The sequence below is a fragment of the Lactuca virosa genome, chromosome 8 (genome assembly GCF_052849685.1).
Source record: "Lactuca virosa cultivar CGN04683 chromosome 8, Lactuca_virosa_CGN04683_v6, whole genome shotgun sequence".
Lineage (NCBI taxonomy): Eukaryota > Viridiplantae > Streptophyta > Magnoliopsida > Asterales > Asteraceae > Lactuca > Lactuca virosa.
Window position 1 is genome coordinate 6,620,431 of NC_136433.1, and position 72,089 is coordinate 6,692,519.

At 38.3% G+C, this 72,089-nt stretch overlaps 8 protein-coding genes and 2 pseudogenes across 8 annotated transcripts in view; 1 reads left to right on the forward strand and 9 right to left on the reverse strand.

Annotated features, from left to right (window-relative positions):
- Positions 1-213, reverse strand: part of LOC145134791 (fantom protein) — a 1,673-nt gene extending 1,460 nt beyond the window's left edge. The window contains exon 1 of the mRNA XM_079069622.1: positions 1-213. This exon is cut by the window's left edge and continues 846 nt beyond it. Coding sequence (XP_078925748.1) covers positions 1-3 — 3 coding nt within the window. The 5' untranslated portion in view covers positions 4-213.
- Positions 214-21,877: 21,664 nt separating this feature from the next.
- Positions 21,878-24,141, forward strand: LOC145134477 (uncharacterized). The gene is made up of 6 exons (XM_079069316.1): positions 21,878-22,521; positions 22,643-22,808; positions 22,906-23,082; positions 23,171-23,254; positions 23,331-23,412; positions 23,499-24,141. The coding sequence occupies exons 1-6, from the start codon at positions 22,181-22,183 to the stop codon at positions 23,945-23,947; spliced, it is 1,299 nt and encodes a 432-aa protein (XP_078925442.1). The 5' UTR covers positions 21,878-22,180; the 3' UTR covers positions 23,948-24,141.
- A 7,650-nt stretch (positions 24,142-31,791) lies between these two features.
- On the reverse strand, positions 31,792-33,180 carry LOC145128916 (mucin-like protein). Its single transcript, XM_079063695.1, has 3 exons — positions 32,645-33,180; positions 32,305-32,470; positions 31,792-32,218 (listed from the first exon to the last, which is right to left on the reverse strand). Exons 1-3 carry the CDS (start codon positions 33,154-33,156, stop codon positions 32,015-32,017), a joined length of 882 nt encoding a protein of 293 aa, XP_078919821.1. The 5' UTR covers positions 33,157-33,180; the 3' UTR covers positions 31,792-32,014.
- A 10,328-nt stretch (positions 33,181-43,508) lies between these two features.
- On the reverse strand, positions 43,509-44,465 carry LOC145130053 (uncharacterized). Its single transcript, XM_079064902.1, has 2 exons — positions 44,012-44,465; positions 43,509-43,747 (listed from the first exon to the last, which is right to left on the reverse strand). The coding sequence occupies exons 1-2, from the start codon at positions 44,463-44,465 to the stop codon at positions 43,509-43,511; spliced, it is 693 nt and encodes a 230-aa protein (XP_078921028.1).
- Positions 44,466-47,837: 3,372 nt separating this feature from the next.
- LOC145133602 (putative methyltransferase At1g29790) lies at positions 47,838-48,530 on the reverse strand (annotated as a pseudogene).
- A 435-nt stretch (positions 48,531-48,965) lies between these two features.
- Positions 48,966-50,030, reverse strand: HSP21 (heat shock protein 21). Its single transcript, XM_079067391.1, has 2 exons — positions 49,616-50,030; positions 48,966-49,522 (listed from the first exon to the last, which is right to left on the reverse strand). The coding sequence occupies exons 1-2, from the start codon at positions 49,869-49,871 to the stop codon at positions 49,083-49,085; spliced, it is 696 nt and encodes a 231-aa protein (XP_078923517.1). The 5' UTR covers positions 49,872-50,030; the 3' UTR covers positions 48,966-49,082.
- Positions 50,031-51,769: 1,739 nt separating this feature from the next.
- LOC145132299 (protein CANDIDATE G-PROTEIN COUPLED RECEPTOR 7 pseudogene) lies at positions 51,770-53,407 on the reverse strand (annotated as a pseudogene).
- A 4,415-nt stretch (positions 53,408-57,822) lies between these two features.
- LOC145130054 (uncharacterized) lies at positions 57,823-58,320 on the reverse strand. Its single transcript, XM_079064903.1, has one exon. It carries the CDS (start codon positions 58,318-58,320, stop codon positions 57,823-57,825), a length of 498 nt encoding a protein of 165 aa, XP_078921029.1.
- A 9,575-nt stretch (positions 58,321-67,895) lies between these two features.
- Positions 67,896-68,495, reverse strand: LOC145130055 (uncharacterized). The gene has a single exon (XM_079064904.1). It carries the CDS (start codon positions 68,493-68,495, stop codon positions 67,896-67,898), a length of 600 nt encoding a protein of 199 aa, XP_078921030.1.
- An 86-nt stretch (positions 68,496-68,581) lies between these two features.
- On the reverse strand, positions 68,582-70,282 carry LOC145130056 (uncharacterized). The gene is made up of 3 exons (XM_079064905.1): positions 70,234-70,282; positions 69,177-70,129; positions 68,582-69,091 (listed from the first exon to the last, which is right to left on the reverse strand). The coding sequence occupies exons 1-3, from the start codon at positions 70,280-70,282 to the stop codon at positions 68,582-68,584; spliced, it is 1,512 nt and encodes a 503-aa protein (XP_078921031.1).
- Between the last annotated feature and the right edge of the window lie 1,807 nt (positions 70,283-72,089).

Below are 72,089 nucleotides of genomic sequence, written 5' to 3' on the forward strand. Positions count from 1 at the left end.
CATTGGTTGTGGACGAGGAGAAGATTGAAGAGTTGAAGAATTGTAGAATTGATAATTTGAAGAATTGGGATTTGAATTTAGGGTTTGAGAGTCGATGTTGGGAAGAAGTAGCTAAGCTGGATTCATCGGTGAGAAGACGAAAGAAAGAGAAAAGAGAGTACACGTGGAATCGAACGCCTCTTTAATTGACTTTCAGTTTTCTTCTTTCCTTTTCGTCATCGCCGAAAACTACATGCTTTATATTTTATATTAAATAAAGAACAAATTATTGAAACCGTCACTGTGGTTTGTTGAAAATTGCACGTTCAGTCCTATGTTTTTTTTTGAACTCGGACCGTCCCTATGTTTTGATTTTATTACGTTTTTCATCCCTCGTAAAGATAAAAAGACTATATTGCCCTTTGTTTTTTCATTTTCAGTTTTTTATTATTCGTTTATTATTAAATAATATAAATTATTAAATAAGCTTGAAAAAGGATCCACCTAAAACCCTACACCCCACACTCCCCATGTCCTCTCTCGTTTCAGTTCAGCTGAAGAACATCACCACCGCCATAGAGCCACTCCCACCGGAAACACCGCCTCCCCTAAACCACTTCTCCCCGGTCGCCTGAAAATCGATACTAAACACCGAAATCTTCCAGATATGCTTTCCACTGCCACCCTGAAGCCACCACCGCCACAGTACCATGAAACCATCACCACCAAATCCACCACAATGTCACAGTGACAAGAAGGGAGGAAAACAAAGTAGAGAGAATCATCGATACCCCTAAACCCTTTTACAAATCGATGGCGGCGGCGGTCACCTTCACCATCGTCGTAGGGACAATTTCATAAATATCTATTCAGTTAGATGTTGAAGAGGGAGGAACGAGGAGGGAGCAGATATAGTCGTTGACCGGACCTCTCGGTGGACTGATGAACCATATCTTCTTCCTACAGTGCTTCAGATCTCCTTCCGGCGGTGGAGAATGTGATGGAATTGGTCCTTAAAGGCTTCTAGCGATCTCCGGTGGTACATATTGGTGGTTAATGGTGCAAATCGATTTGAGTGATGTTATTTTCGGTGAATTTTCGTCGGAGCTTTGTGCTTTTTTGAGATGATAAAGGAGACGCTTTCATGTTGGTGGTTGCTTTGTGCCTTTCACTGTCTCCCCTCAATTGATGTTCCAAATCTGTAGTTGTAGAGCATCGATCATTTTTATAGGATTTGGTTTTGATTTTTGGTTTGGTGTACTTAATAGATTGCAAGTTTTGATTTCATAAATAGTGGTGGGGGTAGTTGCAGGTTTTGATTTTGTAAAAAGTGGTGGGGTAGTAATTGATGGTGGTTGTCGGAGGTGAATTGGAGATGAACCATGGTTGAACGAAGATGATGTCGGAGGTGAACTGTGGAGGTTGAACGGTGGTTGCCGGAGGTGGATGGTGGAGGTGGAAGGTTGAGGGGAAGGGAGAAGGGTAGTTGGACCCACTTATTTATAGATTATTTATATTTCCTTTAATTAATAAATAATTTATAAATATAAAAAAACTGAAAAAGAAAATACCAAGGGCAATATAGTCTTTTTATCTCTATAAGGGATTGTAAACGCAACAAAATGACATGTTAGGGACGGTCCGAGTGCAAAAGAAAAGTTAGGGACCCAACGCGTAATTTTACCCAAACCATAGGGACGATTTCAGTAATTTGTTCTTAAATAAATATCCATGAACATGGATAAAAGGTTAATGGAAAGCAAACGGACATTTTTTTTTTTTCAAATATTTATGGATTCAGTAGATACGGAGTATAACATTAATATATATATATATATATATATATATATATATATATATATATATATATATATATATATACTAGGCGAATGTCCGCGCGTTGCGCAGAAAGATCTATATAGTTGAAATCTTTACAAATATACGTTTTTCTAAATATAACAATAACGCTGTTGTTAAATTTGATATAATAATTTCTATACTAAATTGATATAATACATTGACTATTTTGAATTATATGATAATATATACATCTATTATATCTGCATAATCTCAATTATTTGAATGACTTCTACCTGCGAGTTACTCATGAATAAAATTAAATATAATATATGGGTTAGTGTTATTTCTATGTTGTTCTTTTTAATTAAATTTTTAAAATTTATTTGTTTAAAGTTTTAATTTCTATCATTATAATTATTTAAAACATCAAACATTGGTTTTTGATTTTAAAGGTAACAATATAATCATTTATATAGAGTTATTTTTAACTATTGTTATTATAAGTTATTTTAAGCTATTTATTTGAAAATTTTTAACGATTATAAAAATATTTTTAGGAAATGTTTTAGTTAAATTGATATTACAATTTAGTTTTTGCATTTAGCACTACAATTTATCACTTTTAACTATTCACAAAATATTCATTGGGTTTTTTAAGTGGAATTAAAGTTTATATTTAAGTTGACACTGTAATGTTATATTTAAATTAACAATTTAAGTATTTTGTCCAAACTGTTCAAAAGTTGTAGCTTTAAACTGATAATGGTTTATATGCAATAACATATTAAATTTAATAAATTAAGTATAATATGTTAAAAGTTAAAGTCATAACGTTATAAGTAGAAGTAAAGATATTATTTTAATATTAAAATTTAGTTTATTTATGGTTACACTTTAGGTTTGATATTTATTTAATCTTATTAACCAAGTTATAATCATTATTAGAAAGACATTACAGTTTATCACTTTTAATTATTTACAAAATATTTTTTTGGTTGTTTAAGTTAAACTAAAATTTATATTTAAGTTGACCATGTAATATAATATTTAAATTAATAATTTAAGTATTATATACAAATTGTTCAAAAGTTGTAGCTTTAAAATGATAATGGTTTACATCCAACAATATATTAAAACTAATAAATTAAGTATAATATGTTAAAAGTTAAAAAACATAACTTTATAAGTAGAAGTAAAGATATTTTTTAACATTGAAATTTAGTTTATATATGATTACACTTTATGTTTGATATTTATTTAACCTTATTAACCAAATTATAATCATTATTAGAAAGAAATTGAAAAGTCATGAGAGTTTCAAATGAATGTGGTGAAAGGAAAAATGCTTCCTTTATAGTATATTATGATATGATATGATATGATATGATATATATATATATATATATATATATATATATATATATATATATATATATATATATATATATGACATGTTGGACTCTATTGAGAAGCTTCGTCACATCTGGTGCAAGAAAACCAAAAGTATCAAATGCGAAAAATATAAACCTGCATAGAAACCAGTAAAGTTGGTCTCTAACTTTTTTTTTCTTTTCTTTTTTCATTCGGATGGTCTTTTTAATTTATTTTATTGTATATTTCATCCCTATTAGACATAAACCTTTTGTATAGAAACCAATAAGTTGAGTTGTTTTAGTAGTTGTGCTCTAATCTTCTCTGTAATTTCTATTCCGTAAATAAATGTCACAATTGTTCGTCTCTTCCCCCAGAAACCTGCATCTCCTTCTGTTTACCCCCCCCCCCCTCCCCCCTCCTTCTGATAGGGTGTTTGGCAATACAAAAGACAACATCGAATAGAGACATTACATTTGTATATCTGGATTCGGTGATGTTGGAGCAAAAGAATGATATATATATATATATATATATATATATATATATATATATATATATATATATATATATATATATATATATATATATCAGAAATCCATTAGGGGTAAGCGGGTTGTCGATATAATCACGTGGTGATGTTAGTTGGAGACTCATTTGGGCGAAACCACAAGGAGTCGTTCATTTATATCACATGGCTAGTGGTGCTTGATTACTTTGATTTGTAGTAGGCTCGATCCATTAACAATGTTCGTCAAATTTTTTAGTAGCAAATCGGGAATGGAGGGTGAAAAGAACTTATATGGGAGGTTGGGGTAAGGATGAGTAGTGGGGTCGATGGTGGTTCCCGACAAGAGAAGAAAGATGGGAAGTAGATGAGGGTGTCTCCACGAAGGGATAAAGACTAGTGGGAGTGATCTTTTGATTAATAAATGGGACATGATATTATTAAATATTAATATAATTGATTAATATATATATATATATATATATATATATATATATATATATATATACCCCTTCATGTTTTTTTAATAACAAAAAAAACAGGTTTTTTAAGTATATTATTAGTATCAACTCGAATTTAGATAATGTTGTGCCCCCTGGGTTCACCTTCCATTGGTTGTGAAAGTTATCAACTCCTTCACGATTAATCAACATGGAGACGACAAACAACTTCGTAAGTTGATTGGCTGGGAGGGGATCCCGGACCAATGCTTTGATGATAAAGTCAGAAATAACCTTAAGAGAGTAGGTCGAAAATCGAGTGGAATGTGTATATGTTTGCGTACCTTGTAAAGTGGTTCTTGTCTATTATTATAGTCAATTATAGGAGGTTGCGACCTCTTAATGTACCGAGCAGGTTTGTCATCTTGTCGCATTAATGGTCATATACACCTGGCCCGGTATATATCTGGTTCGACATAGTGACATTATCTTCCACCTTAGTCGTTACATTCTGTGGTTCGGTGCTTATGCCTAGTTCGATATGCATTTGGTTCGGTACATATCTGCTCTGGTATACACCTGGTCCGGTATATACCTGGTTCGACATAGTGTGGGTATGTATGTAGCTTTAGGATAGACTATACCCTATTAATTCCCCTCAGTTTGGATTGTTACTTTTCTTTTAGGAGTAACAATTCAAACTTAAAAGTCTTGTGAAGTAACCGTTTTAATCGGATAAGCATAGACAACTAAATTAAATTTTAACGGAACAGTTCAACGGCTCCTAGCGTTCATCGTTTCTTATAACCGTCTCTTTAGTTCTTTTCCATTTAAAGGGTCTACACCGTATAACTGCCACTTTGTCTGTTTCATAAATGTGGCTTTACTTGGTTCCCTATAAATACCCTTATTACTTGGTTACTTTCCTTCATCATTTGTGATTACTTTCAAATTGCTCTTCATTCTCGTTTCTTCATTTGACTCCCTCATGGCTAGCAAAGAAATTTCAAGCATTCACACCATGAAATCTATACTTATCCCAAGAGCCAGGATGATATCATGAAAAAGTACCATATTGATCCCCAATTCCATCTGCGCATGCTGGAGCCTGGGGATGCATGTATCGACCCAAAATTTCCTACTTTGCCATTGATGTTAGTTCTGTTCCATTTTCATGTTATGCTACCTTTTTAATTATTAAAGTTAACTTTCAGAGGGGGAAATGCAAGAAAAGGTTACTTGATCATGTATATGGGTCATATAGCTATTTTCACATACTTTAAAATTAGCATGTATTTATACTCCACTTAACCCTAATCCAGGATTTAACAACCATTTGCAGCCAACAACATCATATTCAAAGCCTCCATCTTGAAGAAAGAGCATTCTAGGGTTCTTGTCATTGGTTGTGAGTTGAAGTGAAAAAGAAAGATGAAGTGGTGGGTGTTTTGGGAAGACTTTTGGTGAAATTCTTGAAGCATCCCTCATAACAATTACATTCTTGGGATCATTTCTGGATTTTCCAGAAGGTAAGAACTTCTTATGTTAGTCAATTTTGATGTTCTATGAACCATAAAACCACACATAAGAGGAAACCTTGAATGATGCAAAATTCTTGGATTTAGGAATGTTGGTTGGTCTCATTCATGTCCCAATCATTCTAGTCATTTGAATATGGTCTTGAGGGGTTAAGATCATGCATGTTTTGATCAGATCCAAATTGAGTTGAAGGGAGAGATCAATCGGTTTCTTCAAATCAGTAACAATCAGTTCACACGACGTGATCATCCATGTGTCACGTTGTGGCGACGGGACTTTGATCGGTTGGGATCGCGTCTAATTCTTGGCCACGACGTGAACGTTAAGTTGCCATGTCGTGAAGATGGGGAATTGACTGGTCCATGTAGAATGTTCTAATAAAACAAAGCCTAATTAAATTTAGGCATTTTAATACTCATTAAACTTATATTATTTAAGATTCTAATATTATATGTAATATCATCATATTGTTATGTAATATTCTAAATATACAATGTATAGAGTTATAAGAATATCTAGAATTATTTACAAGAAATCAAAATAATTTATAGAAACAACTTTTTTGATGTTAATGTGTAATATCATGAAATTATGTTATAAAGTGTAATATACTAATATAAAGTGTTATATTCTAATCCAGACCACCCTTCCCTTCAACCATGTAGGAAACCAAAATAACAAATTTTCAAAATAGTAAGAACCACATAAGTTTAAAGAATGAAATGAGTGGTTATAGAATATATATCAAATTTTTCTCTAAAAGTTGAAATGTATTCTAAAATCTAGAAGTTTAAAACCACATTTCAAGCTTCTACCATAAAAAATCTATCACGTTGTTACAAGGTGTAATATTCTAGTTCGGGTCACTCTTTCTCAACTATGTAGGAAACCAAAATAACAAACTTTTCAAACCAACGAGAACCACATAAGTTAATAGAATGAAATGAATGTCTTTAGGATACATATCCAATTCATTGTTAAATGTTTAAAATGTATTCTAGAAACCTGATAGTTTGAAAACAACAGTTCATGTTTGTACCATAAAATCTCTCAAAAATTATTTTGTTAAATAAATGGAGGAATGATGAATTTCAATTATAGTTAGACAACATTATACCAAAAGCCTTAATAAATCTATCACATGCTTGTAACATATAAGATCTATTAAATATTACTTGTTAAAAACTTCTAATTTAAAATATTCAAGTAGGGATTCATTAGCTAAAATTACTTGCAACAAATAATGAAAGAATTATTAGAATGAAGTACAGTTAATACAAATATTTCAAATTGAAGCCAACATGCTATAATAATGTAATTAATGATACAACATAATAATATAATATGTAATGTAATTGATCATAAAACACATAATGCGAACATTTCTAAGAAAAATACTCATAAGCTAATGATTGTTTCTTGAGTACAAACAGTTACTACACATCAATAAGAGTGGTCAATATTTTTCAAAGAGACATCTCCAACCTTTTGTGTTCGAAGAAACTTTTTTTTACACAATTATAGTAAGGATCATATCCTAGAAACAGATATTGTAACAACCCAAAAATCCAAGGTAAAAATTTCATTTTTATTATAATCAAAACACTATTGTAACTTTATTCTAAACATTGATAAGCATTTTAATTAACACAATTATCAGAGTCCAATACCAAAGATCACATATTGCGGAAAACACGGGTGTATGTGCTGTGATTGTCCCGAGCTCTTTCATTTGAAAACTGGAGTACCTGAAACATAAACTGAAAACCGTAAGCACAAAGCTTAGTGAGTTCCCCAAAACTGAAAACCGTAAGCGCAAAGCTTCATGAGTTCCCCAAATACCACATACCATACATATCCAACGATCCATACATGTCATACATAACTGTGACCCGTACATATCATTCATATACCATAATCAATAAGAGTGTTATGTGCCAACCATAGTCTTGCCATTATGCCACGGGCCACCTCGTGGTCTTTCTTGCCAGGCCAGGGGCCATAACCCTGGGTCTTATAGATAAGTGCCAAGAGCCACCTCCTGGTCTTCCATGCAAGCATCACAAAGACAACTAGCATACACACTATACTACTTAACTAATTACTTGCCAGAGTTTAAACTCTGGTCTTGCATACAGTGTGCCAGGAGCCGCCTCCTGGTCTTTCATACATAATGCCAAGGGCTAACCCTTGGGTCTTCCTACAATGCATAAACCAAATGGGCCGGCATTGGTGCCTTCGACCCAAACAACAGTGATGAGACTCACCTCGAATGCTGAAGCTCACTGCAAAAAATCCTTAGATGCTTCCCTAACAACTTCCCGAGCTAACAATACCAAAATATCACCTAATTAGCAATTGGGTTCCAAACCATGATCCATAATCCATACTTGGGGTAAATTGACCATTTTACCCCTGACCCCAAAAGGAACCAAAACTAAGGCCCAAATTCAATAACCAAAAGGCCCAACACCAAAAGATCCACAAAGGCCCACTAATGGCCTAATTTTCCAAATTGGGCCCAATCCCATATGGGCCTTTTCCTAAGCCCATATTTTCCTTAAATACAAATCAAATTACCACAAACACCCCTTGAGACAAACTAGGTCAAAGACATAAGTCAAAAGTCAAAGTCAACGCCCTGAGTTTACCCAACTCGCTGAGTTTATCCTTCAACTCGCTGAGTTCCTCTGACAACCGCAAAGCCGGGAAGAAACCGGTCCAACTCGCCGAGTTGTCTAATCAACTCGGCGAGTTGACCCACACCAACTTAGAATCGGGGAAAACCAAAACAACTCGCCGAGTTGACCATCCAACTCGTCGAGTTCACCCGAGACCAAACAGCTTAATCCATTAAGTCGACATAATCGAAACTAACAACTTCTCCCACTCAGATCTTCACTGAAAAAGCGTCTAGAAGGGTAAATTTTCCAACTTTACCCCAAGGAACCAACCAAGTGGGCTCAAAATCCAAATCCTAGGCTTACAAGCTTAAGGGCTTAATCAATAATCACTTAGGTGGTGTTTGTTTTTTGTCTGCAGATCTGCGTGACCTCTTCTGTCAGCGCCGCGCAGACCACGCGCAGACATTAGCCTTCGCAGACTGTTTGTTTGTTTGCAGACTGCAGACCTAAAAATGTCTGCGCGCCCTCTTCTTGGCGCAGATGTGGACTAGAGTCTTCTAACATCTTCAGACATCTTCTAGCCTAAAAAAACATATATATCTATGTTTTTTTTAAGTTTTTTTTTTAATTTATATTTTTTCCAACTTTATTAATGATGAACAATTTTCAAAAAAAATTACAAAACTTAAAAAAAAACGTTCGACGATACAAACATGATATTTTTGACAAATTTATAAATAAAGATTTATTACAATAATAGTCGTTGAAGTTGTTTATATAAATACGAAAAAAAAATCATAATATATTCTTATATTTTTTTGCTAAATTTTGTAAAACATTATTTAATACACTATCGTCAATTTTTCGAGAAAATATTTATGCTACGTTTTTAATGGTTTTAATTGAAAAAATCAAAGTTTATTTTCATCCATTTATGTATCAAATTCTTTGATCCTTAATTATAATGTTTAGTTATAACTTTGCAACCAAAGTTGTTGGTTTTTATCAAATATATACGTTAATTCATATCATTTTTATTTTTATTTTTTATACAGTAATACATAAAAGTTGATATAGATTTGTTAATTATTTATAACAAAGTCATAAAAATATTAAAAAAACACTTTGAAGTTTAAAAAAATCAGTTTATTTAGATTTCAGTTTATTTTAATAGCCCGCAGATGTTAAAAAAACAAACAGTCTTCTTTTTTCAGACTGCAGACGTTTGGTCCACATCTTCTACTGCAGAGGTCTACAGATGTGGTCCGCAGACTGCAGACATTTTGCCTCAGAAAAAACAAACAGCACCTTAACCACCAAGACAAAGCTCCAAAATACAGATTTGGTCCTTAAAGGCTGCATGGCCACGTAAAATTTCCAACTTTACACTCATGCATGGCTAGGAGAGGCTCAAAAGCTCAAAAGAGACTAAAAGAGGACTTAATGAATGCATGAAGCACTTAGGACCATAAAGTTGGAACATTTATGCCAAAAGAGCTCATGAAGATCATAGATCTGGAAAGGATAAACACTTGGGACTTTTATTTCCTCAACAACCACCCATGTTAAAAGGATACAAATAAACCCAAGAAGAGATCTAAGCCAATACTAAGAAAGGTTAGAGCTTTATATTTATTTGGTATTATGAATATCCGCATAGCTTCACATGGTAGTCGATACTCCATATATATATATATATATATATATATATATATATATATATATATATATACACTAGGTTACAACCCGTGGTTCCCACGGGTAAAAAATTTATAAAAGATTTTTAAAATTTGCTATTATTATGTATAAAATCTAAAATGTAGTTGTGTAAAAATAATTGTTATAATCATCAAATGCTCCTGTAATGATTTTTTTAGAATTACTAACAATATGGCCAACGCATATATTTACGACCTAATAATGGACGATTAACTATCGAACCTAATATGTAAATTGGCTTTTCCTTGTTTTAGTTTGAATAAAATCAAATTAAATTGGTTTTTCCTTGTTTTAGTTTGAATTAAATCAAATGCAATCTGGGAGTTCTTAGTTTGAATATTATCAAGATATAATTACAGGTAAAATATGAGTATTTTGCACATTTTTTTAGAAAAATTACAATTTTTACAATATTATTTAGAACTCATAAAATTTAAACTTTTTACAAATAAGTGCATCTAAACTTGAGAATAAAAACATTAAATTTAGAAAACATAAGACTGCAAAAAATAAAAATTGAAAAACTGGGCGTATAATTTACTAATATGAATATAATTACACCCGTATTAAACTTTAGAAAAAAACAACAACAAAGAATTCAACACAGTAAATTAGAAAATGAACTACAATATATGTAGTTGAATATGTCATGATCAACTTCAAATACAAAAACTCCTGTTTACAACAAAATGTTCTTCAAAGTTTTATGCTTCCTCTTTGTAAACCCAACGCTCATACTTCCCATTCAAACAACCCTAACTTTAAATGCCACAACTGCCTAACTGTAAGAAATAAAAGTAGGATGCTATTAGAACCAAAGCAACATAAGTACACTGTTATATATTGTATTTTATCAAACAAAAAAATACACCATTTTCCTAACTTTTACATTTCAGCTTCAAACTTAAATATATAAAAACATTCTCCTTGAAAAATGAACAAATATAATGCATTTGACTTTTTATATTTTAATTACAGCCATGTTGTTTTCTTTTTTCTTAACTTCATGGTAATAAAATTGAGACTTATTATCTACATATCTTTAAACTTTAACGATTAGCTTTTCAGTAAAGTCAATACATTTAAAAAATTGGCTATCATGAGATTTGAAGTATAATAGTAAGCAATAAATTTAACCCGAAATTCCATCAAATCGTCATTAATTTAAATAAAGATTTTAGACTTTTAGAAACAACGTTCATTTGGGTCGATGGAGGACTTTCTAATTGATTAGAATTCTTGAATACATCTTTGACCATAACCTTGACTCGGTTTTTAGGTAATCCTATAACAAATTCATTTATCTTTTTTGCTTAAAGTTTTTTCTTACCAGTGACACCAACACCTGAATGTGGTACACCACAAATTATCTACCTGTATTCTTTGTTTTATTTAAATATGGCAACCTTTTTAAACCTAAAACCACAAAAACCCATAATCATCTTTCAAATATTATAAATTTCATTGCATATGAAATTGAAAGTATAACTTATAAAAACCAAAGAAACATAGTTTTCTTGATTCGTTATTTTAACCACAACCCTTTATTAGTAGACTTAGGGATGCAACGAATTCAACACATTTTGCATACTTCCTACAAAGATAAATCGACTAAAATCATCAAATTCAAACAAAGCTCGAAAACAAAAATAGAGATGAAACTGACTAATACCATAAGCTTCTCATGTGGTCACTTTGGATGCATCATGAGCTCGTAACGGCGACTGAAACAAAATTATATGGTTGAGAAATTGTGAGTTGAATAAGACACTCAATTTCTCATTTGGGTAAAAGACATAAATGCCCTCTTAAACCTATTTCACACACACAAACACATGCAGTTAACTTACTTCTTAATCCTGAGTCAGGGTGGCAACCTTTTTGATTCCAATCACCCAAACCGGCATAAGCCATGACAACATTATCTCAGTTTGATAACTTATCTGCAAAACACATAAATTTCAAAGAAATGCTAAATGTTTGTTACTTTCATGTAGTAAAAACCAAATTTACACAATCATTTCCCAACCACCTTTAATTGCATAAGTTTGTGCGGCAACAAACACATATACACGATTATAAAGGGGGGGGGGGGTCGACTACATGCTGTTTTTATTAGCTTATACTTTCATTTCATAAGGGTTGTAAAAAAAATTGTATAAAAACGGAAACTTTATGATCATAGAAAACACTTTTATGGTTGTTAAAACTATTCATATAGTCATACCATGTTTTACAAGCAAGAACAAAAAGAACCGATTTTAATCAATAATCCAACCTCTCAATTTCACCCTTCCAACTTTAATATATCGAATTACCGATCATCTAGTTTTAAGGCTTCTATACAATCAAATTTCAGACCTGTAACACAACTGATATTAGAGAGAAAAGAAGAGAAGGAGAGGTTGATGGAGTCAGTAGGTGACGATACCTGCAAATCGGCAACTAAAGACGAACATGGTAGGTTTTCGTTTTAAGGTTTGACCGCTCTCATAGGAGGATTAAACCTAGGGATTTGGGTATTTAAAACTCAAATCATTAAACACCTGAAGATAACTATGAAAGCTACCCTCGATTTCAAAAACAACGACATTTGTATTATTTTGGGCTTTGCAACTTATTAGGGTTCGAGTCTAGGGGTTCAATTCCGATGAAGGATCAATCTACCGGGTGAAACACCAGTACCTGAAAACACAAACGGATCTACAAACCTCAAACACAAAATCCAGATAAAAAAAAGACCCGGAAAGACAGAAATGTTATAACCCAAAATCTTTGAAGATGATGAAAGAGATGACAAAGAAGAAAATACCTTATGATGGGTGAGGTGTGGCTGACGGCTTAGGGTTAGAAAGAAGAAGAGACTGTGATTGCCAAAGATATTTCAAAGGCGTAAAGCATCAAGGGCATTTTCGAAAATCCACATTGAAATGAGTGGCAAAATTGGTATTTAACTCTGTATGAAATGAATGGTTTTGAGTGGACACGAGGCAAAATGGTTTTGTTTATTAGATAGGGATATATATATATATATATATATATATATATATATATATATATATATATATTATATACACAAACATTTTTTTTTCTTTAGGCAAGTTCGTGCTCTACACGCATAGGTTTTTTTAGCGCGTCTGAATGTCTCTTTCTTCTTCTTATGCGCGTAGGATTGAAGATTTACAAAAAAAGAATATAAGCTTCCTCCAGATGAGTCATCTGCTTTTTATCTTAAGAAAGACACGTTTCATTGAAGGAGGACACCTGGTTTCTTTTCATACAACTTTCCCAATATAGGCCTAGAGATCATCGCATCCTGCTCTGCCTCTGTGTTTTTCTCTTCCTATTCCTTTCTCTAGAAGGCGATTTATACCTTCAAATTGACTAGAAAATGATTCTTATTCTCTTCATATTGCTCTCTCTATTTCTTCTCTAGCATGTGGACGATCCACCACCCCTTATCTCTATTTCTCTTGAAACTGAGAAGCCGCAACTTCGAATTAGGTTGTTATGTTCTTGCCATCGTCTTCAAGAATTGTCCGTCATTTTGCTTGGTTCAAGGTAGAATATTCATACCTTTTTCTAAACTTAAAATTAAACTCAATCTATTTGAAACCCATCTTCAATTAAATATCAATTTGGGGTTGAATAAGAATTCAGTTTATGGTCTATGCAGGTGTGACAGTGGCATCATAAATTTCCCCATTTGATCTCTTTTCTTTTTACGTGGCTGATTCTAAGGACTCCTTGCTTTCTCTCCCTGCTTGTTTACTGTGTCAAGTTTAGGGTTGGTTCTACTATCGGTGAATCACATGTAATTTTCCTTTGTCTGATCATTCTCTACTTTTCTGATTTCTCCTCTATCTCCGATTGTATAAGGTTTTCTTAATGTAATCTTTGTTCTATATGACTGTATTAGTGTGGAAGTTTCCTTCAAACTTCAACATTGGATGATTTCTAGAATACCATTCTACACATGTGGTTTTAATTTGTCAAGAATGGGTGGTAGCATGTTTGTCAAGAATGGATGGTAGCATGTTTGTCAAGCTTGGATGGTAATAGACAATTGAATTCATACATTCATTTGCCTATAAAAGGAAATGAAACCAAGCTTATTAAAAATACCACACCTCAAATTACATCTTCATCTTTCTCTCATATTCATACAAATATATGTTTGATATATTTGTTTTTCTTTTCTCTATCTCTGTAAACACTGCATATTATAGTAAATTGGTTCTCGGCTTCCTCCGCCCGTGGTTTTTCCCGATTTGGGTTTCCACGTAAATATCGCGTGTTTTTCTTTTTATCGTTCGATTTATTCTTGGTTGATTATTCAAATAGTTTTATATTCCGTTGAATCGCTATCGTGATATTTGGGTTTTATACTTCGATCTTGAAGTTATCGATTATTTATTGTAGTCGATTTGTCTACAATTGGTATCAGAGCTATCCGGGTTTTCCGATAACGATTCGTAAAAATTATTTTCAACCATGTCATCGATGAAGTACGATATTCCTTTACTTGACAGAAACACAAGATTCCCTCTCTGGCAAGTAAAGATGAAAGATGTGTTGATCCAAATGGATCTCCACAAAGCACTATTAGGAATGGAGAAAATGCCGGCAACTTGGTCGACTGAGGAAAAGGAGATGAAAGATCTGAAGGCGTCGTCGCAGATCCGTCTGCATCTTTCTAACAACGTTCTCCAAGATGTGTTGAAAGAGACATCCGCAGCGGCTCTCTGGCTAAAACTCGAGCAGCTACTTATGACGAAAAGCTTGTCCAACAAGCTACACTTGAAGCAACGACTTTTTAACCTAAAGATGGGTGAAGGTAGTTCTTTGTCTGATCACCTCTCTACCTTTAAAGAGCTTGTAGGAAATCTGGAGAATATGGACGTCAAATATGAAGATGAAGACTTGGCGTTATTTTTATTATCTTCTCTCCCAGACTCCTACGATTACTTTCGTGACACCATTATCTATTCTCGGGACACTCTTGTCCTTGACGAGGTAATGACTGCTCTTGATTCAAAGGAAAAGATGAAGCAGATAGTTGGGAACAGTAGCAGCGATTCTAAAGCCGAAGGTCTCAACATCAGAGGGAGACCTAACGAGAGAGGTAGCTCTTCACAAAACCGATCTAGATCTAAGTCCAAAGCCAATCGCAAGTATTGCAATTATTGCCACAAGAAGGGACATCTGATCGATGAATGTTTCAAGTTAAAGAACAAGGAGAAAGCAAAGGCAATCGCAAAGGGAAAAACAACCAATAACACCGTTGAAGCCGATGTTGCCGAAACTGGTTCCGATGGCGAGCTTCTATCCGTTTCAGACTACGGTTTAATGACCACGAGTGAGTGGGTACTTGATTCAGCGTGTACTTTTCATATGAGCTCCAACCGAAGCGTTTTTCATTCATATGAAAAGGTTAACGAAGGCCACGTTCTAATGGGTAACGACACTTCGTGTCGTATTATTGGACGGGTTACACTCAGGTTCCGCATGTTCGATGGCGTTGTTCGAACGATTCAAGATGTGAAGCACGTATCCGGTCTTAGGCGAAATTTACTAAGTCTTGGTACTTTCGAGAAGAAAGGTTACGAGTTTGTTGGCAAAGACGGGAAACTCCATATTTTCAAGGAAGGTTCTGTGGTCATCCGAGGAGTTAGAAAATCCGCAAACCTTTACATTATGGATGGGCAAGTTATCTCCGGCGAAGTCTCGGTATGTTCTAAATCCCTCTCCAACGTTGATCGCACTCGTCTATGGCACCTCAGGCTCGCTCACATGTCATACCATGGTATGAATGAACTAAGTCGAAGGGGGTTGCTCGGGGAGCACAAATCAATCGAACTTGAATTCTGTGAAGATTGTGTATTTGGAAAGCAGAAGCGAGTGAGTTTTATCGGTGGCAAACATACGACGAAAGGGCCACTTGACTACATACACTCTGATTTATGGGGACCAACGAAGGTTACATCGAAAGGTGGAGCCTCTTATATGCTCACGATCATTGACGATTTCTCAAGAAAGGTATGGTCGTTCTTCTTGAAGTCAAAGGGAGAAGTATTCCAAACTTTTAGAGATTGGAAAGTATTGGTTGAAAAGCAATCAGGTTTTGAAGTGAAATACCTTCGTACTGATAATGGACTGGAATTTTGTTCTGAAGAATTCAACTCCTATTGCCGTAGGGAAGGAATTACGAGGCATCGCACCGTAGTTCATACACCACAGCAGAACGGCGTAGCGGAACGTATGAACCGCACCATCATGGAGAAGGTCCGATGCATGCTATCTTATTCGAAGTTGCCGAAGTCTTTTTGGGACGAGGCCGCTTCAACCGCATGCTACATTATCAACTGTTCCCCTTCTCGTGCTATTCAAAAGAAGACCCCATTTGAGTTTTGGTCCGGCCAACCTGCTGATTACACGAAATTGATTCCATTTGGATGTCCAGCATATGCCCGAGTTGATAACGGTAAATTGGAACCGAGGGCAATTAAATGCGTCTTTCTCGGATATCCGACAGGTGTTAAAGGGTTCAAATTATGGAGCCCGGAGCTAAGCAAGGTTTTGACATCTAAAGATGTGAGCTTCGATGAAAAAGCCATGCTTCATCCTGTCTCCAACATTCAGACCAGAGAAAATGAAAATTCGGAAAAAGATAAAGTTCGAGTGGAGGTGGAGTTTCCTTTAAATTCATCTTTCGAGGACCAGTCTCATGAAGGTGTCGAGGTTTCTCAACCCTCGAATAATCAACATTCCTCTTCTCATGAGCCAGCCGAAGCTCCAAGCCAACCTCACAGTCCCTCCATTGCAAGAGATAGACCTCGCAGACAGATTGTACCTCCAAAGAGATATGTTCAAGCCAATTCTGTCGCTTATGCACTTACAGTTGCCAATGAAGTTGAGTCTGTTCTGGAGCCCACAAGCTACAACGAGGCCATTCAATCCAAACATTCTAATAAGTGGATGGTTGCCATGCACGAGGAGATGGAATCTCTTCAGAAAAATGGCACATGGGATCTCGTTCCAGCTCCAAAGGGTAAGAAGACAGTTAAGTGCAAATGGGTCTACAAGTTGAAGGAGGCTATCCACCCTGGTGACAAACCAAGATATAAAGCTCGTTTGGTAGCCAAAGGCTACAGTCAAATCCCATGTATCGATTATACCGACATTTTCTCTCCGGTTGTGAAACACACGTCAATACGTGTCTTGTTGGGATTAGTTGCCTCTCATGACTATGAATTAGAGCAACTTGATGTTACTACAACATTCTTAAATGGTGTGCTTGAGGAAGAGATATATATGCAACAACCTGAAGGTTTTGTAGCTCCTGGCAAGGAAAGCTACGTGTGCAAATTGAAGAAGTCTCTTTATGGCCTCAAGCAATCTCCTCGACAATGGTATAAAAGGTTTGACTCATTTATGACCAGTCACAAGCTGAAAAGGTGCACCTACGACAGCTGCGTTTACTACAAAAAGTGTGACGATGGTTCAATGGTCTATCTACTTTTATACGTGGATGACATGTTAATTGCAGCGAAGAATATAAAGGAGATTCAAAAGATAAAAGACCAGTTGAATGTTGAGTTTGATATGAAGGACTTGGGTGCTGCCAAGAAAATTCTAGGAATGGAAATAGTGTGAGACCGTAGTGCAAGAACTCTATACCTTTCTCAACAAAGCTACATTGAGAAGGTTCTGCACCGTTTCAATATGCATGACGCAAAAGAAGTCAGCACTCCTTTCGCAGCCCACTTCAAGCTATCATCCGCCTTAAGTCCTACCACCGAAGAAGATATAGCATACATGGCAAAGGTACCATACTCCAGCACTGTAGGATCTCTTATGCATGCTATGATTTGTACACGTCCAGATTTGTCATATACGGTAAGCATGGTGAGCAGATACATGGCGAATCCAGGAAAGGAGCATTGGGTTGCTGTTAAATGGATTTTTCGCTACTTACGAGATACTTCCTCTTTATGTCTGCGGTTTGGAAAAACCGATAATGGAGTACTTGGTTATGTGGATTCCGATTATGCAAAGGACTTGGATAAAAGACGATCGATTACAGGGTACGTGTTTACGTTGGGTGATTGCGCAGTTAGCTGGAAAGCGCAGTTACAATCTACTGTAACGTTATCCACCACTGAAGCCGAATACATGGCTGCTACGGAAGCAGTGAAGGAAGCCCTCTGGTTGAAACGGTTGATAGGTGAGCTTTCAAACAAGTTATCTGTTAACACTGTTTTTTGTGACAATCAAAGTGCAATATTTCTGACGAAGGATCAAATGTTCCATGATCGAACGAAGCATATTGATGTTCGTTATCACTTCATCAGAGATGTTATTGCTAAAGGCGATATTACAGTAAACAAGATCAACACCAATGATAATCCTGCTGATATGTTCACTAAAAGTCTTCCAATAGCCAAATTCAAAGCATGTTTGGATTTGGTGGGTGTTTCAGATCGCATTTGAGCCTGATAGGCTCGTGGTGGAGGAAGTATATTTACTTTTCAAAATCAATTTTTTCTCATATGGTGTTTGCAGATTCTTATAGAGATTTGGAGTATGATGAGCTGTTGATAAACTGTTTTGCATGATCATTGTGCAAGTTAAAGTTTTTTCATCCTGTCTCATTTGAAGTCAAGGTGGAGATTGTGGAAGTTTCCTTCAAACTTCAACATTGGATGATTTCTAGAATACCATTCTACACATGTGGTTTTAATTTGTCAAGAATGGGTGGTAGCATGTTTGTCAAGAATGGATGGTAGCATGTTTGTCAAGCTTGGATGGTAATAGACAATTGAATTCATACATTCATTTGCCTATAAAAGGAAATGAAACCAAGCTTATTAAAAATACCACACCTCAAATTACATCTTCATCTTTCTCTCATATTCATACAAATATATGTTTGATATATTTGTTTTTCTTTCCTCTATCTCTGTAAACACTGCATATTATAGTAAATTGGTTCTCGGCTTCCTCCGCCCGTGGTTTTTCCCGATTTGGGTTTCCACGTAAATATCGCGTGTTTTTCTTTTTATCGTTCGATTTATTCTTGGTTGATTATTCAAATAGTTTTATATTCCGTTGAATCGCTATCGTGATATTTGGGTTTTATACTTCGATCTTGAAGTTATCGATTATTTATTGTAGTCGATTTGTCTACAATTAGGATTTCCAGAAAAACAAAACAACACACGATGCATCTTAAAACAAAGAACACATGATATGAGGTTTCCTTTTTGCTATCATATCTATATTCTTTCTTCCTGAACTCTTCTTAATATCTTCAAGTCAACAAACTACAAAAATCTGAATGAAAATCATCCTCCACTTGTTTGGTGGGTTTTTTTCTTTTATTCCTTTTGTGATTAATGTTATTAATGTTCCCCCCTTTACGTATTCTTAAACAGGTGATGATGTTAGATATACTTCCACTTCTATTCCTTCCAACCCCTGGAACCACTGGGCTCCTTATCAGCAATTGAACACGTTGACATCAACTATTAAGGTACTGCCCTTTCCCTACACTTGTTCATTTCTCCCCTATTTTCTCCATTTTACTGTTGGTTTGTAGTGCTTATGTTTTTAATTGATATGAATGTCCTTTTTCCTTTGAAACATGTAGTCGTTTATCATTTGATCGAATTTTCTTTATCTTGTTTCTTGTTATTGCATAATTATATTTATAGTTAATTTTATTATACTTGGAACTCCAGGGACCAATACCGGAACTAGAACTGGAATTTGGATTAAAATTTTGAAGAAAAAAAATTGAAATAAGATTATGTCAATTTTAGTGTTGGATGCAATAATTAAAACCTCTCTTGAGGTGGGGACTTTGAAATTTATCATCACTTCCCCCACCCATATTATAAACTAGGTTCTTTTTTTACTATGTTATGTTCTAAATGGCACCTTGTTTGTGTTTCTACTGAATCCAGTTCATAGTATTCGACCCTTCAACATAACTTCTCACCCCTCCCTCCCCATACACACACACACCAAAATATGCACAAACAAATCTTCTTATATACTGATTGCGCTAATTTGTATGTTTTTGTTCGTTTGGGTTAGGTAATCATTATATCTAATGACACATTGAAACATACATCATCATGTAATGATACATAGATAATTGATAACACACTTGCTAGTTTGGCATCTCTTTTGTGATGCAATAAGACAGATGATAACTCTGATGATGAGAAAACATTTATATGCCTCAATAGTGAAGTTATAACATCAACCAAACCGATTATGTTGCAACCCTTTTCTCAGTTATGCAGTGTGTTTGTTGAAGGAACAATGGAGGTGCTGGAAAGATTGGATAAAGATCAAACTCTTTTTTGTTCTGTGAAAATGTTGCAATGTGTTGGCATGAAGATTAGAACCCGTGAATCGCTAAATTGCAGATCAAGCTAATGATAACCTTGAAATCGTAAAAATACCCAATAACAAATATGGAAACAACTCATTTCCAAGGAAGACATGGATAACCACGTACATTAATGTCAGGTCATCAGGACTGAGAAAATGAGAGTCATGGAGGAGATTGGATCATCAGAGAAGTACCTTGCACATGTTAAATATCTTAATATGTTCCTTTCAAGACATTGTATTTTAAAAAACCTGCCTATTTACAACATTGCACTTTATGTTAAGCTAAACTTTTTAGTGTATTTTATTTTTTACCCTTTATAGCAATGCACTTTTACTTTCTTATCCATAATAGCAATATACTTTCAGTGGCTTCTTCTCCCGATATCTACTGTACCTAAAATATTACGCTAATCGTGGGCCGTGCTTAGCACGGCCTTTATACATTTCTAATATATATATATATATATATATATATATATATATATATATATATATATATATATATATATATATAGGGAAAATACCGTCAATAGTCAAAAAATGGGGGGTAAATTCCAAATTTAGACATGAAAATGGACATTTCCAGGTATAGACATGCATTCCGCGGAGGTAGCTCCGCGGAATGTACTGTAGCTCCGCGGAATGGATCTTTAGAAAAAAAAAAATTCACATCGTTTCTTCGGGGTTTATATTAATTCCACAACTAATTATTTTCAGGAAAAAGATTATGATAGTATGATATTTTTGATTGAAAATAATTAGTTGGGGAATGAATATAAACCTCGAAGAATCGATGTGGAAAAAAAAAAACTGAAGATCCATTCCTCGGAGCTACCTCTGCGGAATAAGTTCATTCCTCGGAGGTAGCTCCGCGGAATGGATCTTGAGGTTTTTTTTTTTTTTTTTTTTAATACACTCATTTATTTACGATATTGCCATTCCGCGGAGCTACCTCCACGGAATCCATGTTTATATCCGGAAATCCAATTTTTTGTGTCTATTTTTTGAAAATACCTCCCATTTTTTTACTATTGCCGGTATTTTCCCATATATATATATATATATATATATATATATATATATATATATATATATATATAAACAAAAATTAAAATGAAAAATGAGAAATGAATTTGTGATATGGAGTATCGACTACCATGTGAAGCTATGCGGATATTCATAATACCAAATAAATATAAAAAATGACAAAAATGATAATAAAAAAAAAAAATCAATGAACTAATAATATGCTCGACTACCATGTGAAACTATGCGGATATTCATAATACCAAATAAATATAAAAAATGACAAAAATGATAATAAAAAAAAAAATCAATGAACTAATAATATGCTCCTCGCATTGTGCTGTTGTTTGTTTGCTTGTTTTTCTTATCGCCGTTTAAAAAAAATAATAATAAACATATATTATAATTTTTATCGAAAATTAGCGTCGATATAATTCTTTACCAAAGTCATATGCCTCGCGCCCTACCTAGGTATCTCCCTCATTCATTCATATTCAATATTTCAATGGCTAGAATTTGCGGCAGCAAGCCAGCAACGACATTGGCGGTCCTATGTGGCTTGTCATCTCTTTCATCCTTATCCACTGTGCCCTAAATCTAAGCCTCCTATAAATCTTCCTCCCCATCTTTCTAAGACCTTTTCTCTAAAATCTCTAAAATCTCCGCTTCATTTTCTCATTTCCAAATACCCTTTTCGTAAACCCATCTCAATCTGATTAAACCTTTGTGGGTTTGTTTTATTTTTCGTTTGTTTTCTCTCCCCAATTATGCTTGTTGTTGAAGTTTTATGGGAGATACTAAAGAGACCCACATTGGGGGAAATTGTTAGAGAGATGTTGATGATTCTGGGTCCTGTTGGGATTGCCTTCTTTCTTGGGGTTATGATTGGTTGGGCGTGGAAACCCAGATGGACTAACTTAGGCAATTGCGAAATCGATTCTTTAGTATCTTCATCTCCTCCTCTGAGTTTAATGCCCTCAACTCTTAAGAATCAAGACTTTGGGTCAAAGTCAAACCAGAGCCTTCAACATCCATCGTCAGTTAACATGGATAGAAATGTTGTTGAAGGACCCACCACATTGCTTTTGAGTAGGAATCCCAATTGCAGGTAGTTGTTGAATTGTTTCAGGATTTGTTGTCGTTTCTTTGTCAATCTAAAACCATAGATTCACCATAGTTTGCTTTATGTACTATAGAAATGTAATACGCATCTTTCGACATTCCTGTAGTTCATCAATTGTCAAAAAAGACGAGAACCATCTTCTTCTTACAGACGAAGATTTAAAACATCTATGGCATCTCGTGGAAAAGAAAGACGGCGGTCCACAATGGAAGCATATGATGAATCGCTCAACCCCTAGCATGCACTATCAAGCCTGGCAAAGAGATCCCGAGGTACTTTCTTCTTTCTTCTTGATTCAACGATTCATCCACCTTCACATTTTCAATCCCCAAACAATTGAGTTGTCTTTCTAATTTGTGGGCATTGTAGACTGGCCCTCCTCAATATTGCAGTAAGACTGTGTATGAAAACGCGACACCAGAGTTGATGAGGGATTTCTTTTGGGACGATGAACTTCGGCTCAAGTGGGATGCTATGCTTTCACATGCTGCAATCCTGGAAGAATTCCCTAATTCTGGAACAAGCGTAGTACATTGGATACGCAAGGTAAATCAAGTTCTCTAATTTACATCATCTTCTGTCTCCTGTATATTTATTTCCTAATTCTTTCACATGCATATGGCTATATGCACAGTTCCCTTTTTTCTGTAGTGATAGAGAATACACAATTGGTCGCCGCATATGGGAACTTGAAAGATCATATTACTGTGTTACAAAGGTACGTATACCAAAATAAACATATACTATAATTCAACAGCTTCTTTGTTTGTTTTGACCTAACTTTCTTGTTCCAGGGAGTGCCCATCCCTTGGGTCCCAAGGAAGCAGAAACCAAGGCGTGTTGATCTATATTATTCAAGTTGGTTTATTCAATCAGGTAATCATATGCATATAGCAAAAGTGGTTGATTTGTTTTTGTACCGATTATTGACTCACATGGATATGTTTAAATTAATGACACAGTGGAATCAAAGTGTGAGGTGACATTCTTTCATCATGAAGATATGGGGATCCCTTGGGAAATTGCAAAATTTGGAGTGAGGCAAGGGATGTGGGGAGCAGCTAGGAAAGTTGAACGAGGGTTTCGATTATATCAAGAGGAAAGAGCTTTTTCAAAAACAATATCGCTTCATGTGGTTATGGCACAGATGAGTACCAAAATTGATGAAAAGTACTTGGCTTCTTTAGAATCTGAGGAGGAAGAGGAAGAAGAAGATGAAGTAGCAGATATGGCAGAAACCACCACCAAAGTAGCGGAGGTGGTGGGGATGAAGGTGCCAAAGCTCTTACTATTTGGTGGGGTGGTTATGGTGGCATGTAGTTTGGATCGTGGTCTGTTTAGTAAAGCTGTAATATTTGGTATTGCCAAGAGGTTTGGGTCCATAGGCAGGCAAGCGGGCCCTCAAAGATGACACTGTGGCATTCTCCCGAATTGGTCTCTTTTTGTACATTTGTTACTTAGAAATTAGAATATAATGCAGTTTCTTGCACCAGTTTCGTTCAATATTTCAGGGGATACCATGATCCAACTCTTCACCTATGTTGATTATCACAGTAGAAGATGTAAATGGATATACTTGGTCAAGAACAAGTCAAAATTTTATAATATGGTGCACATAGTTCGACAAAAGAATGAAAATGCTCTTTTCGGATAATGCCAAAGATCTTGTTTGCAAAACTGTCTTTAATGAACGAGGAATTGTCCATAGAAATCGTGTGCTTGTTGGAGATAGGTTAGATTTTTAGGGTGTATGTGATAATCAATAGGGTGCTTATTGTTAGAAATTTGAATTACTCTTGGACTACATATGTTGGGAAATGAGTTAGATTTTAGCTTGGACTGGATTGTGTATGTTCATTTTCCTTAAAATGTATTCGACACTATGCACGAGTTTCCCGGAATCTGTCACATAATAATATATGAGATGGCAACTTCGAGTTTTAGGCACAAATCACAATCAAAGAATAATATTGGATTCGTGTAAATGGTCCCTCGGATCTTAAATACAAAATGTATATTACATATTTACATATATCAGTAATTACCCACAATGGACAAGGATGATGAATTCATAGTACTACAATGGTTCTAGACGATTAATGTGAGTTCCAGTTAACCCCCATCAGCTAGCACCACATGGTCAACTCCAACCGTAAAATTGACCCAATGTTTTGAATAGGTCGGTTTAAAGTTGATTGCTAGTTTCGGATAGTCAGCCGCTGACTGACTTGCTCAGTTCCAACCAGTTAGCCTAAGTTGATGGTTGGTTCCAAGATGGAAGATGACCGGCCTAATTTGGCTTTGGCATTGTCTATTTCCTACTTTGGTCCGGGGTTTTCCACTACAATTGTGGTCTGAAAATTTGTTTAGATGCTTTACACCTTCACCTTTTCCTAATTTGGGACCACCGAAAGGTGCTCTGTCACTTGACCCCCTAAGGCTGGTGGGTGTCGGTGTGGTAGACCATGCGGTTCGCCACCTTAGTTACCTCACACACTTGCCAAGTGTATGGTTCGAATTGTGCTCGCAGAAACTAGCCATAGTCTCTCTCTCTCTCTCTCTCTCTCTCTCTCTCTCATTTATTACCCATTGTTACCGTTTTTTTTTCTTTTCAAATTTCAACTTTTTTACCTATAAATAAAACATTTCACATTCAAACTTGTCACACCTCAATACACTTCTTCTACCTCTTTAGTATATCGTTTTTCTTCTACCTCTTTATATTAAATGGTCCCTCATAACTATTTTTTGCATTTGAAGGGCACGAACTTGTGTTTTATCGTTTTAAAAGGTCATTATCAAAAATATGAGGGTCACCCGGTGAACCCCTTCCTAATCATCAATTTTTATATGCCACGTGGCATTTGGTCAACTAAAATGGTCCAAACAACCCCTGATGTTATTGCAGTTCATCTCGTGAGATTGAGTTTGAAGACATTCGTTCCTGCAATTGAAATCTATCAAATCAAAATCAAAACAAACAATCAAAACATATTACATATTAATGAAGAAAACAGACAGAAGTGGGAGTCATATAGGTTACCTCTAAGTCGAAAATTTTAGGAAGAATCATTTGGGAACAGAGAGAGTTTGGAGCTAAGAATCTCAACAACTACAGCACTTAGTTTCTTGTTTACATCAGGATTTAAATCTCTGATGGACACCAGCTCACCATATGACGCTGACTACTCGCTACCTCTAAAAGCCATCAGCACAAATCCCTTGTGTAACTCTGACTCTATAATCACTCATGAACACTAAAACATTAACCATTTGTAAAAGCAAGTCATGGATTGATTAGAAAGGGGGGTTTCTTTTCCTTGGATAATTTTTGAAGCTATCAAGTCATCAGGCCATCGATTGCATTATTATCGAATAGAAAAAGATGATTCATGGGAACGATTCAACATCAGAAACCCCAAACGAATCGCAAAGTTCATCACCTATACTTGATGACAAAAATCGAGAATATCCAAAATAAACAAAAAATCGAGAGGATCGGCGACGAGTCAATCAAAAGAATTCCGATGTCGTGAAAATCAATAAAATTGAGAAGAACGATGACAACCCAATCAATTTCGATTAAGAAGAATTTTGATTGATTCAGAGATAGATCGTTCCATTTAACTACCTTTGCCATCAAAATCCGCTGATGTTGAAACTCCTGTGTCTTCATCGCCGATCACCACCAATTCACAAACGTTGACTGAGAGAAAAGTAACCTCGATCGATAAGAAACCATCGCTTCCGTCAAATCCATAACCGCCGACGAAACCAATTCCGACGGAAGAAAGCAAACAGGTTGCTTCAAACAATCCACATTGTTTATGCTTGCGATCTTTCTGGTAGTGGTCGTGGTTCTATGGAAGATTTATGCGGCCATTGTCGGTGGGTCTTCGGATATTGCTATCGTCGGAGACTAGACGATGGTTTTCGGAGAGTGTGTCAGGATAGTAAGCGGTTATTGTCACAGTACTAGTCACCGGAATGTAGCAGGAGGGGGAATACGATGAAGAAGCACAACGAAGTGACGACTATGAAGATAAATATCACTTTATCGGTGGCCATTCTTCATTTAGGGAGTGAGAAGTCAACAAAAGTATAACAAAGGAAAATGTGGGGCCATAAGGTTTTAAAAAGGAAAATAAAAAGCCAAATAAGCTTATTATAACCGGTAAAACCTGCTTAAAATGTGGTCTATCCCTTTATTAGCAGGTAAAACACATGTTCGTGCCCTTCAAATACAAAAAATAGTTACGAGGGACCATTTAAACTAATATACTAAAGGTTGTTGGGCTATAGTGACAATAACCCTTATATTTTATCTCTCAAGAATTCAAAAAAGGTTTTCTTCCAACAACCCAAACAACCAAAAAACACCCGCACGAAACACCCCAACTCCTTTTTTTGATCAACCAATTTATTCGCCCCACATTTACCACTATGTCGATATGCTACCGTATTATCTGCAACCATATCAACAACAATACCCACAACCACAACCTCAAGTCCAATCCGACACCAAATTTAATCCCTTCGATTTTGTGTCTCAAACTCCATCCGAATTCGTTCGAGAAACTCAATTCCAATCCGATTCTGAACCCCGAATTCGTTCGAGAAACGCAACCCACCCAAGCACCTAATAAAAGAAAAGATAAGGCAGTGTGCAAACCATAGGAACCCATAGAAGTGATGGCATTGGCACATGCACGTGTTGATGTTTCCGAGGATCCGAAAGTTGGTAAAGACCAAAAACATGACCATTTTTTTGAGGCAAGTTACAAAAAGGTTCCACAAATGAATGAAGTTAGGAGAGTATCGTACAATAGACCAAGTGTATTCCAAATGGGGGAATACAAATAAGGAAGTCATGTTGTTTAACGATTTGTATAACAACATGCAACGTCAATGACAAAGTGGAGAAAGTGATGATACGCTTCTGAAGAAAGCTCTGAAAGTCTACCAAAATAACAAGAAGGCTTTCAAATTTGTTGAGTTTGGAAAATTTGTGAAAGATAACAAAAAATGGAAAATGACCAAGACATCCGACGAACATATCGATAGTGGTTCAAAACACTCAAGAACATCTGAATCTAAGTACACTACATCAAATGCTCGTGTTGGAATCGACCACCACGATGATGAAAACGTTCAAGTTACACACCTTCCCGGCCAATAGGAGTGGACAAAGCAAAACAAAAAGACAAATACAAATTGGTAGATTCAGATGACTTAAAAGTGATTGGGGACGAAATGAAGGGTCTAAATACAAGACTTGACAAACTTTTGCACATTGCTCTGTAAAGAGAACATATGAAACAAAGGGTTTTTGGCAAGAAATTACCAATGCAAGACACAAGTAAATGTTACCCGGGAGCATGTTATTGCGACCTCTTATAACTATTAGTTTTTTTTAAGTGCTTGTTGTGAGGTTTTTTTTAAATTTTTTTTAGGTTTTTAAATTTCAGGTGTTATTTTTGATTTCTAAGTTTTTAGGGGATTTTTTAATGTTATGTTTTCTTTTATTTTAAGTCATGAAATTTAAGTTTTTTTTATTAAATTAAATTGTTTAAAATTTTTTAAATAATAAATATGCATGCTATGGTACCGGTACCACTTCTTGTCTCCTTGTGTGTGGTAAGAAACCTTAATTTTATGGTAAAAATTAGATGGCATGACGCTCACATGGCAGAGGAAAAAATATGATAAAAATAAAATCACACCCTCCAACCTAAATGCCATGGCCCTTTTCAATGCCTCCATTGGTCGTATAGCAACAGGGTCGACCTTACCATTAAGTGAACTAAGCCCTTGCTTAGGGCCCCCAATTCTAAGGGCCCCCGATTAACCTAATTCAGCAAATCCTGATTCGTTAGTTCTTCCTTCATCGTCAGCGCACGCCACAAAGATTGAGCAACTGTTCTTCGTCTCATGATTCTCGATTCACTACAGAAACTAATCTCGATTGAATCTTGATCGATTCTTGATTAGTCGATTCTTGAAGCTGTTCTTCTTCCTCTGATTTTCCATTGTTGATTGATTGTTCAAAAATCAAAAGTAGGTTGTCAAGAAGACAAGAACTGAAAGTCTGAAACAATATGTTCTTCTTCTTATTCTCCATTGTTGATGCTTCTTTCTCGATTAGTCTATTAAGCTTATGTTGGATATTTGAAGTAGAGAAATTCTAATTTTAGGTGCAAAATTTCTGGAGAAACGTTCTGCCATTAATGAGTGTCTTCTCTCCTGAAGAATTGTATGACATCGATTTTGTGTAAAACGTAGGGCTGTGAATCCTATTTCTGGTCCAACTGCTTCTCTTGGAGGTGAGTTTGATTTTTACTCATTTTGTTCTTCTTCCTTCTTCCTTCTCATTCAAGCAGATAAATGTTGAAACGAAGTGTTTTCGGAGGGTTAAACTAGCTTTGCCTTTGATTAAGAATTAAATTTGTTAAAATAAGGTTCAGATTAAAGCCTCGTTCATTACTTACTAGGTGATGTGTTAGCCAAACCACTAAATGACACTAATAAGTTTCAAGTTCAGCATGAGAACTTTAATTTTTGAGTAAATAGCACAAACTTCATTATTAACAGCTATGTAGCAGAAAATCAAATTCGGTTGATCGACCTCCATGTTATATTGTTATTTTTTTTATTGATCCAATCACACCTTATATGAATATCTGAGGTTTCATTTCAGTTGGAGCTCACAACACCAGCACGACCAGTCAAGGATATGGTAATTGAATCACAAACATCATTCTTTTGTGAAAACATAATGTATTTTAAAATGTGAAATATTATGTTTCTATTGACATGTAATGAAGTGAAATTGAAAACATTCTTAAGAACAAAGTTTGAATATTTTATTACCTAGGTACATTAATTGTATCTAATATTTTGATTTAAGGTTAACTAACTCGAAATACATATTTAAAAAAATGAACATAAGGTGAGTACAAATGAAGAGTCAAGAAGATTACAAAGTTACTAGTACAACTTTTAATACAGTATAAGGTGAGTACAAAGAGCCCCAAAATTTAGGTTCGCTTAGAGCCCCCAAACCGGTTGAGCCGCCCTTGTATAGCAATAAATTAGTCATATACAAACATATATTTTACATTATCTTACGTGGATAAGATCCTTAAACCTTTTAACACATGTAAATATGATAAAATCTATAAGGTTGCACGGTGTCATGAAGTTTTTGCCGGTGCATGCTGATGTGGATTAGTTTGCCGGTGGCAAACACGACCCCTTTGACTAGTTTTTTTGTCATTGATAAATCTCAATGGTGAGCTTTGGCAAATTGTGAATTTTTGGAGGTTTGTTTTCCATTCTAACTATTGATTTGGTCATTGCAAATTCAAGTTTTTTTTTTATTAAAATTATTATCACACCAAATTGTAAACAAATCGTGATAAAAAATAATAAATTTTATATCATTGACAAAACAATCACCGGCGGAAGTGATTTTGGAGAATAAAAAAGAAAAAGATAAAAAAGCGATTTGTTTTGGATATGTCATATGTGGCGAAATGTGGCGATACCTTGGAACTTGGAAGGTGGAAGATTTCATATTCTTTAACCAGCTCAACACTACACTCTGGAATACTTTAGATGCTTCTCCCATTTACGGAAGCAACACACACAACACGTTGTTTCACCTGTTCCTTTCTTCTCGATTGTTCCACATCTTCCTCCTTCCCTAATCCCTACCCCTATTTCGTATTTATACCCATCGTCTCTTCTCCCTCAACTAAATCATCATCATTAACAAATAACAATCATCATGCTTATGTCAATTTTCAGTTCAATCGACGCCTTCTGCGCTGAATCCATGGAACAAAAGCTTCCGGTCACCAACACTCAAAAAGATTCCAAGGATGGCCATCATAATCATAATCCGTCGACGCCATCGCCGGACATCAAGAATTCACCAAAACTGCAGATCAGGCCCCGGTTCGCCCCGGAGTTGGATGGCGTCAACTGTTTCGAAACAATACTTCCGTATTAATTAATTAGTTGCATATGAATCTCGTATATATGTACTTGTATTCCATTCTAATATGTACATACGTATGCTGATGCTATTCTTTGCTTTAATTTTAACCTTGTTCGTGGTTTAATTTACCTCTGTTTTCCTTTGTTTATTTTTCAAGTGAATCTAGCAGCTGTTAAATCCAAATACGAACATGGTGGTATAAGTATGAAAGCACTCAATAGTCAATAGACCACCACCACATATATTTCATATGTTTTCATTCATGTACCCAAGCCACTCTACGAATCTGCTACTTTTAGCCGTTTAATATGCATGTATAACTGTATAAGTAAGAAAAACATAAAACCAGGCAAGAAGCGTTGGAACTATATGAATATCTTACTATATATAACCTATAACCTATGTCACCAAGTAATAAGATCTTCGAAGTACCCAATATATATGCGATGGGCAATTGTGTATTCTTTGATTAAGGGGACTGTGGATGCATGTGAAAAAAGAATTAGAACACCAAACTAAACTGGGACGGATTTGACTTTGTGTTTGTGTCATGTTAATGTCTTGTATGAAGAACACCATGTACTTGTAGGGTGTGCAAAAAAACCGCAAAACCGAAAAAAACCAAAACTGAAAAAAACCGATACCCAAAAACCGGATATCAACGGGTCAGTTTTGGTTTGAATACTTAGTTATCCCTGGATAACCGGAACCGAACGGGGCCTTAACACTTAAAGTACAATTGCATAATAGAAATAGATGAAAGTAACAAATAAATGGAAGCATGTTAAAATTTCCTGCATTTTACTCTTATAAAAGGAAACGAACAGAGATTAAATCCTTCCTGATTGGTTAATTAATCTTTCTTGAAAAACTCATGTTCTTGATCTTTCATTACACGTCTAGTTTGGATTCCGCCATTAGTGGACAATTATTCATTCATAAAATGCCACCAATAACCAGTAAGATTGAAAAGTATATCCAAGTATTACCAAGAAAAAGAATCTGAATAGAACTATAGTAGTCATCTTTTATGAAATGATTCATAATCCCTTTTTAGAAAACTTATTGATACAGAGTAAAAAACACCCTTCAAGAATCAAAAGAATAACTGTTGTACTTAAAAAAATGTATGTATTATACCACCTTACAAATAATAATTAACGAAACAAGAATCGACCCATTATACATCGATAGACAAATTCATTTTGTTTTCTTAGAGAAGAGTTCCATTACCATTTTGACAATAGAAAAAGCAATGAAAAAACTTTCTCCCCTTTTTCAACATAGCTTGCAAATTTACAAGTTTTTCAATCATTTCATTTTGGTGGCACATAGATATTCAACCAACGGTAATATAACCAAACATATACAAAGATAATAATATAAAATAAATAAATCCTACAAATAAGTTGATGAAAAGTTATATATACCATTGTGGATGCTCTAAATGACAAGGACTCTCAAGTGCCACCTGGCCTATCTTCCCCTAGTCGGAACACCAGTACTGATTGGGATCTTCTCCTCTTTAAATGGTTGAGTGGAGGCATCAGCAAGACTAGGTAATCTTGTAACACTTCCCTTCCCTCTTCTTGCATTCGGCCCTAATTCTTCAATCATGTACTTCCATCCATCAATCGGTCTCCTTCTACTGAATATGTGTTGTTTTATAAAGCTAGCGATCTGCATACTCCCCACAACAACACAATAAAAAAAAAAAAAAACTCGCCATTATTTAGCCAAATTAATAAATCAAACGAGGGGGAAACCTGGAATTTGCTGAAGGCAATTCGACGTTCATACTCTTGAAGAAGAATGTCTTCTTCTCTTTGGGTCATTTCCCAGATGTTCCCATCTTGTGCCTTTGATGTTGTTTCCCATCCATCTGGCTTGTTCTTCAAATCGGAAGAATCTGTAGGTTTTGAGTCGAAAATCCTGCAAAAAGATGATGTATGTTTTATATTCGATGGCTTCATACGGATTACGAGTCTTAATTTTGACATGGATTGTTGACAAATTCTGATTCTAAAACAAGCAATAATCACGAGAAACAAAACCCTAGCACCTGTAACTAAATTCAATCTAGAGAAAGAGAGAGGGAGAGAGTACTCAGAAGCGCTGTCAAGGAATCTATCGAGATCATCACCAGCGCCACCACCGGAATCACCCAATTTGGCCTCTTCCATTTTCTCAATCTCTTTAACCCATAAACCAGCATGAACCCTTTGTTTCATAACCCTATAATCCATTTTCACATTCTCCAAACTATACAATGATTTTCCTTCTTCTTTCATCTTCAGCAGCCTTTCTTCTTCTTCCTGTCGCTTGCTTTTACTCCCGGCCTTTTTCCTCCTCTGCTCCCAATTATCACTCATGTCTTCAACGAACGCCTTCGTATCTGGATCGAGAGCCTCTGGTGTATCGGCAATAGAGAAATTGACGTCTGCTTCCCATGCTCGGTTTTTCGCGGATAAATCTTCAGGGAGCCACGCTGTTTCCCAAGCATCGTTCCATTCGTCTCGACCATCTGATGCCTTGGTTGATAGCCGTCTGAAATAGGTTGTGGCGGTGGTGGAGCATCGCCGGTTGATTAGAAACGAAAAGCTGCCAAATTTCTTCATTTTGTTTGTGGAAGTGGAAAGGTTACGCCGTTAGAAAAGAAAGAACTAATTTTTAATGGAGTATTCTGGGCTTATTTTATTGGGCCCTAATTGGCTTTATCTTATTACTCTTAATTTGGGCTCATTAGAAGTTCCGTCGACATCACATGCGATGATTTACTTTATTAAATTATTAGGTTATAACCACGGTGACAACTAAAACAATTTTGAAATTAATAATATATTTTCAAAGTTTGAGGGCACTTCATACACATTAGACTAATTGTTAAACACTTACATAAATTAAAATTTATTTTTCTTTTATCAAACATAAATTATTCTTTATTATTAGGTATAACTAAAGCCCATATTTTTTAAACTTATAAGGCACCGTGCATAAAAAATAAAAATAAACCATGTTTGACTCTAAAATACTTACTTTTGAAATCTCATCCAAAATTCGGAAAGTCATTGATTTTATATTTGCATGAGATTTCATTCTTGGTTTATTACTGATTTTTGGAGATTTGTATTATCAAGAAAATATGCAACCAACTTATTTATAGGCTACAATTCGGAAAGTCCTTGATTTTAGGCAAATATAGTTACCAAAATAAAATTTGAAACAGATTTTTTGGTTTAAGTAGAATAATAAGAAAATAGGAATACAGAAAAATGACACATGGCAATATGGCTTTTGAAAAATTAACATATGTCAAAAATTGATTTTGTTTATTAGAAGAGGTAGATGGCGTGTTCCTTATATTTTTACAAATTTAAAATACTACTTTTATATTTTTATAAAATTTACATCTATATCCAAACTCATATTTTAATTTTGAAATACCTATCTAAAATTCAAAATATCATATGATATTACTAAACTACCCATCCCCGTTAAAGATTAATTTAATCAATAAACATAAAAATTGTCGGTAAGTAATAGGTTTTTGATAGAGCCTTTCTCTTCTTTCTAGAATAAACCACGTTAGCAAACATGTGCAGTTGAATTGGACCTATTTCAAAGTTTTTATTTTTTTATTTTTTAAAATTTTAAGACCTTATATCGTCAACATGTTCTTTTACATCCATTTCCTTTGATTTTAATCAAAACCAACAAATTTCTTTGTTGAATTATATTTTCTAGGAGTCTAAATGACAATTCCCAAGTGACTCTCCGTCTCCATATAATGGATTAGTGGAATATTAAGACGTTAGTTTGGTCTGTGAATAACTTATCCGATTCTCCATTTTTCAGTACACAAACCACAACATAGAAAACATAATTAATAACCTAATTTTAAAAAAAAAACAAAATACGTCACTCGGAATCATCATCCTCGTCATCGACCTCATCATCTTCATCTGTCATACCCCGAAACCGTGATGGCGGAAACGTTCCGGGGTGGAGAACGTCATGCGTAGTATCACAACATTTGTATAGCAAGCATAGTAAACACAACCAAACACTGAATACAAATATGAAAAGTGTTTACATCGGTTTGAAACTTGTTTTAAATACTTCAAAAGTATGTAAAATATAGAAAACATGAATCTTATTGCTCCGGCTCCTCTAATCCAAAAAGTACATGTCTACTGATTCCCTGAGAATACAAGCAGTTTTGAAAGAATATCAGCATAAAGCTGGTGAGTTCATAAGCATTTGGTTTTGGTGGAAAATGTTTCTTGAAATCCTTTTGAAAAGTGTTCCTCAAGAAAATCCTATATTTTCTTATGAAAAGCGTGTTTGAAAACTCATCCCTTCCATGACTTCCGGATTCATACAATGTATGAACAATTCAAGGTGTCGTGGAAGGAATATGAATATCCGTTGGTTACATGATGAACAATCCGTTTTGAATAGCCGGTTTATCCCGGGAAAATCCTATATTTTCCCTAAAGGTTGATGGTTGATTATCCGTTTTAAAACTGAGGTTTGCAAGTATCTACCATACGCGTGTCGATAAAAGCAGTGTTCTTTTAAAAACCCTGGTTACACCCAGAGAGGTATATTAGTCTTAAAAACTAAATAAAAGAAAACCGTGATGAACTAAGTCCTAAAGATATTATTATTAATACCCTCCAGTAATCTATCGGTTATTACTTTGAGGTTAGTTCACTTGATTCATTATTACAAAAGTAAATCTCTGCTATCTAGATTGTGAGTTTTATAACCATGCATTAACTTGATATGGCACGTATGGGGGCCAGTATCCTTTATGACTTTGTCACCCGTAGACCTGCCGGTCCCACTGTAGCTAGCAGCGAGGTGCGGGATAGTCAGTCCCGTATAGATCTATACACAACAGTCACGCTCTCCCTACAAGAGATTCTGGTCATAAGTGCTAGTCCTACACTCTGATTTCTTGGAAGTGTCACCAAGGACGTGTCTCCAACTTAGACTAACAAATTTACAAGTAATAATACTGAAAATCCTGTTTATGATTTGCATGAATCCTTTATAAAATAATACATTTTACTACATGATTCACAAGTTCATTGTTCTAGTTTTGAAAATTGTTTATACGAGTTGATTTCTTAATCGGTTGTTAAAACTGTTTTTCGTGTTAAAAACATGCTGAAAGTATAATTATCTTAAACAAAATAATATATTTTGAGTACAAGTTTCCTTGTACTTTTGCTTGTATTCCCCCCCTGAAAACATGAAAAACTCTGAAAAGCATAGGGGTATGAACTCACAGTTTGACGTAGGATCTGGGTGTATGATCGGTTACGAATGCTGGGTGTCAACCGGTGTTTCGTACGCAAGTGGATCCTATTAACATGTGATAACACATATGTGTGTTAGAATTTTGGGTGTTTCATGACTAAACATGACGGGAAACCACCCTAAAGACTTGGAAATGTTTGTCAGGACCCTATATGATCAAATGAGGGAGGTATACGGCCAAAAGAGTGTGTGTGCGACCAGGGTGTGCGGTCAGCATGTGTGTGCGGTTGCACACAGGAGTGTGCGGCCGTACAGAGGGCGTGTGCAGTCGTACATGGGAGTGTGCGGCCGTACATAGGGGTGTGCGGCCGTACACTCTTCATTCATGCTCAAAATGTCGATTTTCGGGTGTTTCAAGGCCAATCCCAAGTCCAACTAGCAAATGAAGGCCAAACTCTTCACCTTGGAGAGTCTTTGAGGTGTGTACGGCCACCTTATGAAGGTGTGCGGCCGTACACCTTCAAGTGATGAAGAACACGAAGAACATGATGAGTTTTAAGCTTAGATCAAGGTGTCTTACCACTATAACAAGCTGAATGATGGATAAATTCACGTTCTTGAGGCCTTTAGAGTGTTCTTGGATGAAGTTTTTAAAGAGAGAAAGTAGAGAGAGAAATTAGAGTGCAGCCAAATGAAAGGAATGAGTGAAGGGGTCACCCTATATAAATAGGGATGAGTGTGCGGCTGGAGGATGGGTGTGCGGCCGTACACTCATGTGTGCGACCGTACACTCATGTGTGCGGTCGTACACACCTTCCAAGAGGGTGTATGGCCCGGTTTTCTCACTATGGGACGTGCTGACTCATTCCTAAACTCAACCTTGGTCAAATGCAAGCTTAGAACACTTCAACGGACCCTTAACGGTGATAAAAGGTGACGGAGTCGAGTTTATCCTTGATAGAAGTTTCGGGTTGTCACATTATCCCCCCGTTAGAGGGAATTTCGTCCCGAAATTCAAGAATAAAGATGTACTCGTGGACTTGGAAATGATGGGGATACCTCTGTTTCCTTGAATCCTCGCGCTCCCAAGTGAAATCAGGACCCCGCTTGGCATTCCAGCGGACCTCCACTATCGGGATGCGGCTCTGTTTCGTACGTTTGACTTCTCGGTCCATGATTTCGACAGGTTCTTCCACGAAGTGTAGACCCTCGCCTAATTCGATCTCGTCGAGAGGAATCACAAGTGTCTCATCGGACGGACACTTCTTTAGGTTCGACACGCGGAAGACATGATGGATGTTGCTGAGCTCTCGTGGCAACTAGAGTTTGTACGCTACGGGACTGATCCTAGCAAGGATCTTGGACGGTCCAACGTATCCTGATTTTAGCTTTCAACGCCTTGCGGAGCGTATCGGGCTTTTCCAGGGTGTGACCTGCAAAAGGACACGTCCACCAATCTAGAACTTCAAGGGTTTTTGTCTCTCATCGGCGTAGCCCTTTCGCACGATCTTTTCTGTCGTCTCTCGGATGATTTCCTTACTTTGTCCTTCTCTTTGTGGATGATACTCTTCGTATGAATACTTTCGGGTTTCGAAGAGACATGAATTTTTCGATGTTCGCATCTAGTTTGTCGTCACGAGCGACGGGAGTTTCGCGATCGAATGATTTAAGACAAAAGGGTTTGATATGACATAGACTCGGTCGGACTAGGCGAGATGTCGTCGTAGAATCGTGTGTTAAGTTAGGTTGGAAGGGTCGTTTTGCTAGCACATTGGTATCCCTAGATGAACGTCTCTGGTGTTTTCTGCGTTTGATATTGGACTTGGTGGGTACTACTACTAATGCGAGGGTCCGGAAGTTTTGAAACTATGAACTCTTGATGGATTGGTTCTTACTAGATCCCTCTATGATCGTTTGGTGTACACAAACCATGTATAAACACAACTGACTCCAATGTATACACTAGGCTGCCGTAATTTACCCATTAGGGCGTCAACTTTTAAATGTAAGTTGTGATTTAATTTGGACGGGAAAGAAATCACGATTATGAATAATTATTGAGGTTTTTGAGAACGTACCCAAAACATTGTAGGGTTCTTTGATGTTTCCCATCTTCTGAGGTCAGACTCCTCCGGTCTCCTCATCGTTCTTCTCTGTTGGGCAGTCCCTTTTGAAATATCCCATTTCACCACATGCACAACACACTTGAATTGTGTTAGCATCGGTAATAGGAGAAATGTGTTGAGTCGGGGTCTTCGCGAAGTGAGCTTCCTTGCCATTCTTAGCCCTTGGACAATTTCTTTTGAAATGTCCTACACTACCACAGAGGTAACAGGTTGGGCTAGCCCCAACATTGGCATTCAGAGTGACGAACTCGACTAGGGTCCTACATCTGCTGGAGGTGTGCCCCTTCCTGTTGCATCTGGTGCAATGCAGCACTCGACAGACTCCATAATGATGGTAGTTGCATTTGCTGCAGTGCGGGAGGTTTCCGAAGTAAGATACGGTTGGGGTTGAAACAAAGGGGCTGACTGGGGTATTGACTGTCCCAATTCGTTGCCTTTCAGTATGTCCTTGGGTTGAACAACTTCCTTCGAACTTTCGCTTCGGGATGTTAGGTTGGGGATCAAGGGTGTCCTTTCCAGTAGGCACTTGTTGTTGAGGTTGGTTAACACCAAGGTTTGGACTGCCATTAACACATCCACCCACATTTGTGTTGTTAGCATTAAGAACAGCCAGGGCGGCTGCTACGGCTCTTGTGACAGTAACTTGGAACGTAGCTGAATCCATCTGAAGGATTGGGGTCTTACCGGTGGGTCGGTTACGTTTCTTTGGAGGCATGATCTGCTACATGTCAAGAAAAGAAGCTTGTGAGCAATAATGGTTGCCTCTGGATGTATACTAAATGCTTATCTATGCCTTGAGGTTTCCCGTTTTGCTTATCTGACTCTCATTGATTCGACCCACATCCCCATGATGTGGTCTTAGCAAGAATAGAAAAGATCTGAACACAACAGAGTTCATATAAAATAAGTTTACGAACTCCTGGTTGCTCAGCTCCTTGGGCTGGCTGAGTAACTCTCACATTTTCGTCGGCTCTTGACAATATGGAGATTTGGCTATAAGGGTAGTTCAGAGGATCAAGTCGATACAGGATTCAACTTGGCACTCGGAAGAAATCCCTGGAATGTCTTTGGGGAAGACATCGGGAAAGTTGCAGACTTCGAAGATGCTCTCGAGGTCTTTAACTTCTTGCGTCTCATTGACAACATGAGCCAGAAATGCATAACATTCCTTCCGTAGATGCTCCTAGGCTTCGACGCATGAAATGATACTAAGGTTCGAACAGACTTATCACTGAAACCAGTGGGGACTCCGTCAGAAGGAAGATTGAGGCGAATCGCTTTCTCGAAGCAAAGGACATCGGCACGATGGGAGACTCATCCGTCCTATGCCGATTAGGACATTGAAGCTTTTCATGGAGACTGATATGAAATTGATGGGGAAAAGGAATAATTGTCTAAGTACATCTTATGATTCATGTTTTGAGGACAAAACAGTGATGGGACCTTGATAAAGTTGTTCAATTTGAATGCTACCGCTCCAAGGTATACTTTTGACAATGATAATCTTTGACTAAAATATAATAGTTGCCACCATTGTCGATATTAAGATTACACAGAGTTTGGAAATTTTGACCTAGGAGTAGGTCTACAACATACCAATAGAGGAACAATTTGACAACATAAAGAACTAGTGAATACTGCAAGACAAGAATGTCTACAGAGAAAGGAGCTACTTAGAACATAAATAGGAAAGCTATTCTTTAAACCAAGAGGACGGACAAGTAAAATATTTCCTACTGGCGACGGGCACTCCTCGGGCGGAACCTTAAGTTAGCCAGCTGGCGCTCCATGTCAAGCAGGCGGCTCTCGTATACTGATTGGCGTGCTCGGAGCTCTACGACCTTGGCTCGGGTTGTAGCTAACTCTCGCTACAGTGCTTCGTTGTCCCTCATAGTTCTCCCGTGAGCAACTTCAAGATTACGAATGTGGTTTGTGTTGGCATCCGAGTTTGCCTCAAGTTCCATAGTTCGCTGAAGGGTTGCCACACCTAGCTCCATATTGCAAGTCACTCGGCGTCTCAGGATTGGAATGGCCCTGTCTGCAGGACCTCCTCCATCCAGATTGTAGAAGTTGCGGTTACCGTTGTATGGGAGGGGTTGGCCTTGCTCATGGCTCCACCTATTCAAGTCCCCGACCCACATGGGCGTTGGACCTTGGAATCCAACTTGAGGGTTAGGATTATTGGGGTCACTTGGGGTAGGTTCTCGACTTCGGGTTCCGAGTCAGTCTCTTCAGGAAATGGTTCGGCAATGCCATCGTCGAAGGGGATTTCAGGGTTTCCTTCTGGCTCTGTTTCGATTCATTCGCCATCTCCTTGGTTGGGAAATTACGGGTCGCCAGGGAGATGGAATCCAGCCATGCTATCTACGCGAGGTGATGGTAATGAATAGTTAATAGACATCGAATCTAATAATACTTCCAATGTATTATAGCTACATGATTGATTCTTGAAGGATAGATCCTTGGGTAAGTTTTCGGCTTAGTCGTTATAGCATCCTAAAATACTCCTATAGTATTTTAATCCTTATGTTTGGCTCTAGAACTCCTCTAGTATCTAGGTAAGTTTTAGACTTGCTGTAACACCATAGTCACTCCCAAGCACATGTTGGTCATGTCTCGAATGAATATAGTTGATCAGGCTATATTGATCCTAGACATGATTACATAACTGCCCAGGTTTAACCGCGATGCCCAACATCCAAATACTTTTATTTTGTTCTACTTATGACACGGATTCTGGTACTCGGGTATACTTGTATACTTTGCTATAAAAATACTTATATTTTTTAAAGTATACTTTTAGTTTAGAGCACTTAGGCCCCTTAATGTTTATAGTTGTATACCATGTAAGGTTCGGTATACTTAGTTCACTATAAACCTGGCTCTGATACCAATCTGTCACACCCCGAAACCGTGATGGCGGAAACGTTCCGGGGTGGAGGACGTCATGCGTAGTATCACAACATTTGTATAGCAAGCATAGTAAACACAACCAAACACTGAATACAAATATGAAAAGTGTTTACATCGGTTTGAAACTTGTTTTAAATACTTCAAAAGTATGTAAAATATAAAAAACATGAATCTTATTGCTCCGGCTCCTCTAATCCAAGAAGTACTTGTCTACTGATTCCCTGAGAATACAAGCAGTTTTGAAAGAATATCAGCATAAAGCTGGTGAGTTCATAAGCATTTGGTTTTGGTGGAAAATGTTTCTTGAAATCCTTTTGAAAAGTGTTCCTCAAGAAAATCCTATATTTTCTTATGAAAAGCGTGTTTGAAAACCCATCCCTTCCATGACTTCCGGATTCATACAATGTATGAACAATTCAAGGTGTCGTGGAAGGAATATGAATATCCGTTGGTTACATGATGAACAATCCGTTTTGAATAGCCGGTTTATCCCGGGAAAATCCTATATTTTCCCTAAAGGTTGATGGTTGATTATCCGTTTTAAAACTGAGGTTTGCAAGTATCTACCATACGCGTGTCGATAAAAGCAGTGTTCTTTTAAAAACCCTGGTTACACCCAGAGAGGTATATTAGTCTTAAAAACTAAATAAAAGAAAACCGTGATGAACTAAGTCCTGAAGATATTATTATTAATACCCTCCAGTAATCTATCGGTTATTACTTTGAGGTTAGTTCACTTGATTCATTATTACAAAAGTAAATCTCTGCTATCTAGATTGTGAGTTTTATAACCATGCATTAACTTGATATGGCACGTATGGGGGCCAATATCCTTTATGACTTTGTCACCCGTAGACCTGCCGGTCCCACTGTAGCTAGCAGCGAGGTGCGGGATAGTCAGTCCCGTATAGATCTATACACAACAGTCACGCTCTCCCTACAAGAGATTCTGGTCATAAGTGCTAGTCCTACACTCTGATTTCTTGGAAGTGTCACCAAGGACGTGTCTCCAACTTAGACTAACAAATTTACAAGTAATAATACTGAAAATCATGTTTATGATTTGCATGAATCCTTTATAAAATAATACATTTTACTACATGATTCACAAGTTCATTGTTCTAGTTTTGAAAATTGTTTATACGAGTTGATTTCTTAATCGGTTGTTAAAACTGTTTTTCGTGTTAAAAACATGCTGAAAGTATAATTATCTTAAACAAAATAATATATTTTGAGTACAAGTTTCCTTGTACTTTTGCTTGTATTCCCCCCTGAAAACATGAAAAACTCTGAAAAGCGTAGGGGTATGAACTCACAGTTTGACGTAGGATCTGGGTGTATGATCGGTTACGAATGCTGGGTGTCAACCGGTGTTTCGTACGCAAGTGGATCCTATTAACATGTGATAACACATATGTGTGTTAGAATTTTGGGTGTTTCATGACTAAACATGACGGGAAACCACCCTAAAGACTTGGAAATGTTTGTCAGGACCCTATATGATCAAACGAGGGAGGTGTACGGCCAAAAGAGTGTGTGTGCGACCAGGGTGTGCGGTCAGCATGTGTGTGCGGTTGCACACAGGAGTGTGCGGCCGTATAGAGGGCGTGTGTGGTCGTACATGGGAGTGTGCGGCCGTACATAGGGGTGTGCGGCCGTACACTCTTCATTCATGCTCAAAATGTCGATTTTCGGGTGTTTCAAGGCCAATGCCAAGTCCAACTAGCAAATGAAGGCCAAACTCTTCACCTTGGAGAGTCTTTGAGGTGTGTATGGCCACCTTATGAAGGTGTGCGGCCGTACACCTTCAAGTGACGAAGAACACGAAGAACATGATGAGTTTTAAGCTTAGATCAAGGTGTCTTACCACTATAACAAGCTGAATGATGGATAAATTCACGTTCTTGAGGCCTTTAGAGTGTTCTTGGATGAAGTTTTTAGAGAGAGAAAGTAGAGTGCAGCCAAATGAAAGGAATGAGTGAAGGGGTCACCCTATATAAATAGGGATGAGTGTGCGGCTAGAGGATGGGTGTGCGGCCGTACACTCATGTGTGCGACCGTACACTCATTTGTGCGGCCGTACACACCTTCCAAGAGGGTGTATGGCCCGGTTTTCTCACTATGGGACGTGCTGACTCATTCCTAAACTCAACCTTGGTCAAATGCAAGCTTAGAACACTTAAACGGACCCTTAACATTGATAAAATGTGACGAAGTCGAGTTTATCCTTGATAGAAGTTACGGGTTGTCAAATCATCATTCTCCTAAACGTCACTCTCGTTATCGTAATCTTCGCTCTCGACGAACATATCAGAATCCTCGTCTGATTCGTCAAACAAATCATCGTGATAATACTCTATCGGCGCCTGAATATGAGCCCTATAAACGTGGTCCACCAAATCAGCACGAAGGGGGTGATGAATGTCGTGATTGTGTACTTCTCTTCTATTTGCCTTATACTCTTGTGTACCAATGGTTACTCCTTCGACATTTGGCAAAACTTCATTTTCGTTGTACTGACATATCGTTCTTCCTTCGTCTTCAAGAATCATATTATGCAATATGATACATGCATACATTACGTGCTTTAACCTTCTCACTTCATATGACCTTGCCTCGACTGCTAGTACTTGCCAACGTCTCTTAAGTACACCAAATGTTTGCTACACAATCTTCCTAGCTGACTCTTGCGCCTCTTTAAACTTTTTCCTTTTCGGGTCGTTAGGAAATGTAAACGATTTCACAAAAACAGACAATGGAGGATATATACCGTCAGTAAGATAGTACCCACGCTTATATGCTAACCCATTTGCTTGAAAATGTACATCGTGCGACTTTCCAAGGTATATATCGTTGAATACCGGCGACTGGTCTAGCACAGTGATGTCATTGTTTGCATCAGCTGGACCAAAAAATGCATGTCATATCCAAAGATCATGTGATGCGATAGCCTCTAGAATTATCATTGGCTCTTTGTAGTTGCCTCTCATGTACTGACCACGCCATGCGTTGGGGCATAATGACCAACTCCAATGCATGCAATCGATACTACCTAGCATTCGAGGGAGTCCATGTTTGCCTTCATGCACCGTCTACAATTGGTGGATATCGTTCATAGTTGGTTTACGCAAATATCATTGCCCATAAACCAAACAGATCGCTTTACAGAACTTGTACACACACTCCTGCACGGTACGCTCTGACATCCTCAAATACTCGTCCCATTTGTCTGCGCTCATTCTGTATGCTAACCGACGAATTGCAGCCTTGTATTTTTGAATTGGAGAGAAACCTTTTATCCGTCTCGCATCCATTTTCCATTGGAAATATGGAAAATGGCCTTCCAAATCGCCAACAATACGTAAGAATAGTTCATTCCTCATCCGGAACCGACGTCGAAACTTTACAGCATAAATGGCGTCATCTGCAAAGTAGTCTTCTATAAGACGATCGTGTCCGGCTTCGCGATTTCTACGCAACGGCGGGTTTCTTGGTTTAGATCGTGCACGTGATGTTTCGCCTAGTCGGTTTTGAAAGTATGCAACCGTTTTTGCCATGACGGAACCGATAAGCTTGGCCTCCTCTTGAGCCGTCGAATCGGATGATGAAGATGATGACATTTTGATTAATATTTTTTGGAGAGAGTAAGAAGGTATGGGTTAAAAAAATGTTGGGTGTCATGGTATTTATATTGGGGGAATAGAAAAAAAAAAAATATATATATATATATATATATATATATATATATAACCGTTGGAAAAAAAAATTAAACACCGATCGGAGTAGGAGTGAGAACGCGGCAAACCCACCCCCTCCTCCTCCCCACGCATCGCTTCCCACACCCCCGATGCGGTGTTCATCGGAGCGGGAAAGGCCCCGCCCCTCCTTCCCGCACCGGCTCTGTCTAGTCTAATAACATGTGATAACACCATTTATTTTCTATTTTATTTTTTAATTTTTTTTGATGTTTTTCTTTTCTGTATTTTGAATTTTTCTTATTTATATAATAATAATTATATTTATCATATAAATTAAATCATAAATTAAAAACAACATTTCAAAAGTAAAAATAAAATTTTAATAAATCTTAAATTAAAAACAACATTAAAAAAAATTACAACAAAAGACAAAAACATTTGAAAACCTAAAAAACAAAAAAAAAATGATGATAAAACCTACATTTTTTGACCTAAACTATTCATCTTCGTGACCAACATAAATGTAATCCGCCAAGTCTTCACGGAGTTGCTTGTGTTTTCGTTGGTCTTGAATATCAATCACTCTATGTAAATATTTCGATGTCCCTGGTTAAAATTGCACGTGTCTAGGTTCCGAGGCGAATACGCTGCAATATTGCGTCCTTTATCTTCGACAACCATGCTATGCATTATGATACATGCATACATGATATCTCGTAGAGTATCTAACTCATAAGGTCTCGCCGCATGTTCAACTATGTGTCATTTTGATTTCGAAACCCCAAAAGCACGTTCAACGTCCTTACGTGCTCCTTCTTGTCGTCTCTTGAAATATTTGTCTCATGAGTCTATTGGGTGTCGAAACGCCTTCACAAACGTCGAATATGGTAGATATATTCCATCTGTAAAGTAATACACAAACTTATATTCATTTTCATTCACTGTTAAAGGAGCATCCGATGCTTTTCCTGACAAAAGATCGTCAAATATTGGTGATTGATCGAGAACGTTGACGTCATTGTTGGAACCCGCAAACTCGAAATAAGCATGCCAAATCTGAGAATCTTGTGAAACAATAGCCTCTAATACCAACGAAGGCGCTCCATGATGACCGCTCGAATACTGGCCTTTCCACACCACGAGTCAATTTCTCCAGTTCCAGTGTGTGCAATCAATGCTCCCAAGCATACCCGGAAAACCATGTCTTTCTTCATGCGCCGCATATAATTGTTGCATATCATGTAACGAAGGTTTGCGCAAGTATTGGTCATCGAAGGTTTCGACAACACCTCTAGCATATAAATACAAACTTTCTCGTGCGGTCCTCTCAGACATTCTCATATAATCGTCAACAGAATTGGGCGACTCCCCCATTACCATAAGTTTAATTGCAGTAACACATTTCTGCAACCCTGTGAATCATCGTTTACCTCTAGCATCATATCTCAATTGGAAAAATTCATACCTAAATATATATTTACATGTAAAAATTGTATTTATTTTATCTAAAAGTGATATTTATAAATTAGAAAAGCTGAAACAAACGATACATTGTTTCCATAGCGTTGGCTATCCGTTCAAACACATTTTTTCGCAAACGAAACCTTCTTTTGAAATCGCTTGGCTCATAGATACAATTATCCGCAAAGTAATCGTTAACTAGTCGTCTATGCCCTTCCTCACGATCTCTATTAACACCGCACGTTGCGTGAGTAGTGGATCTGGCTGTAGTAGCATGTATGTATAATACCGGTACATCATACTCACGAACATATCGTCTTCATTGTTATCATCGTAGTACGGATGGGCTGGATCAAAACAATCCATATTTTGGTTGTGAGTTATTGAAAGAAATATGTAATTGAGAGAAATTGATGTATTTTGTAGGTAAAATTGATATAAATTATGTGTATTTATAGTATATATAAAACTTAATTTTTTTTTATTCGTCGGTGACCGTTTTTAAATGGTCGAAATTGTGACCGTTTGAAGAAAAAATCGATGCAAATTCGGCGTTTCCTCCCATGTTCACGATAACATCCGCTAACATAACACCAAATAATGGCTAGGGGGTGTTCCTCCCGTTATGACGCCGTTATTTGGATGCCACATTGGCATAACGTCCCTCCCCGTTGCCCACTCCGATCACTCTAAGATTAGCCTCATGTGTGCACACGTTAACTTGTATCATCTTATTAAAATTAAAAATACTAAGATTATCCAAATTCCCACTCAACGACTTTAGGCTAAAGGGTGTCATGCTCTTTTTACCAATGGTAAAAAGATGCCACATCGGCGCCACGTAGACTTTTACAATTTTCACATTTTTTACCTACGAAGTGTGGTGTCGTACCTATGAGTTTTTTTTAATTTCATTTTAGAAAAAGATTAATTTTTTTTTAAAACCATACTAAAATTAAAATAACATAAACTTAAAAATTACAATTTAAAAATCCTAAAAATTAAAAAAAAAAACATGAAAATTAAAATTACATTGAAAACCTAAAAATTAAAAATAAAACATGACGTTAAAATTTAAAAACCTAGAAAAAAAAACAAAGCATCGAATTTTCAGTTGCGTTTCAGATTATATTTTTCCCAAATCGATGCATTCATAATTCTTGCCGCTTTTTGGTCTTCGGGGTCGAGATGCTTCACGTATTGCATTAACAACGTATACTCCATGAGTCGGACGGTTTCAGCCATATGCCTCTCCAAAGTTGAATTCAATTGGGTCATTTGTGTTATCATTTCTTTCAATCTGGCTGACCGCTCGCATCCGACTGAAGAATTTGAAGAAGTCGCTTTCCCTTTTCCTGTTGCTCGAGCTTTTGTTTTGTCCCTTCCCATTTTAGGAGGAGTCGGGCGTATTTCTTCAATGTCGTCGTCATCATCGTTAAGATTAATGCCTACGTGACCATCCGATGAGACTTGTTGCGAGCTCGAATATGAAGATGTCCGACTTCTTTTTGACGGATTTGTAATTTCTTCATGTGTTGCAAGTTCTCTCCACCTAACGCTTCTTCACATGAATAAGCTTAAAAGACTTTTGCATATCATCTTGGAACGTAGCGTGTGCTTTTTTCAACAAATTCGTTTCACTTTCTCCGCTAGCCCATTACTTCTCAAGGTTTGTGTAAATTTCATTCCATTGTGTGACGACTTTGTTCATAAGATTCCATTTGGAGTTACAGGATATGAATGAAATTTTATTTTGTTTTAAAAGATCACCCAACTTTTTTTTGTTAAAAAAGTCGCTTAACCCACTATAACAGTTTTAATCTCATCGTAGCATCATTTCGGTTTCTTATACCCAAATCTTTCAATCAATCGGATTAAATTCTTCTCTTTTCATCATTAGAACGAAAAAATTTACTCAACCAAACAACCCACCACCCCTAATGATTTGATCAATGTCAAACATCAAGAATTCAAGCTTTTGAGATCGTTCACCAATGTCTAAACCATTTCCGACATGAATCAAGTAAAAAACATTTTCATAAAATAGGAATATGTGATCTAAACTTATATACAAAAGAAAAACCCCTCTTGCAACTATGAATTCGTTGAAAGGGGCATCGATGTTGAGAGTTGCAGTGACAACTGTGATGTTTTTCTCTGCCATTCTAGTGGCAAAAGTACCAGATCCATCGCTGATATCAAATCTGATTCTAATTACACCGCTTCATAATGCTAAAACATCGTCAATCAAGAAATCGATTTTACCTCTTGATTTTACAAATCTTTGTTCTCGTTTCCATTGGCAAGATTAAAACATTCAACACAATTGTGATTTAGTATCTTCTTATTTAAACATATGAGATTCTTGCAACCTAAACCACTCCGACTGTAAATCTTTTCGCTAATATTTCTCCAAAGTGAAAGCGGAAAAGGGTGAAGACCAACCTTGGGGATTGTTTTCACGAAGCATCTTCTTCGTGACAAAGGCTCGCATCCTTTCAAAATAAGCTTCTGTGAAAGACTCTAATCATCAAGGCAAGCTCATAGATAGTTTCGCTTTCTCTTTTCCCCTTCGTCTTCTTCGATTTGTTCTTGTTTTTCAATGTACATAGTCATATACATACAAATCAGTAATCAATCATCAAGTTTTTTGGTTCGATTGATCTGAAAATGAAAATAACTAGTTGAGCTGATAAGAAGGGTAGATATGGTGAGGATATTTTAATGGAGACACAGTTGATGAGCAAACAATGGTCAAGACATATATTTTTTCCTTAATGCACAAAAAAAGGAAAAAAAAATTAGATGACCTTTTAAAACATACTCGATGGGCTAGTATGACATTTGACTTAAAATCAACTTATAAAATTTGATGAGATTTACAGCGGAATAAATTAAATTAAACGAGAGCAATTAGCTAGAAATTAAAGAAAGATTAAAGACAGGTAAAATAATGTAAAATGTCACCAACTATAGCCTATAGCCTCTTATTTATAGCCAAAAACTAGAAAAAGTAAGGTTCCATATATACATACACACACTGTGAATTGAACTGCATGATATACTGATATACTACATTCACTGGATTTCCACATCAATCACCTTTCGCTCAACTGTCTTCTTCGGAATGGAGATCAAGAGAACACCATTTTTCAAATCAGCTTTGATCTTCTCTTTCTCACAGTTATCCGGCAGATCAATGCGAGTTTGATAGGAGCTGTAATTCTGTCTAGTCCAGGAACTCTTGTCGCCTCCTTCATTCTGATCATCCTGCTTATGTTCTCCCTTGATAACAAGCATGTCATCCTCAACATACACCTTCAGATCTTCCTTGGAGAGTCCCGGAACGTCAAATCTCATCTTGATTTCATTCTCAGCATCCTGTATGTCCCATGGAGAACGAATGTTCCAAGCCGTACCAGTCCTCGTTGGGAACGCCATCGAGTCTTCAAATATCCTGTCCATCGTGTCCAGCATTTGCCGCATTGTTCTCATCGGAGATAATGGATCCAACAACCCTGCAACACCATAATAAGATCGTTTTTTAATTTACGTTTGGAAAAAACAGAAATGTTTAGATTTGGATGATTGCGTTTTGACTATTGACTTACCAAAAGGGGATATGGTGGTGGATGAGGGGCGGCGTTCTACGGAACCATTAGCAGAAGCTTTGCCTTGGTTGCTACTGACTTGAACATCGACGGAGGTATCTTTTTCTGCCTGAGCTCTGACGACGGGGAGTCTGCTGCGGGTTCGTGAAGGCGGAAAGAAGGCACAGCAAGGAGGTCTGACCGATTTGGTTGAAGGCTTGGAGATGTTGTTTGAGAGTAGAGGGGAAGAAGAGATCCCGCTTGTTGTGCAAGCCATTAGTTATTGGTAATATTGATGAATGATGATGATTCTTTATCCGTGGTTTGATAATCGAAGCATGAGGTTGAAGGTGTTTATATATACACACGCAGAAGGTTATGGCGAATTCGTGAATGACCTGGAGGATAGGAAATTCCCGGGCGTTCTAGAAATTGGTGTCTTGTGTCGCCTTTAAATTGATTTATGACAAAATTACAAGGTCTCTTTATTTTATTAGATTCTTACTTTTTGTCTATTTATGCATTGTTGGATTGTAGGATCGTTATTGCATTTGCAAGATCGGGATCGGGATTCTAAAATCCTACAAAATAAAATATAATTTTAATTTTTAATCATGAAAAGTATTTCAAACATTTAATTTTTTGTTTAAAAGTTATAAAAACTTAAAAATATCAGTCATAAGTCACTAACAAAAAATGATAAATGGTAAATTGGTAAAAGATAAAAGACATAAAATGGTAAAAAATAAAAATCATTTGCAAAAAAATAAAAAAATTAAGGGAAGGTAGGATCGGATCTCGATCCTAAGATCTTACGAGTCTACCTGCGATCCTATCTCAAATACGATCCGTTTACGATCCGGATCGTCTTTCATACCTAGTATCTTACGATCATGATCGCGATTTTGACAATCATGCATTTATGTAATTATGACTTAATCTAATTATTCTTTATATTTTTTCTATTACCTTTTTAACCCTCTGCAATTGGTAAATTTTTCAATAATTCATTATATTGCACACAATCTTTTTTTTATTACAATATTATAGAAAATAACGACCAGAAAATCTGATTTGAAATAATCCAAGAAAATGTAATATCGATTCAAGCCAAAATCCAAAGAGTAAAATCACATAATATCCTGCTTTTTGTTTGATGATCTTTGAGAAAAATCTTGCAGAAAATGTAATAGCTAAAAAGTGTTTGATTGTCAAACCGAATTCATGCATATATACAAAGATGGTAGTTAAATTCGGTTATTCGACGGGAAAGTATCATAGCTTGTCTATGTTTGATAACGGAAAGTCGCACCTATTGTTACCAACAAAAGCTTGACATTTTGGCGGGAAAATAACAAACAAATATATCCATTGCATATAGATATTATTTCGAGATAGGGTGCTGACCCACCTTGACCGCGCCCGTTGCCCATTGGAACCCATCATAGTCGTTGCCCTGAACCTGTGTTCCCGAGATCATGTTAACTTGTCTATGTGTGCACTCTGCACCTCCAAGCTCGTATCATAGCTAAAATGAAACTCAACTTTTCTTGAGTTAATCCCGGTTATACTAGGTGCCTTGATGAAACTAAAATAACCAATATCTCTCCGTTATCCAAAAATCACAAAATTTGAAAACTTCTTGAGAAGTTGTAAAATTCGACGGATGTTTTCCACTTTTAGCTAGTTTATCCATGGTACTCTCTTTTTCTCCCTACTCAAATTTGCTTATCACATTCCATCTTGAGTTTGACGAGGGTGTAAGTGTTTGTGTAAGGATTAGGATTTTCTTTCGTGCCATCTCCATCACTTCTTTGTGCTTTTCACATTCCATCTTGAGTTTCAGGAGGGTGTAAAGTGTTTATGTAGGATTAGGATTTTCTTTTGTGCTATCTCCATCACTTTTTGTGTGTTTATCTTTATCTCTTAGAGCCTATATATTAAACTTGTAATCTAAACCTTTAATGCAACTTGAGAATATACATTACGAATGCGACAACAGTTTTGAAACCACGATCTACGCTAGCTACTAGTACTTACTTCAAGACCAAGGTTTCTTTAATAATACACTGTGTAATTAAGCAATATATTCAAACCTCATTTCACCAATCAAGTAGCAAAACTGTCATCATTCACAAAAGCAAGAGATTTGCCCCACCATCGCTAGTTATAAGATAAACTCAAACCAAATTCTTTATGAAACTTTTGTTGCACATAATCACTATATATTGACGATTCTTACAAGTAATTGCTACAAGAACAGCATCTCAAATTTCCTACTTTTATAGTTTTAGACCTGTTGACTACCATCTTCAAGCCTTTACAAGTTACAACCAACCTCATAACTCAAACTCATCTTCAAGCTTCAAAGCCTCAACAGCAGCTTCTTCCTCTTCATCATCAATGGCAAAGTAAGGATTGTGCGTCTTGGGTCTAAAGTTGTATCCAGTAAACACATAGAAAGCAAGTGTAGCCAATTCAGCTAAGAAAACACTTGTCCAAGCATACTGATACGAAGTAATCATCTCCAAAAAATAAACCGCCACCCTTGTGAAGTAAACGTAGCATATGACAACAACATAGTACTGCCTAAACAATGTTAATTTCATCAAATTCACAGCCGCCTTTCCATCAGTCATAGCAGCCTCTCGCAGATTCTTGATCGACCAAATAATCGGGAATAAAACAGCACAACAACAGATTATGTCTACTAACAAGAAGATTTGTCTCCATGTAGATAAATCCTGTCCGAATGGACCCGTTTCATCAATCACCACTTGAGCCAAATTGGAGACGACTTGCAAGGGGATGACGATCATCAACACATTCTTTTCTTTGTCTTGTAGGTAAGGTTTCAAGAAAGACCAACCAGTGCCGATGAGAACAATCAGAGTGAAGAGTGTGATACCCTTTAAGAAACTAAAGATGTAGAACAGAACATCCCAACCATGAGGTGTGCCTGATCTTTTAATGTAGGATTTATCCTCGGTTTCGCATAAGAGATTTAGGGCTTTTAAAAGCAACACGGCTAACATAAAGTAATGGATTCGATAAGCTGATGACTTCCTGTGGTGCAGCGTGTAGATCCATATACCGGAAAGAGACGCATAAATCAAGAAAAACAAGAAATAGATTGAAGGGAGATTTGATTTACCGGCGGATAAGTAATCGCGGCGGTTGTTTTGGGGGCTTAGATTGTACATGACGGAGAGGACGTTGACGGAAACTTTGATGCCGCCGGCGCAATTGGCAAAAACGAGTGTGAATTGATTGGTATCGGTGACGTTGAAAACGGCATCGTAGGAAGGCGTTGTGGTGGTGGGTTTGAGGTGGTTGAAGGTAAAGACGGGTTTGACGGCGGGGGAATCGAGAGGGCAACGGATTTTCTCCGATTGGAGTTGTTCGACGACATGGATCCATGAGTCACGAGTACACAAGAAGAATCCAATTCTGGAAAGATCGGGTTCTGGAGGAGTGAATGAAATTTGAGACAAGTTGAGGTGGAGACGACCGAAGTGAGTGAATCCGAATTCGTCTATCGGAATGTTGATGTTTGAATCGGATCGAATCTCGGTGAACCGGATTTCGGCGGAGGTGAGAACGAAGAGAAGAAAGACGGCGGCGATGACGACGAGGGAAGACACAGACACCCGGAGAGAACCCATTTCTTGTTATCGAAGGCAACGTGAATGGGTGCTGACGACTTGACGTTGGAATATATGAGAGGCTCAGGCGGTCGACGGAATGAGCACGGCCATTGACTTCTGAAGTCAAAGATTGTAGAATGGACGGCATGGACACGGCGATGACAAGAAATAACATCACAACAAACATCGGAAACGACGACGTTGCAACCCCATGGATTTATGTCTTTAACTTCTTTGAACCTTTTGTTAATTTCCGGTTAACCCAATAAAGAAGTATCCAATCCAAACAAACCAGTATTAAAAATTAATCTTAGGCTAAATTATATTCTTCATTACTGTGGTTTTTATTTTGTTACAATCTATGTAATCACTTGGTATGGCTTGGCAGACCATGTGGTGAAGTCTCATACCAACCAAGTTCTTCAAATCTTATTTTTCTTGTTGGGCTACCACAACACATGTGTGCTTGATCTCAACATCAATTCTTTCTTAAGGTTTTGAGCCCATTAAACATTCCAGGAATTGACTACAAGTCAATATGGCTACATCGATTTGGGAAAAAAAATAGGGCATCATACCAACCAAGTTTCTCAAATCTTATCTTTCTTGTTGGGCTACCACACATGTGATGTGTGCTTGTTCTCAACACCAATTGTTTCTTAAGGTTTTGAGCCCATTAAACATTCCAGGATTTGACTACAAGTCAATATGGCTACATCGATTTGGGAAAAAAAAATAGGGCATTTGAGACATTGCTCTACAATACAATACATAGTTTTAGAGTTTTATAAATTTACCTTAAAATTTTGTTAGTTAGACTTTGGCCATAAATAATCTAAAATTTTAGCCATGAAGTTTTTTATTTTAAACTTCTACGAAACTTTCTTATTTTGGCATATTTGATCCCTAAACTTCCGTACGTTCGCACTTTCTACCACTTACTTTGTCGAATGCCATTTTCTATCACCTACTTTGTAAAATATCACTTTTACCCACTTAATTTTGAACACCGATATTTTCATCTCTTACCTTTCGTATCTTTGCAGTTTGTAGGTTTCACATGTTTGGTCTCCACGTACAAAACAAATTACAAAAACGGTCCTTGTAATTTACATAATAGGTCCTTGTGCATAATTTTATTTATAGGAATTGTGTATATGTTAAAAAATTATATAAATGCCCCTTCCAAATAACAAATTTTAAAAAGTGAGCGTTTATCCCTACATAGAAAATGAATTACGAAAATGGTCCCTGTGATTTATTAAGTGTATGTATGTATGTGTAAAATAAGTTGACGAAACAAACCAATGTATTGATTTATTAAGTTATGTGAAAGATGGAATGGAAAAAAAATGTTGAATGCCCAAAAAATGAAGAAAAAAAATGAAAAAAAGAAGAAGGTATTTGGTTCGAAATAATCCCAAAGGCAACGGCTGAAAAGTAATCCCAAAAGCATTACCCACAGGCTTTCCATGAATTTGTGAATCTTTGGAAAATCAATGAGTAATACAACTCAGGTTACCCACAAACCAAAATCATTTTTCATTTTTCGAACCTTTTTTGCTACCTATTTCATATCAATCAGTTTACTTTTTTATATCATCAACTTATTATCCATGAAAATGAAGTGTCATAGTTTATTGACTTTTCTAAATTAATAAAATTTTAGTTTTCAAAATTCATAATGGAAATATAAAGTTTCTAGATTATATAATTTTTATAAATGTTCAACTCTTATGGATTACCTTATTAATTTTTAGAATCCATAATAGTTTAATTCAAAGCTAAAATTTAATTTTTTATTCTAATAAAATTTCAAAATTTTAGCCCAACAAAATTATAATAAATTAGTTAAATTTAAATAGATTGACAATGTTTGCTAAAAGGGATTATTAAATAAATTTAAGTTAATGATAGATAATAAACATAATTTAATCAATTGATTTACCATTATCTAAACTACAAAAGAAATGTGAAACATCCGAAGGTATACAATTTTAATGTAATTTTGGAGTTTTTGGGTGGCCACGACGTGACGAGTTGGGTGTCACGACGTGGCATGGGCCGTTATTTAGTTGTCACGACGTACCCTTGAGCAAACCATAACCTCCTTGAAGCTTTTGAAGCTCATTTTGCATATTGTGATGTTCTTGTAGGAAAAAGAAAAGAGTTTGGTGCATAGATCCAATAAAGAACTCATCTCCAACCTTGTGTGCATCTTATGGACTCATTGTAAGTCCTCAAGCTTTCACCTTTTTGTGGTCCTCTTCTTAGATATATGTTTAGTGTCATGATTTGACTCATAAGTGGAGTTTGGATGGTTGGAAGAGATAAAGTTTGCAACTTTATGGCTCTCCATAGTCCCTTAGACATCATATCTTCTAGATCTAGGATTTGTTGTAGTTTTGGTAATCATGTTTGAACTTTAGGTCCATTTTCTCATAATTTGACCTAGATTGGGGAAGGACATGCATGGGGCATGCATGTCCATAAAGTTGGGATTATTATGAGCCCTTTAAGCCCCTAGAAACCTTCTGGAAGGTATGGGCTAAGGACTTAACTGATTAAGAGCTTAAGCAAATAAGTTGTTTCAGCTCGTTCCCACGACGTGGCGAGTTGGGTATCACGACGTGGCGAAATTGGAAACCGTGATTGTTTTGTCAAAAAGTTCCCACGACGTGCCCAAGGGATAGCCACGACGTGGAGGTCAACTGTCGTCGACTTTGACAGATGACTTTTGACCAGGGTTGACTTTTAGTAGATGCTAGTTTTAGAAGGTAGACTAAGGGTTTGCCTTGTGTAATTCGATAGGTGGTGTGTAGTACCCACTTATTGGTTGTGTGAGATGATTTATGTTGATTACGTTGAGATATGAATCTTCTCACTGTACTATGTAGGATGCTAGTTGCCTTTGTCACTCTTGCATTGTGTGTTGGGTGGGGCCCGTTTGTATGTTGGGTGGGGCCTGATGTTATTTATGGTATGTGGTATTTTGGGGAACTCACTAAGTTTTGTGCTTACGATTTTTGGTTTAAATGTTTCAGGTACTTTTGGTTCCAAAGGGAAGGGCACGACGTGATCGCACAACATCCCCTTGATTGTATTTTGCACTGTTATTTGACTTACTCTAATGTTGAGGATATTTTTACTATGTTTGGTTATAGAATAATTGGTTGTATCATTTTGGGTGTTTTGAAAATAATTTTTTTACCAGTATTTTTGGGATGTTACAAAATGATTAAAACAAATAATAGTGGAATTATTAAAATGCTATGTTTAAGGTTTGTTATGTAAAGGTTTGGAATTAGTTATTTTGTTAAATTAAATACTGATGTTTGATGAATAGTTATTAATTTACCATGTCATTGAATATAAACTGGATGTACGAAAAGAGATCATCGATGACCTTTTGTTTTATTTGAAATGCCACGGTCATCTCATGTTTTTCCCTATTTTAGATTATGTCATCAAAGTCAATGTTGGTGTTTAGAGAGAAGTCGAGTGTGAGCTAACATCTAAAGTTCATTACAACAAGGGCATACGTAAGTTATCTTTCTCCATTTTAGATCGTCAGTTTGGTTTATTTTTTCCTCAGCCTTCATTATAATACCAATCTTATTGTTTTGGTAAAATATAGGAGCGTATCAGAAGGCAATGCATGATAAGTATGGAGAGGAGCCCACTCAACATCCGTTTGGTGATGTTGGATTATAGGAGCAATGTTTGAGCGGGAGAAAGAAGGGCCAAGGTTTGGAGGTAGGAAACTCGTATCCTTGTTTTGCGGTCTGACATCTTCCACAGATTACGTGTTATCACAACAATATATATATATATATATATATATATATATATATATATATATATATATATATATATATATATATATCCGCGCTAAGCGTCGGGCGGCAAAGAGTTTCTTTCGGAAGATAGTTTTAATGTGATGATTAGTTTCCTTTAGACGTGATTCATTGAGGCCATTTGGTAGACTATTTTGTGTCGAATAGTTCATTTCAACGGATAGTTTCTTGCTAGGTGCATAGTCATACAATACGATAGAAGTTGAGTCTACATTTGGAATTTCATCTAATAGTTCATACTTGATTTTACAATATATAAATAACAACAATCTGCAATCATGTAGTTTTGTACATTTATAACATGTCCAATATATAAACTACACCAATCTGCAATCATGTTGCTTCATCTGCTAGCTCTGCGTTAAACATCAAATGAGCATCTAAGATATATATTTGAAGAAATTGTAAAATAATAAGTTGTTGATTGTACCTTGTTAATCACATAAAACTTCTTTGTACACAACGTTTGATGTGTAGATTCCATCATTATCAAACGTTTTTTTCCGGCTTTACTAATACCTTGGTATTGAAACTAAGCTGAATTGGAAACTGCTTTCTCTTTAGTTTGAATGGGAACATCTCATCGTCTGATAGACATAGAAGAATTCTTGGTAAAAACACTCGTTTTCCAGCATGTTGGCCAACAACTATCTCTGCATCAATGACATTTTGTTGGAAAGCTCGACATATCAATCTAGTGCCATTACATAACCCATTTGAAGGATCAATATTTCGCAAAAGAATTATTGGGCACCCAGTTTTCATCAACACTTTCATTTTTAGTTGACAATATCGCCCTCGAAATGATAAATTTTGAATCGGCGCCGTTGGATTGCAAAGAAGGAAATATTGCATCAATCAGAGCGTCCACTGAATTAGGTTTATCAGTGTATGTAATTGACATGTTATCAGGTATACGAATAAAGGACTCGTCCAATGTTTCCTCCTTTCCATCACCGACTTGTAATAAAGAATCAGAAAACCATGGGTCATTTACCGCTCTCATGTTGATATTTAATCGAAGCCTTTTAACTGAAGCCCATAGAGGCGACATTTGTAAGCTAGAGTCCACAATTTGTGCTCGAGTGCCACGTATCACGACCGACAACACTTGTCTAAAGTCACCTCCCATAACCATTATCTTTCCACCGAAAGGGATCTTCTCATCTGTGATGTCTTGCATTGTCCGATCAACTGCTTCTACCACCTGCCTCTTAGCCATTGCTGCTTCATCCCATATGATTACCCTCGCGAAGTAGCTGAGCCTTCCCGCTTTGTTTAGTGATCTTGCACATCGAGTTATTATCAAGTGTAACATCCCAAATTTCGAGTCCAAAAATTTCATTTGTAATTAAGTAATTTATAAAATTGTTTACTGAAAACATTGTCATTATCGTATCAATCCATAAACCATCATGAACATGTCTCAAAATCAAAACATCGAACAGTAATATAAATCAAAGTACAATCCCATAAAACTCATTGCGGAAACCATGTGTATGTGTGATGCGCTGCTACACCGCCGACTCCTTCCCCTTGGATGAAGAGGTACCTGAAACCAAAACTGAAACTGTAAGCACAAAGCTTAGTGAGTTCCCCATCATACCACATACTATACAATCATACATGCTGTCGGGCAATTCTGGGGTGCCCGACCTACCCATGTCATGCCCATCTGGGGTGCTGACTACCCGTGTCAAGCCATTCTAGGGTGCTGACTATCCGTGTCAGGCCATTTTGGGGTGCCTGCCTGCCCTCCGGTCTATCTCACCCGGTCACGGGGACTATTTCACCCCCTACTTACTATCACATAATAAACTATCATAAACATGTTGTCAGACATATCTGGGGTGTCCGACCTACCCTTCGGTCCTAACGACCGATCGGGGGACTATTCCCCTCGTACTACCACTATCACATAGAACATAGCATACTGGCACATAGAACATATCAAGTAATAGCAAACCAGACAATTATCACAAAGACAATCATCTCAACTGTAACCAACTACTAGTGGGTCGGCCTTGGTGCCTTAGACCCACTTCTACTGGAAGGTAACTCACCTTAATGTCGCGTAGTGTCTGAACTGTCCCCGGCGTGAAAATCGACTTTCCTCGATTCCTCAATCCCTACACGACAACTCTACTAAGTTACCAATTCGCACTCACAACCCTCATAAGGGTCAACCCAAATCCTGGTCAAAGTCAACCTCCAGTTAACTTGACTCGCCGAGTTGGTCTACCAACTCATCGAGTCCCTATTCCTCCAAAATGATCCAACTCACGACTCTACTCGTCGAGTCTAGCAATAACTCGACGGGTCCTTCTTCAACCATAATATCAGGACCATCTTCAACCGACTCGCCGAGTTCCCCTTGAACTCGTCGAGTTGTATGAACAACTTATCGAGTCCATCTTCATGGGTTGGGAGATTGCCTTAGACTCGCCGAGTTTGTTCATACACTTGTCGACTCCCATGATTTCCAGGTCTATAATCACGTCCATCTTTGTTGAGTCCTCTTCTAGACTCAACCAGACTCCTCAAGACATCAAAGGTCGGGGAACCATTTTCCGACTCGCCGAGTCCCAATAACAACTCGCCGAGCCCACTAAGTCCATGTCCATAAACTCGATTTCTATTGAGCTCATCTCATCCAAAGGGTAGATCTGATCTCTTAGGGTCGATATAACACGTAAAGTCATGAACTTTACGTCCATGCATGGGTCTTTAAGCTCAAAATGACCAAAAATGAGACCTACAAGATGCATGGGGCTCTCATGGTCATAGAGTTGGCACCTTTATGCCATGAGACCCTTCCAAAGTCCAAGATATGAAGCCATAACTTCACATTACACCCCACAACCCGAAAATGGTTTAGAAATGCCCTAAATATACCAAAACCCAAGCCCTAAAGATGATTAAACACATGGAAGGTCAAGATTGAAGCTTTTTACCTTAAATGAGTTGGAGATGAAACACAATCTCTGGATCTTCTAGCTTCAACTGGAACTCCCAAGCTCCTTTCTTTTTCTCAAGCTTCACAATCACCAAAGAATGCACAAAAATGGCTTAAGAGCACTCAATCAAGGCAAGGGTTTCAGTTTAAGGTCTTCTGGAAGTGTGAGGGACGATGGAGGATGATATGGGAGGAGATAAGTTGTTTAAATAGGGTGCAAACCCTCAAATTTAGGGTTTCACTCAGACAGCTCCTACTCGCCGAGTCGGTCTCCCGACTCGTCGAGTAGGTCACTTAAAATCTGCGCGCAAATCCGAATCTACTCGACAAGTTAGGCCTTCAACTCGTCGATTCCCAGGGTAAAATACAATAATACTTGGAATTAAATACGTACCAGGAAACGGGTGTTACAAATCTCCCCCACTTATTCTAGACTTCGTCCTCGAAGTCTGCTGCTGAATCCGAAAACAGCTCGGGGTAGTGCTCCCTCATCTTGTTCTCCGGCTCCCAGGTCCATTCCGAGCCCTTGCGGTGCTGCCATTGCACCTTTACCAGTTCAACCCTCTTGTTCCTCAGATCCTTCGACTTCCTGTCGAGGATAGCTACTGGTCGTTCGATGTAATTCAGGATGTCATCCACCTGAATATCCTCCAAAGTCATTACTGTTGAATCGTCCACCAGACACTTCCGTAACTGAGAGACGTGAAAAGGTGCTATGAATCTGACTGAGTTCGGCTGACAGGTCTAGCCTATACGCCACATTTCCCACTCGGGCGACAACCCTGAAAGGTCCAATGTACCTGGGGCCCAACTTTCCCCGCTTCATAAATTGGATGACGCCTTTCCAAGGCGACACCTTCAGGAGTACCATATCCCCGACCTGGAACTCTAGGTCCGATCGACGCTTGTCAGCATAACTTTTCTGCCGACTCTGAGCAGTCTGAAGCCTGCTCCGAACCTGCTGGATTCTCTCTGTAGTCTTGAGTACCACTTCGATACTCCCCATGACCCTATGACCAACCTCACCCCAACATATCGGGGTCCTGCACTTCCTCCCATACAACATCTCGAAAGGAGGACAGTCAATACTCACATGATAGCTGTTATTATAGGAGATATCAGCCAAAGGAAGGTAAGCATCCCAACTACCTCCGAAGTCTAAAACACATGCCCGCAGCATGTCCTCCAGAGTCTAAATGGTGCGCTCACTCTGACCATCCGTCTGCAGGTGAAAAGCAGTGTTGAAGTGCAGACGAGTACCCAACTCGTCGTGAAACTTCTTCCAGAATATGGAAGTAAACCGCACGTCTCGATCCGAAATCACTGAGATTGGCACTCCGTGTCGAGCTACTACCTCTCGAATGTACTATTGGTTAACCGATCCATGATGACCCAAATCGAATCCACTCCCCGTGAAGTCCTGAGAAGCTTTGTGATGAAATCCATAGTAATATCTTCCCATTTCCACAGGGGAATGTCCAACGGTTACGTCTTGTCGTGCGGCCTCTGGTGCTCGGCATTGACCTTCTTGCAGGTCAGGCATCTCTCAACAAAACCAGGCTACGTCCCTCTTCATGCAGGGCCACCAATAATCAAGACGAAGATCCCTGTACATCTTCATCGCCCCGGGATGAATAGAAAACCTGGATTTGTGCGCCTCCTCCATCAATACCTGGCGCACACCCCCATGATATGGGACCCATACTCTACGGTGTAGCGTCAACAATCAACGGTTGTCATAATCAAAGGAGGAAACCTGGCCCACAATACGATCACTCTTATGGTGTTCCTCCTTCATGGCCTCCTGTTGGACCTCTCGAATCCGCTCCAACAGCGGAGTCACAACCGTCATCCTCATACAGATATCCCTGATCGGCGCTGCCTTGCGGCTAAGCGCGTCGGCCACGACATTGGCCTTCCCCGGGTGGTAGAGGATCTCGCAATCATAATCCTTTACCATATCAAGCCACTGACGTTGTCTCATATTCAGATTTGGTTGATCCATGAGATACATCAGGCTCTTGTGGTCCGTGTAAATGGTACAACGAACCCCATAGAGGTAATGGCGCCAAATCTTGAGGGCGAAAACAACAGCCCCCAGCTCCAAATCATGTGTCGGATAGTTCGCCTCGTGAGGCTTCAACTGCCTCGAAGCGTAAGCGATAACATGCCCTTTCTACATCAATACCGCGCCCAAACCCGAGATGGACGCATCGCAATACACTACAAAATCATCCATGCCCTCTGGCAGGGCTAAGATTGGCGCCTCGCACAATCTCTGTCTCAACGTCTCAAATGTGGCCTGCTGCTCAGGCCCCCATCAAAAGACCACGACTTTCCTCGTCAGCCGGGTCAGGGGCACGACTATATTGGAGAAGTCCTGAATGAATCTCCAATAATAGCCTGCCAGTCCCAGAAAGCTCCGAAATCTCAGATGGAGACCTCGGAACCTCCCACCTCATCACCGCCTCTACCTTGGCCGGGTCAACCGAAATCCCGTTCTGGTTGACAAGGTGCCCAAGAAACTGCACCTCGCGCAACCAGAACTCGCACTTGGAGAACTTAGCATACAAGCTCATCTCCTCAAAGTATCCAAAACCTCCCGCAAATGCTCCTCATGCTGCTCCTGCGTCATGGAATAAACCAAGATGTCATCAATAAAAACTATCACAGACCAATCCAACATCAGCCTACACACGCAGTTCATGAGATCCATGAACGCGGCAGGAGCATTGGTGAGCCCAAAAGGCATCACCACAAACTCATAATGACCATATCGCGTCTGAAAAGCAGTCTTCTGCACATCCTCCTCTATGACCCTCATCTGATGATAACCGGAACGCAAATCAATCTTGGAGAACCAAGATGCACCCTGAAGCTGGTCAAAGAGATCATCAATCCTCGGTAGTGGGTAACGGTTCCTCACCGTTACCTTATTCAGCTCCCGATAATCTATACACATCCGATGCGACCCCTCCTTCTTCTTTACAAATAAAATCGGGGCTCCCCAAGGTGAACTGCTCGGTCTGATGAATCCCTTGTCTAACAGCTCCTGCAGCTGTGTAGACAAATCTTGCATCTCAGGAGGAGCCAACTGATACGGTGCCTTGGCAATCAGAGCCGCACCAGGGACTAGGTCGATCCTGAATTCTACCTGCCTCTCCGACGGTATTCCAGGCAACTCCTCTGGAAATACATCCGCGAACTCTCGCACCACTGGCACATCACTCACTGTCGCCTTACCCGCCTCTCGGGTATCCAAGACATAGGCGACATACCCTGCACACCCCTGCTTGAGATAGTGCATAGCTCTCGCTACTGAACATAAAGCTAGTCCATGTTGTGGCCTCTCGCCCTGAATCACCAGCTCTCCCCCACCTGGGGTCCTGACCCTGACCAACTATTGCGCACAGTCAATCACCGCCCTATTGGGGCTAAACCAATCCATGCCTATAATAACCTTGTTCCCCCGCAATGGTATGGGAACCAAGTCTACCAGGTAGCGCTCCTCGAACAACCTCAAAACACAATCCTTGAAAACCTCTGATGCTCGCAATGACCGGTCGTCCGCAATCTCGACCTCTAGAGGGCAATCCAACATGCCCGAAGACTCAGGGAACCTCTTGCTAAGCGCAAGAGAGACAAATGATCGGGTAGCACCCGAATCAAACAGCACCTGAACCGGGATACCGTTCACATGGAACGATCCTAAACAAGACATATCACATGGAACATCAATATCATAAGCAACATGAAATAAAAGCTAGGGGAAGAAATCATACCCGTCACCACATTGGGTGCGGCACGTGCCTCCTCGGTTGTCAACTGAAATGCTCGGCTCCGCACTACTGGAGTCTCTGTCTTGACCTTCCGGCCATCCGTAACTCGTTCAGTCGCTGGAGTCGGCGCCACCACCGGCGCTGCTGCTGATGCTGCTGACAACCTAGGGCAGTTGGCCTTTTATGGCCCCTTTGATTGCAATGGAAGCAAATTAGGTCTGATGTCTGAACTGTGGGGGCGGGGGCAGTACAATCCCTGCCAAAGTGCCCCGTCTTGCCACACTTGTAGCAGCCTGACGATCCCGCTCTACAAGCTCCCTCATGTGGCCTGCCGCATTTCCTGCAGCGGCTCTGGCCCGGCTGGCCCTTCGACCTAATGTCGGATCCCTTGGGTTTCTTCCCTGAAACCCCCGTAAACTGCTCAATGTCTGCCTTCCTCTTCTTGAGGTGCTCCAAATCAATCTCCCTCTCTCGCGCCCTGGCAATCATGGACTCCAGGGTCGGGCAAGCTGAATAGCTGACATGCTCCCGAATATCAGCCCTCAACATATCATGGTAGCGGTTCTTCCGCATCTCCTCATGCCCCGCATACTGAGGCACCAACAAGGCCCTCTCCCTGAACTTGGCAGTGATCTCTGCCACTGTCTCGGTCGTCTGTCTCACGTCAAGAAACTCCCTGGTCAGCTGTTGAAGCTCCACAGCTGGCGCAAACTCAGCCTTGAACCTGGTCACGAAATCTGACCAAGTCATAGCCTCGATGGCTGGGGCTCCCAGCGAGTCACCGACTGACTCCCACCAATCCCTAGCTCTGTCCCTCAAACACCCTGCCGCAAAGCGGACCTTCGACCCCTCCGGGCAGAAGCTCGTCAACTGTGCAGACTCAATGTATGTGATCCATCTCCTGGCAGCAATGGGGTCCTTCACCCCGTGAAAGTCCGGCGCACCACTCCCCCGGAAGTCCTTGAAGGATAGAGTGCGCGTACCCGACTGGCTGGATGCCAAGTCACTCCTGAATGCTCGGAGGCGACCCTCCATCAGCTCAACAATCCCCTCCTTGATCGACCCGAAAATGATAGGGGTCGACTCAAGGATACCTCTAGTGATCTCAGACGCGATGAACTCACGTAAACCGTTATCAACCTGCTCGTATCCCGCACCCGAGCCTGACTCTGATCCTGCTCCATGTCGCGTAATCGCCATACTGAAAACAAACACAATAATGTCAGGGTCATACATACTCTCGAGAGATCTCACACACTCTCCAAGTTTCTCGGTTCTATCTCATCCTTCCTTGATTCGAGTACGGATCCTCTGCTTCCAGTAGTACGGGCCCATACTACCTTCCACATCTATCCATACTTTCCTCAAGAACTGCCTTGACTTCACCAAGTCCCTTTCTACTAATACGACTTCCCAACTAATCTCATCCTAGGCTTTCCTAGGACACCCTCCGACCTACTCTCCGCCATCAGCTGCACTAGGAGTCCCTACCACCTTTCCCTAACTAGCTTGCGAATACTGTTACATATTCGCCTACTAGTTAGTTAAAGCTAGCCAGAACCCTTATAGCACAAAGCAAGTAGCATTCGTTCATTGAGTAACCAAATCAAGCATAAACTAATTAGGCTTTCATACTGTTGACTAACAGCCCTAGCATACAGCTCAATAAGCTCATACAACAAGCATATAAGGCATCCTTCCTAGATCCTTAGTTCTATTCTAGCATGCAGTTCTTAGAATCATATAACAGGCATACAAGGCATCTTCCTAGATCCTTAGCCCTAATCTAGCATGCAGTTATCATAATCAAATCATATAACATAACATAACATAACAAGTAGGGGTATCTTGGGAAAAACTTACTTGAGCTCGGACGGTCGCACGCATCACACACCTCGTTCTTTCTCAAAATTCTTTAACTCAGATTTTAGAAAACTATTTTCTTGTAAAAATCATTCAAACCCTCGATTTGAGTCCAGACACCCCCGAAGGTGTGTCCGAATCCCTCAAACCAAGGCTCTGATACCAACTTGTAACATCCCAAATTTCGAGTCCAAAAATTTCGTTTCTAATTAAGTAATTTATAAAATTATTTACTGAAAACATTGTCATTATCGTATCAATCCATAAACCATCATGAACATGTCTCAAAATCAAAACATCGAACAGTAATATAAATCAGAGTACAATCCCAGAAAACTCATTGCGGAAACCATGTGTGTGTGTGTGATGTGCTGCTACACCGCCGGCTCCTTCCCCTTGGATGAAGAGTTACCTGAAACCAAAACTGAAACTGTAAGCACAAAGCTTAGTGAGTTCCCCCATCATACCACATACTATACAATCATACATGCTGCCGGACAATTCTGGGGTGCCCGACCTACCCATGTCATGCCATTCTGGGGTGCTGACTACCCGTGTCAAGCCATTATGGGGTGCTGACTACCCGTGTCAGGCCACTCTGGGGTGCCTGCCTGCCCTCCGGTCTATCTCACCCGGTCACGGGGACTATTTCACCCATACTTACTATCACATAATAAACTATCATAAACATGTTGTCAGACATATCTGGGGTGTCCGACCTACCATTCGGTCCTAACGACCGATGGGGGACTATTCCCCTCGTACTACCATTATCACATAGAACATAGCATATTGGCACATATAACATATCAAGTAATAGCAAACCAGACAATTATCACAAAGACAACCATCTCAACTGTAACCAACTACTAGTGGGTTGGCCTTGGTGCCTTAGACCCACTTCTACTGGAAGGTAAATCACCTCAATGTCGCGTAGTGTCTGAACTGTCTCCGGCGTGAAAATCGACTTTCCTCGATTCCTCAATCCCTACACGACAAACGCTACTAAGTTATCAATTCGCACTCATAACCCTCATAAGGGTTAACCCAAATCCTGGTCAAAGTCAACCTCCAGTTGACTTGACTCGCCGAGTTGGTCTACCAACTCGTCGAGTCCCTATTCCTCCAAAATGATCCAACTCCCGACTCTACTCGTCGAGTCTAGCAACAACTCGACGGGTCCTTCTTCAACAATAATATCGGGACCATCTTCAACCGACTCGCCGAGTTCCCCTTGAACTCGTCGAGTTTGTCTCCCTCACAAGAATGTGTTTAGTCTATGACTCGCCGAGTTGTATGAACAACTCGTCGAGTCCATGTTCATGGGTTGGGAGATTGCCTTTGACTCGCCGAGTTTGTTCATACACTCGTCGACTCCCATGATTTCCAGGTCTATAATCACGTCCATCTTTGTTGAGTCATTTTCTAGACTCAACCAGACTCCTCAAGACAGCAAAGGTCGGGGAACCATTTCCCGACTCGCCGAGTCCCAAGAACGACTCGCCGAGTCCACTAAGTCCATGTCCATAAACTCGATTTCTATTGAGCTCATCTCATCCAAAGGGTAAATCTGACCTCTTAGGGTCGATATAACACGTAAAGTCATGAACTTTACGTCCATGCATGGGTCTTTAAGCTCAAAAGGACCAAAAATGAGACCTACAAGATGCATGGGGCTCTCATGGTCATAGAGTTGGCACCTTTATGCCATGAGACCCTTCCAAAGTCCAAGATCTGAAGCCATAACTTCACATTACACCCCACAACCCGAAAATGGCTTAGAAATGCCCTAAATATACCAAAACCCAAGCCCTAAAGATGATTAAACACATGGAAGGTCAAGATTGAAGCTTTTTACCTTAAATGAGTTGGAGATGAAACACAATCTCTGGATCTTATAGCTTCAACTGGAACTCCCAAGCTCCTTTCTTCTTCTCAAGCTTCACAATCACCAAATAATGCACAAAAATGGCTTAAGAGCACTCAATCAAGGCTAGGGTTTCAGTTTAAGGTCTTCTGGAAGTGTGAGGGACGATGAAGGCTGATATGGGAGGAGATAAGTTGTTTAAATAGGGTGCAAACCCTCAAATTTAGGGTTTCACTCAGACAGCTCCTACTCGCCGAGTCGATCCCCCGACTCGTCGAGTAGGTCACTTAAAATCTGCGCGCAAAGCCAAATCTACTCAACGAGTTAGGCCTTCAACTCGCCGAGTCCCAGGGTAAAACACAATAATACATGGAATTAAATATGTACCAGGAACCGGGTGTTACATCAAGATTGAGGGGAATTCCAAATCGTGAATGAGCTGTTCTCCCTCCTGGCATGTTGTTAGCCGCAACACCTGACGTGGCAGTTGCAAGTGCAATAAGACCACATACACGAATATTGGCCAACAAAGTTTTGTACAAAAATGTCTTTCCAGTTCCACAGGGACCATTTATGAAGAACACACCCAGAATATTTTCATCCACATGCCTCATTATCTCATTATATGCAAACTTATGGTCTGGATTGAGAGAGTCCCGCGCAAGTAAGTCTTCATTTTCCACATTTATAGAGTATTCTTCTTGCACCTCACGATAGCCTCTTGATTGTAAATCGATGTGTGCACTGACATTTGGAAGGTCGTAATCACTAAGCTTTTTACTCATAGATTCTAGGAATATTCTAATGTCGATGAGGACCATATTTTGCACTCGTTCGACACATCCATATTGTTTCCTATAATCTTCAGAAAGAGAATCATAGTGGTCGTCCCATAACTTGCGAACATTTCCCGGTTCACAAAAAATCAACATCGTCGCAAATAACCATCTAAGTGTGCTGGGAAACTGAAATAAGGAAGCCTCTACAAGACATTGTGATAAATTATCATCGGTCTCTATTAAACCTCTTCAAGAGCTGCTTTTCGAAATGTAGGGTGTAATATACCATTAGCTGTGTATAAATCTTCAAAGCAGGTAGGCCCAGTAATATGACAAAAAATCAAGCGTAGGTAGTATCTCTCTCCTTCAGCTGGATTAGCATAAACAAGTCGACCAATCATTGATTTATGTTCCCTGGTCCTCCAACAATGGTTTCTCCGATTCCATGTAAAATGTTTGGGAAAATCCTTATACAAATATTTTCTTGCATTGGAATCTTCTTTATTCTTATTGAAAAATGCCGTTAACATTGAATTTTTTCCTTTCTCCCTATCAACAATGTCTTCCATTCTGTCACCGTCTTTGAACCTAACCAACTGTTGATTCGGGAGATGTATTTGCAAGGCCATCACGCAAGGGTGGATTTTTGAAAGAGGAAAGCTAAAAACACGCCATAATGCCTCAGGAGGGGATACATAACGTGCGTCTTGAAACTTTCGTATCTCATTAATAACAATATTTTTCTTGGTCTTTATCAATATGGATAACTTGTTTGTCATGGCCCTTATAAACATATTTGAAGAGGTACTTCACAGACTTTATACTCGAACAAACCTCAACGTTGATATGACAATTAAACATCATTAATAACTTTGGGTTGTATGGAGCCACCCATCTATTATCCAATGTTGTATATCTTACAGTCACCTCAATTCCATTATTTCTCCTTCTATATAATGGATATGAGTCCTCTCCTTGTGATGTCTTTTCATTGAATTGGCTAGGATATCTGAAACGACATATTTTTGGCACACCCTGCATACATGGACTTTTTTCTCGTAAGCCACCACAAGGACCGTGCATCATGTGACTTTTGACAAGATCATGCATTTCAGGAAACCTCATTGGGTCGGGAATTTCCACACACACAAGTTTGTCATAATCGTCTGGATTATTCATCTTATATCCAGGTGTCATTATTAAGAGGAAATGTGCATGTGGCAATCCACGCTTTTGAAACTCTATCACATACACATATGACCCCACCACATCGATTATATGTCTCTGGAATAACTGTACCTTGAGATCCTCTAACTTTGCATGAAAAACTCTTGCAACAAGGTATGGTCGATCTTGAGCTGACTGTCCAGGCAATAACTCATCATCGATTTCTTTCCATTTTGGGTTGCACGTCATTATAAGAAATATACCATGCCTCCCATCATCTTGAACTAAAGCCATGACATCCAAAAATCTTTGTCGCATGTTACGTGGACCTCCAATGAAACTTGCAGGTAACACAACTCTTTGTCCAACCCTACTTGGTTGAGCCTCACCGGCATTGAAGCAATCAACAACGCCCTCGTATAAATCGGCTCTAGTTTTGGTTTGGTTCTTTTCAACAAAAACCAAACGTGTAGTCTCAATCTTTATATATGTATCTACTGCAAACTGCTGGAACAATCTCCCTCCCATCAAAATCACATTATCATTCGACCGTATCTGGAACTTGTAACAATAGTACTCCCGCATACTTACAATATTTCTGCCTTTTTTTGAAGTAGATTCTGTGATACCATAATTTATGTGAAAAATATAAATTTAATATTCATATATTTAAGGCAATATCTGTTACATGTTTTAAATATGTAAAAGAATGTTAAAGGCGTACCTTCTGAACCTTCATCATTATCTTCATTGTCACTATGAATTTCATCCATGGCGATCCCATATCTTGGTATTTTAGGATGCCATCCAGACTCACCATTGGGAAAGAATAAAGGATACGGCAAATGATCATAACAACCAAAGTGAGGTTGAATTTCAATACTATAGTTAGACCTCCCATAGACAATAATACTTCTTTTATATGCAGTGACGTTGTCATTTCCTTCAACCCAAATACCAGCAACCTATGCAAAGGTGTAGTTCAATAGGGTGATTAATATGATATGTATAATAATAAATATGACACATTTAATTTTAAAATGAATAAAGATAAATCTTAATATTCACACCTCAGATGTGGTCGGCTTATTGTACACCCTTTGGTCAAGTTCCACCGATGCATTCAAAGTCACTCTATAATTATCAAGCGGTCCTAGATCAGAAAGACGTTTAAATGTTCTAATGTGCGGATTCGAAGCAAGAATACGTGTTAGTTTTTGAATGATTCTTCTATCAACATTCTTCCAGGAGGATCTCTGTGATATTTAAGCTTCACCATCATAAAAATACAACTGTAAATACCTCGATTTTCCATCCCTTGAAATTAACTGATCGATATTATGATAGAGTGTTCCGTGCGCACAAAAAGTGTAAACTCCAGAAGTCATATTGGCCAATTATTCATCCACCTTTAGACCCATTGATGCGAAAGAAAAGTTTGAGTTATACGCCCTTATATTGTTGAAACATCCCCAAAAATACAGTCCAAAAAAATTTCGTTTTGAACCATTAATAAAATCATAAATATCCTCATCATATAAAATCATAAGTCATTTATAAAAGTCACATGTCAAAATATATCAGAGTATAAACATCCCAGGCTAAACAAATGGTGTGTGCACTGCAATCTTCCCGAGCTCCTCTTTTAAAAACTGAGTACCTGAAACCAAACTAAAAACCGTAAGCACGAAGCTTAGTGAGTCTCCCCAAACTACCACATACCATACACATATATCATGCAACTAGGAGATACGGGCCCCGCCCACACTCATGGAGATACGGGCCCTGCCCACACTCCGCTAACTAGGAGATACGGGCCCCGCCCACACTCCACTATCTCTGAGATACGGGCCCCACCCACACTCACCTACTTCGAGATACGGGCCCCGCCCACACTCGGCTACTGTGAGATACGGGCCCCGCCAACACTCAGCTACTATGAGATACGGGCCCCGCCCACACTCACTAGTCATGAAAATACATACAAGCTCTAAACAGGCAACAAGTATCACTAACATATAAATATGTACCATATCAACTATCTATGAAATACGGGCCCCGCCCACACTTAGCTACTAAGAGATACGGGCCCCGCCCACACTCACATTGCTATCAACACATACAAGTATCACACAGACAACAAGTATAGCAATCCAATAATCTGACTGATATCTATACTCAGATAATAATGAGATATGGGCCCCACCCACTCTCAACTACTAACGTATCACACATATACGGGCCGGCCTTGGTGCCTTAGACCCGTTCCTACTGGAAGAGGACTCACCTCACACTGCTGAAGTCCTGCAGACGAAAACCCTAGCTGCTGGACGACAGATTCCCAAATATGTCAATATCAAAATAACACCCAATTAATAATTGGGCTCTAACACATATCCATAAGTCCATGCTTGGGGTAAAAGACTACTTTACCCCTAACTTTGCTTGACTCAAGCCCAAGGCCCAATCCAAAGGCCCAAAAGTCTAATAATGGACCAAGGCCCAACTATGGCCCAATTTTCCAAATTGGGCCCAAACCTCTACATGGTCTTGCCTTAAGGCCTAATCATTTATTCTTGG

Coding starts and splice junctions, on each gene's coding strand:
- LOC145134477 (XM_079069316.1), top strand. CDS start 22,181: ATGCTTGTTGTTGAAGTTTTATGGGAGATACTAAAGAGACCCACATTG. Junction 23,083..23,170: donor TAGTACATTGGATACGCAAG/GTAAATCAAGTT, acceptor CTATATGCACAG/TTCCCTTTTTTCTGTAGTGA. Junction 23,413..23,498: donor AAGTTGGTTTATTCAATCAG/GTAATCATATGC, acceptor TTAATGACACAG/TGGAATCAAAGTGTGAGGTG.
- LOC145128916 (XM_079063695.1), bottom strand. CDS start 33,156: ATGAAGAAATTTGGCAGCTTTTCGTTTCTAATCAACCGGCGATGCTCC. Junction 32,471..32,644: donor TTCCTTGACAGCGCTTCTGA/GTACTCTCTCCC, acceptor ATCTTTTTGCAG/GATTTTCGACTCAAAACCTA. Junction 32,219..32,304: donor TTGCCTTCAGCAAATTCCAG/GTTTCCCCCTCG, acceptor GGGAGTATGCAG/ATCGCTAGCTTTATAAAACA.
- LOC145130053 (XM_079064902.1), bottom strand. CDS start 44,465: ATGTCATCATCTTCATCATCCGATTCGACGGCTCAAGAGGAGGCCAAG. Junction 43,748..44,011: donor GGAGTGTGTGTACAAGTTCT/GTAAAGCGATCT, acceptor TTTTTGGTCCAG/CTGATGCAAACAATGACATC.
- HSP21 (XM_079067391.1), bottom strand. CDS start 49,871: ATGGCTTGCACAACAAGCGGGATCTCTTCTTCCCCTCTACTCTCAAAC. Junction 49,523..49,615: donor CACCACCATATCCCCTTTTG/GTAAGTCAATAG, acceptor ATGGTGTTGCAG/GGTTGTTGGATCCATTATCT.
- LOC145130054 (XM_079064903.1), bottom strand. CDS start 58,320: ATGGCTAAGAGGCAGGTGGTAGAAGCAGTTGATCGGACAATGCAAGAC.
- LOC145130055 (XM_079064904.1), bottom strand. CDS start 68,495: ATGTTGATTTTTTGTGAACCGGGAAATGTTCGCAAGTTATGGGACGAC.
- LOC145130056 (XM_079064905.1), bottom strand. CDS start 70,282: ATGGATGAAATTCATAGTGACAATGAAGATAATGATGAAGGTTCAGAA. Junction 70,130..70,233: donor TAATGATGAAGGTTCAGAAG/GTACGCCTTTAA, acceptor ATGGTATCACAG/AATCTACTTCAAAAAAAGGC. Junction 69,092..69,176: donor ATTGTCATATCAACGTTGAG/GTTTGTTCGAGT, acceptor ATATTGATAAAG/ACCAAGAAAAATATTGTTAT.